General features: G+C 51.4%; 2 protein-coding genes across 2 annotated transcripts; both read left to right on the top strand.

The window, feature by feature from the left end:
- Positions 1-855: 855 nt before the first annotated feature.
- On the top strand, positions 856-14,546 carry LOC144506239 (uncharacterized). The gene is made up of 5 exons (XM_078232098.1): positions 856-865; positions 964-1,132; positions 3,806-3,892; positions 10,286-10,719; positions 13,333-14,546. The coding sequence occupies exons 1-5, from the start codon at positions 856-858 to the stop codon at positions 13,458-13,460; spliced, it is 828 nt and encodes a 275-aa protein (XP_078088224.1). The 3' UTR covers positions 13,461-14,546.
- Positions 14,547-23,613: 9,067 nt separating this feature from the next.
- Positions 23,614-40,010, top strand: praf2 (PRA1 domain family, member 2). The gene is made up of 3 exons (XM_078232130.1): positions 23,614-23,984; positions 33,442-33,659; positions 38,719-40,010. Exons 1-3 carry the CDS (start codon positions 23,629-23,631, stop codon positions 38,856-38,858), a joined length of 714 nt encoding a protein of 237 aa, XP_078088256.1. The 5' UTR covers positions 23,614-23,628; the 3' UTR covers positions 38,859-40,010.
- Positions 40,011-70,930: the final 30,920 nt, after the last annotated feature.

Here is a 70,930-nt window from a genome sequence, read left to right on the forward strand (position 1 = left end):
AAGATATGATTCCATGAGTATGACCACGTCAGGCTGTTGCTCAACTAGTCTGTGGGACAGCTCTCCCAATTTTGACACAAGCCCCCAGATGTTAGTACGGCGGACTCAGCAGGATCAACAGGGCTGGGTTTGCCAGAGTTGTTTCCGGTGCCGAGGTTAATCCGGGAGATCCATCCGGTTTCATTCCTTTTTGCAGATTGTGTCAGGACAATGAAATATCCCAAATGACTTCATAGGAAGCTTGATTGAACAAAAGCATGGCACTGAGCGACAGTGTGAGCGACACTGGTGGGCAGCACAGTGGTTAACACTGCTGCCTCACAGCGCCAGGGACCTGGGTTCAATTCCAGCCTCGGGTGACTGTGTGGAGTTTGCACCTTATCCCTGTGTCTGTGTGGGTTTGCCATTGTAAATTGTTCTTAGTGTCCAAACAGGGATAGACGGATTAGCTATGCTAAATTGCTGCATAATGTCCAAAGATGTGCAGGTTAGATGATTGTCCCGCAATGTCCAAAGAGGTATAGGTGAGGTGGATTGGCCATGCTAAATTCACAGGGTTACAGGGAGAGGGTAGAGGGGAGGGCCTCTACCATTCGGTGCAGACTTGGTGGACCGAATGGCCTCTTTCTCTACTGTAGGGATTCTATGAGCTGCTGAAGGAGTCTTTGGGTCCAGTCGACCTAAAGCTTGGTCAAAGAGATGGGTTTCAGAGGAGGAAGCTTAGCTGGAATGAGTGACAGGAAGGTTTATGAATGGAATTGCAAACCTTGGGCCTTGGTGTGCTGGAACCATTTGAATTGGTGATACACAGGAGGCCAGAATGAGATATCTCAGGGAGTTCTGTGGCTGGAGGAGATGACCAGAGGTAGGGAGAGATGACGCAGTGAGAAGTGTGCAGGGAGCTTTACCTGGGATCTACTTGCTGATGTAGCCGCCATTTCTGTTTGTCCACTGCCCTCCCAGATGAGGCCACACTGACTCCTCTTACGCGCGCCGATGGACGGGCTTCCCCTGCGTGGACAGTCGGGGGAGATGGGCAGACTGCTGGCCGCAGCCAAGGCTGGACACTGCTGCCCACGGACATCTATTGCCAGGCAAGAGGTCGGCGGAATTCATATGCCAGCCCCGTCAGGTATGGTTATAGACGGTATCACTGTTCTTTCTCAGTGTGAGCACTCATGGCTGGACGGGCGGGATTGGAACACTGGGTTCATGGCGAAGGGCAAGACTGGGAAGAGTTAGGTTATGTAATCCATTCGGCACCTCGAACCTGCTCCGCCGTTTAACTGGATCGTTCCCGATCTCTTGTCTCACCCTACTTTCCCGCACTGTCCCTGGGACCCTTAGTGCCATCAGTAACTCAGAATCTATCCATCATTGCTCCGAACATACCCCTGACTGAGCCACTGGGACAAAGATTAACCGTGCCCTCCACCTGCCCCTCCACCCCCCCCCCCCCCCCCTCGCTCTCTCCCCTCTGGGACCCCCCCCTCTCACTCGCTCCCCTCTGGGTCCCCCCCCCCCTCGCTCTCTCCCCTCTGGGTCCACCCCCCTCGCTCTCTCCCCTCTGGGTCCCCCCCCCCCTCGCTCTCTCCCCTCTGGGTCCACCCCCCTCGCTCTCTCCCCTCTGGGTTTCCCCCCCCCCTCGCTCTCTCCCTTCTGGGTTCCCCCCCCCTCACTCTCTTCCTTCTGGGTACCCCCTCTCGCTCTCTCCCTTTGCCCCCCTCTCGCTCTCTCCCCTTGCTCCTCTCGCTCTCTCCTCTTTCCCCTGTCTTGCTCGCTCCCCTTGCCCCCCTCACGTTCTCTCCCCTTGCCCCCTCTTGTTCTTTCCCCTTGCCCCCCTCTCGTTCTCTCCCCTTGCTCCCCTCTCGTTCTCTCCCCTTGCTCCCCTCTCGTTCTCTCCCCTTGCCCCCCTCTCGTTCTCTCCCCTTGCCCCCTCTCGTTCTCTCCCCTTGCCCCCCTCTCGTTCTCTCCCCTTGCCCCCCTCTCGTTCTCTCCCCTTGCCCCCCTCTCGTTCTCTCCCCTTGCCCCCCTCTCGTTCTCTCCCCTTGCCCCCCAGAGCCACACTGTCCGAGGGTCAGTGCCGAGGGAGCACCACACGTTGGAGGGTCAGTGCTGAGGGAGCGCCGCACTGTGGGAGGGTCATTGCTGAGGGAGCGCCGCACTGTGGAAGGGTCATTGCTGAGGGAGCGCCGCACTGTGGGAGGGTCACTGCTGAGGGTGTGCCGCACTGTGGAAGGGTCACTGCTGAGGGAGCGCCGCACTGTGGGAGGGTCACTGCTGAGGGAGCGCCGCACTGTGGGAGGGTCACTGCTGAGGGTGTGCCGCACTGTGGGAGGGTCAGTGCTGAGGGTGTGCTGCACTGTCGGAGGGTCAGTGCTGAGGGAGCGCCGCACTGTGGAAGGGTCACTGCTGAGGGAGCGCCGCACTGTGGGAGGGTCACTGCTGAGGGTGTGCCGCACTGTGGGAGGGTCAGTGCTGAGGGTGTGCTGCACTGTCGGAGGGTCAGTGCTGAGGGAGCGCCGCACTGTGGGAGGGTCAGTGCTGAGGGAGTGCCGCACTGTCGGAGTGTCAGTGCTGAGGGAGCGCCGCACTGTGGAGGGTCAGTGCTGAGGGAGCGCCGCACTGTGGGAGGTCAGTGCTGAGGGAGCGCCGCACTGTCGGAGTGTCAGTGCTGAGGGAGCGCCGCACTGTGGGAGAGTCAGTGCTGAGGGAGCGCCGCACTGTGGGAGGGTCAGTGCTGAGGGAGCGCCGCACTGTGGGAGGGTCAGTGCTGAGGGAGCGCCGCACTGTGGGAGGGACAGTGCTGAGGGAGCGCCGCACTGTCAGAAATGCTGTTTTTCAGGATGTTAAACCTGAGGCCTATTGTCTGCTCTCCCTGAGGGATCTAAGTGACCACATGTCCATGTTTGGAAGAGGGGCGGAGTGGGGGGGGGGGGGGGCGTGGGGGGGGGGGTGTGGGGGGGGGGGGGGGGGCGTGGGGGGGGGGTGTGGGGGGGGGGGGAGAGTGTGGGGGGGCGGGGCGGGGAGGGTGGGGGGGGGCGGGGGGGCGGGGCGGGGAGGGTGGGGGGGCGGGGAGGGTGGGGGGGGCGGGGAGGGTGGGGGGGGCGTGGAGGGTGGGGGGGGGCGGGGAGGGTGGGGGGGGCGGGGAGGGTGGGGGGGCGGGGCGGGGAGGGTGGGGGGCGGGACGGGGAGGGTGGGGGGGCGGGGCGGGGAGGGCGGGGCGGGGAGGGTGGGGGGGGCGGGGAGGGTGGGGGGGGCGGGGCGGGGAGGGTGGGGGGGGCGGGGCGGGGAGGGTGGGGGGCAGGGGGCGGGGAGGGTGGGGGGCGGGGGGCGGGGAGGGTGAGGGGCGGGGAGGGTGGGGGGTGGGGGGCGGGGAGGGTGGGGGGTGGGGGGCGGGGAGGGTGGGGGGTGGGGGGCGGGGAGGGTGGGGGGGTGGGGGGCGGGGAGGGTGGGGGGGTGGGTGGGTGGGTGGCGGGAGGGTGGGGGGTGGGGGGCCGGGAGGGTGGGGGGCGGGGAGGATGGGGGGCGGGGCGGGGAGGGTGGGGGGCGGAGTGGGGGGCGGGGAGGGGCGGGGGCGGGGGGGTGTCGCAGGCAAAGGCAATATTTTTGACTTTAGCAACATCGTTCAAACAAAACTCAGGAGACAGTCCTTTACCATGATGCAGTTTGTGGGATCATGCTGTGTACAAAATGGCTGCCAGTTTCCTGGATATTCTACGAGTGATAAGCCCCCAGTGGGATATCTGCTTGGCTATTTGGGATGTACTGAAGAGTTGAAATGAGTCTCTCTCTCTCTCTGCAGAATGTTACAGAGGAGTCTGTCCGGAACAGGGAGAAGGAGTGTGCCATCTTCGCCCATCATTTACCGGGACAGATCCGGACAATACAGGTGGGAGCCCAGCCTGTGGCCTGGGCACAGGGACCAAGCAATGGATTGGTGCCATTTAACACACACAATCCTGGAGACGTTCCACAGGTCTGGCAGCCTCTGTGAAGAGGGAAACCAGGTGAACGTTTCCTCTCCGTCTCCCCTCCAGAGTCAGACGGATATTAACTCTGTCTCCTTCTCCACAGAGGCTGCCAGACCTGCTGAGACCCGCAGCATTCCCTGTTTATATTTCAGGTTTAGTTTTGGCCTTGTTGCTTACCTGGTGCAGTGGCTGGGTGTCAGAGCGGGGAGCAAAAGTGTTTTTCATCACAATGTTTGCGAGGACACTGAAGATACTCTAATTATAATCTTTCCTGATTTGGGAGCTTTTCCTTCAGACTGGATAATTGTGCGAGTTGCTCTGTTGATGTAGAGAGAAAGCAGGGAGTTATAGACCAGTTATGAGTCTAACGCGATGTCAGGAAACTTCTAGAGTCCAGATGAAGGATAGACAGACAGACAAAACATGGTGGAACTACTGAGCTGATCACGGCGAGGGGGGCGAGGTGGCGAGGCAGCGAGGGAGGGCGAGGCGGCGAGGGAGGGCGAGGGAGGGCGAGGCGGCGAGGGAGGGCGAGGTGGCGAGGGAGGGCGAGGCGACGAGGGAGGGCGAGGCGACGAGGGAGGGCGAGGCGGCGAGGGAGGGCGAGGTGGTGAGAGAGAGCGAGGTGGTGAGGGAGGGCGAGGCGGTGAGGGAGGGCGAGGTGGCGAGGGAGGGCGAGGCGACGAGGGAGGGCGAGGTGGCGAGGGAGGGCAAGGCGGCGAGGGAGGGCGAGGCGACGAGGGAGGGCGAGGCGACGAGGGAGGGCGAGGGAGGGCGAGGCGGCGAGGGAGGGCGAGGTAGCGAGGAAGGGCAAGGCGGCGAGGGAGGGCGAGGCGACGAGGGAGGGCGAGGCGACGAGGGAGGGCGAGGCGGCGAGGGAGGGCGAGGTGGTGAGAGAGAGCGAGGTGGTGAGGGAGGGCGAGGCGGTGAGGGAGGGCGAGGTGGCGAGGGAGGGCGAGGCGACGAGGGAGGGCGAGGCGACGAGGGAGGGCGAGGCGACGAGGGAGGGCGAGGCGGCGAGGGAGGGCGAGGTGGTGAGAGAGAGCGAGGTGGTGAGGGAGGGCGAGGTGACGAGGCGAGGAGGGAGGGCGAGGCGAGGAGGGAGGGCGACGAGGCGAGGAGGGAGGGCGAGGCGACGAGGGAGGGCGAGGCGAGGAGGGAGGGCGAGGCGACGAGGCGAGGAGGGAGGGCGAGGCGAGGAGGGAGGGCGAGGCGAGGAGGGAGGGCGAGGCGAGGAGGGAGGGCGAGGCGAGGAGGGAGGGCGAGGCGAGGAGGGAGGGCGAGGCGAGGAGGGAGGGCGAGGCGGCGAGGGAGGGCGATGCGGCGAGGGAGGGCGAGGCGAGGAGGGAGGGCGAGGCGAGGAGGGAGGGCGAGGCGAGGAGGGAGGGCGAGGCGAGGAGGGAGGGCGAGGCGAGGAGGGAGGGCGAGGCGAGGAGGGAGGGCGAGGCGAGGAGGGAGGGCGAGGCGAGGAGGGAGGGCGAGGCGGCGAGGGAGGGCGAGGCGGCGAGGGAGGGCGATGCGGCGAGGGAGGGCGAGGCGAGGAGGGAGGGCGAGGCGAGGAGGGAGGGCGAGGCGACGAGGGAGGGCGATGCGGCGAGGGAGGGCGATGCGGCGAGGGAGGGCGAGGCGAGGAGGGAGGGCGAGGCGAGGAGGGAGGGCGAGGCGAGGAGGGAGGGCGAGGCGAGGAGGGAGGGCGAGGCGAGGAGGGAGGGCGAGGCGAGGAGGGAGGGCGAGGCGAGGAGGGAGGGCGAGGAGGGAGGGCGAGGCGAGGAGGGAGGGCGAGGCGAGGAGGGAGGGCGAGGCGAGGAGGGAGGGCGAGGCGAGGAGGGAGGGCGAGGCGAGGAGGGAGGGCGAGGCGAGGAGGGAGGGCGAGGCGAGGAGGGAGGGCGAGGCGGCGAGGGAGGGCGAGGCGGCGAGGGAGGGCGAGGCGGCGAGGGAGGGCGAGGCGGCGAGGGAGGGCGAGGCGGCGAGGGTGGGCGAGGCGGCGAGGGAGGGCGAGGGAGGGCGAGGCGGCGAGGGAGGGCGAGGGAGGACGAGGCGGCGAGGGAGGGCGAGGGAGGGCGAGGCGGCGAGGGAGGGCGAGGCGGCGAGGGAGGGCGAGGTGGCGAGGGAGGGCGAGGGAGGGCGAGGCGGCGAGGGAGGGAGAGGCGGTGAGGGAAGGCGAGGCGGCAAGGGAGGGCGAGGGAGGGCGAGGGAGGGCGAGGCGGCTTGGGAAGGCGAGGCGGCGAGGGAGGGCGAGGCGGCGAGGGAGGGCGAGGGAAGGCGAGGCGGCGAGGGAGGGCGAGGTGGCGAGAGAGGGCGAGGCGGCGAGGCAGGGCGAGGCCGCGAGGCAGGGCGAGGCAGCGAGGGAGGGTGAGGCGGCGAGAGAGGGCGAGGCGGCGAGGGAGGGCGAGGTGGCGAGGAAGGGCGAGGGAGGGCGAGGCGGCGAGGGAGGGCGAGGCGGCAAGGGAGGGCGTGGCCGCGAGGCAGGGCGAGGCGGAGAGGGAGGGCGAGGTGGTGAGGGAGGGCGAGGGAGGGCGAGGCGGCGAGGGAGGGCGAGGTGGCGAGGGAGGGCGAGGGAGGGCGAGGGAGGGCGAGGTGGCGAGGGAGGGCGAGGCAGCGAGGGAGGGCGAGGCGGTGTGGAAGGGCGAGGCGGCGAGGGAGGGCGAGACGGTGTGGAAGGGCGAGGGAGGGCGAGGCGGTGTGGAAGGGCGAGGGAGGGCGAGGCGGCGAGAGAGGGCGAGGCTGCGAGGGAGGGCGAGGGAGGGCGAGGCGGCGAGGTGGCGAGGGAGGGCGAGGTGGCGAGGGAGGGCGAGGCGGCGAGGGAGGGCGAGGCTGCGAGGGAGGGCGAGGCGGCGAGGGATGGCGAGGGAGGGCGAGGCAGCGAGAGAGGGCGAGGCAGCGAGGGAGGGCGAGGCGGTGTGGAAGGGCGAGGGAGGACGAGGCGGCGAGGGAGGGCGAGGCGGCGAGGGAGGGCGAGGCGGCGAGGGAGGGCGAGGCGGCGAGGGAGGGCGAGGCGGCGAGAGAGGGCGAGGCTGCGAGGGAGGGCGAGGCGGCGAGGGAGGGCGAGGCTGCGAGGGAGGGCGAGGCGGCGAGGGATGGCGAGGGAGGGCGAGGCGGCGAGGTGGTGAGGGAGGGCGAGGTGGCGAGGGAGGGCGAGGCAGCGAGGGAGGGCGAGGCGGTGTGGAAGGGCGAGGGAGGACGAGGCGGCGAGGGAGGGCGAGGCGGCGAGGGTGGGCGAGGCGGCGAGAGAGGGCGAGGCTGCGAGGGAGGGCGAGGCGACGAGGGAGGGCGAGGCGACGAGGGAGGGCGAGGCGGCGAGGCGGCGAGGGAGGGCGAGGCGGCGAGGGAGGGCGAGGCGGCGAGGGAGGGCGAGGCGGCGAGGGAGGGCGAGGCGGCGAGGGAGGGCGAGGCGGCGAGGGAGGGCGAGGCGGCGAGGGAGGGCGAGGCTGCGAGGGAGGGCGAGGCTGCGAGGGAGGGCGAGGCTGCGAGGGAGGGCGTGGCTGCGAGGGAGGGCGAGGTGGCGAGGGAGGGCGAGGCAGCGAGGGAGGGCGAGGCGGTGTGGAAGGGCGAGGGAGGACGAGGCGGCGAGGGAGGGCGAGGCGGCGAGGGTGGGCGAGGCGGCGAGGGAGGGCGAGGCGGCGAGAGAGGGCGAGGCTGCGAGGGAGGGTGAGGCTGCGAGGGAGGGCGAGGCTGCGAGGGAGGGCGAGGCGGCGAGGGAGGGCGAGGCGATGAGGGAGGGCGAGGTGGCGAGGGAGGGCGAGGCGATGAGGGAGGGCGAGGTGGCGAGGGAGGGCGAGGCGATGAGGGAGGGCGAGGCGACGAGGGAGGGCGAGGCTGCGAGGGAGGGCGAGGCGACGAGGGTGAGCGAGGCGACGAGGGAGGGCGAGGCGATGAGGGAGGGCGAGGCTGCGAGGGAGGGCGAGGCTGCGAGGGAGGGCGAGGCGACGAGGGAGGGCGAGGCGACGAGGGAGGGCGAGGCGACGAGGGAGGGCGAGGCGACGAGGGATGGCGAGGCGACGAGGGAGGGCGAGGCGACGAGGGAGGGCGAGGCGGCGAGGGATGGCGAGGCGGCGAGGGATGGCGAGGCGACGAGGGAGGGCGAGGCGACGAGGGAGGGCGAGGCGACGAGGGAGGGCGAGCCGGCGAGGGAGGGCGAGGCGACGAGGGAGGGCGAGGCGACGAGGGAGGGCGAGCCGGCGAGGGAGGGCGAGGCGGCGAGGGAGGGCGAGGCGATGAGGGAGGGCGAGGTGGCGAGGGAGGGCGAGGCGACGAGGGAGGGCGAGGCGACGAGGGAGGGCGAGGCGACGAGGGAGGGCGAGGCGACGAGGGAGGGCGAGGCGACGAGGGAGGGCGAGGCGAGGAGGGAGGGCGAGGCGACGAGGGAGGCGAGGCGGCGAGGGAGGGCGAGGCGGCGAGGGAGGGCGATTTGGTAAGGGAGGGCGAGGGAGAGCTGACAAATCTGACTGAGGCTTTTGGTGGTGGCTGGAGTAGCGGACATGGAGGGAGCGACAGAGAGAGGGTGGGAGGGAGGAAGTGACGGAGGGAGAGAGGGAGACAGCGATAGAGGGAGAGAGACAGGGAGGCTGCGACAGAGGGACAGAGGGAGAGAATGACAATAGAGGGAGCTACCTTGAGAGAGAACAAGAGAGTGAGAATGAAACAGTGACAGAGAGATGGCCTCATCCTGTTCTTGTGTAACAGTTTGATGGGCTGAGTGGCCTCCTCGGGTTCCTGTGTCCCAGGCGCGAGAGGAGCTGACCGGCCTTCTGCTGTGCCCATATTGATAAGTTTCCTCCAGTTCCGTTCAGAGAATAGGATCTTCGCGCTCTACAATGGGCTCAGGCTGTAGGACTCGGAGAATAAACAGAGGGACAGGCTGTCCCCTTCATTCAATCAACATGTTTATGAATTATTTATATCTCTCTCCCCCACTCTGCATTTCTCTCTCCGCCTCTCTCTGCCTGCCCCCCCTCTCTGCCTGCCCCCCCCCCTCTCTGCCTGCCCCCCCCTCTCCGCCTGGGCCCCCCTCTCCACCTGTCCCCCCCCCTCTCCGCCTGGCCCCCTCTCTGCCTGCCCCCCCCTCTCTGCCTGCCCCCCCCTCTCCGCCTGGGCCCCCACTCTCCCGCCTGGGCCCCCACTCTCCACCTGGCCCCCCTCTCTCCGCCTGCCCCCCCTCTCCGCCTGGCCCACCTCTCCGCCTGCCCTCCCCCTCTCCGCCTGCCCTCCCCCTCTCCGCCTGCCCTCCCCTCTCCGCCTGCCCTCCCCCTCTCCGCCTGCCCCGCCTCTCCGCCTGCCCCCCCTCTCCGCCTGCCCCCCCCTCTCCGCCTGCCCCCCCCTCTCCGCCTGCCCCCCCCCTCCGCCTGCCCCCCCTCTCCGCCTGCCCCCCCCTCTCCGCCTGCCCCCCCCTCTCCGCCTGCCCCCCCTCTCCGCCTGCCCCCCCCTCTCCGGCCTGCCCCCCCCTCCGCCTGCCCCCCCTCTCCGCCTGCCCCCCCCTCTCCGCCTGCCCCCCCCTCTCCGCCTGCCCCCCCTCTCCGCCTGCCCCCCCCTCTCCGCCTGCCCCCCCCTCTCCGCCTGCCCCCCTCTCCGCCTGCCCCCCTCTCCGCCTGCCCCCCCCCTCTCCGCCTGCCCCCCCTCTCCGCCTGCCCCCCCCTCTCCGCCTGCCCCCCCTCTCCGCCTGCCCCCCCCTCTCCGCCTGCCCTCCCCTCTCCGCCTGCCCTCCCCTCTCCGCCTGCCCCCCCTCTCCGCCTGCCCCCCCCCCTCTCCGCCTGGCCCCCCCCTCTCCGCCTGCCCCCCCCCTCTCCGCCTGCCCCCCCGCCTCTCCGCCTGCCCCCCCGCCTCTCCGCCTGGCCCCCTCCTCTCCGCCTGGCCCCCCCTCTCCGCCTGCCCCCCCTCTCCGCCTGCCCCCCTCTCCGCCTGCCCCCCCCCCTCTCCGCCTGCCCGCCCCTCTCCGCCTGCCCCCCCCTCTCCGCCTGCCCCCCCCCTCTCCGCCTGCCCCCCCGCCTCTCCGCCTGCCCCCCCGCCTCTCCGCCTGGCCCCCTCCTCTCCGCCTGGCCCCCCCTCTCCGCCTGCCCCCCCCCCCCCTCCGCCTGCCCCCCCCCCCCTCTCCACCTGGCCCCCGCTCCGCCTCGCCGCCTCTCCATTTTTCTCTCTCTCTCTCCGTTTCTCTCTGATTTTCTCTCTCTCTCTCTGTTTCTCTCTCGGCCTCTCTGCTTCTCTCTCTCGGCCTCTCTCTGTTTCTCTCGGCCTCTCTGTTTCTCTCGGTCTTTCCCTCTCTTTCTGTCCCTCGCTTTCTCTGTCTCTCTCTCTCTGTCTCTGTCTCTTTCTCAAAGGTATCTGAGCCAGGCTCCCGGTGGCTGCCAGCATCTCATGGACACCACCGATTCCATGCTCGAGGTCTCCAGTGACACAGGCACACACCAGACAACTGCTGCCAGCAAGACCCGACGTAGCAGCAGCTCGGAGACGCTGAGCGATTGCGCAGCCATGAACCGCTACAGCCGGCGCTCAGTGGGAGCAGGAGCAGGACCCTTCAGCACTCGAACTGGCCGAAGCGGGCCGCAATCAGCCTTGGGCTACCACGCGCAGTGCCACCCAGTGCCAGTCTCCACAGCCCGCAGCCGGGGCACGGGTGGGCAGGTCGACCGTGATGTCCACAGGGCACTGGCACTAGAGGGTCTGCGGTCCTGGTACATGCGGGCAGCGGTGTACGGATACCAGCAGGAACAGAGCACCCTGGGCTGGGACCACAGGCTCTACTCTACTGGTAAGGGCAACCGGTGAAGGGGGGAGGGCAAGTGGACGGAGGGAGGATGAGGGGAAGGTAGGGGAGGAAGGAGAGGGGTAGGGGAGGGGGGGAAAGTGGAGGGGGAGGGAAGGGGAGAGTCAGAGGAGGACAGAGGGAGGGAGCAGCGTTGATTCGAAGGCTGACAAGGTGACGTTGTGAGGATGGTTTGCGGGGACCGGGCCTGGTCTCCATGTAAACATAAAGCGGGGGGGGCACGACCGCTGCATGTTTCCAGTTGCCGGATTTCCAGCGTCATCAGCTCCGTGCCAGAAAACGGGGCACAGCTGAATAAATTATTTAAATGAGTATTTAAATCTGATTCGCGGGCCCGGGATTCAAGTCTCTGGACCCGCTAGAGCTCTTCCCCCCTCGCCCCGGCCTGGAGTGGTTTACAACAGCTCCCCACAAATGGGGGAGCTGGACTGAAGGGCAATGGAGGGCCCCCCCAGGAGTTGGGGGTATGCCCCCTGGGTATTGCCAGCCTGGCAGTGCCAGTTTGACCCCCTGGCGTTGCCCTAGGGGCAAAATGGCAATGCCCAGGGGGCACCTTGGCACTTCCCACTGGGCATTGGGCAGTGCCAAGGAGGCAGGGCCAGAGAGGGCCGGGTCCTAATGGAGGGTGGGGCTCCTGGGGGCGATCGGTGGGGGTGGGGGGTCCCGCTGTCAGTCTGCACTTGGGATCAGTGACAGAGGGTGGACAGCGATCGGGGATGGTCATTGGGGAGTGGGGTGCAGGGGTTGGGGGGTGCGAGGGTGGGGGGGCGTTCAGGGAAGTTAGGATGCCCGGGGGTGTGGGGGGAGAATTGAGATGGGCTGCAGGGGAGATTGGGGCTGGCCTGGACACATCCGAAAGGCCAGCGTTCGGGGCGCGGGGGGTTCCGAATGGCAGCGATAGTGGGTTGCTGTACTGGCCAGTGATTGGGAGGCCAGCAGTTCCATCTACTGTGCATGTGCCGATCTCCACTCTGACAGATCGGCACATACGCAGTGGCCCACTCAGCGCTATGCTGCTGGCCTCTCCAGCGGGAATAGACCCCACTCCTAGCTTTTGATCACAATTCACAGTAGGGCACTCTTAAAGTCAAAGTTTATTTATTAGTCACAAGTTAGGCTTACGTTAACACTGCAATGAAGTTACTGTAAAATTCCCCTAGTCGCCACATTCCGGCGCCTGTTTGGGTCAATCCACCTAACCAGCACGTCTTTCAGAGTGTGGGAGGAAACCGGAGCACTCAGAGGAAACCCACGCAGACACGGGGAGAACGTGCAGACTCGACACAGACAGTGACCCGAGCCGGGAATCAAACCCGGGTCCTGGCACTGTGAGGCAGCAGTGCCAACCACTGTGCCACCGTGCCGCCCGCACAGAGTGTAGGAGATTCATTTTGAAAGTCCTGCTGAAAAAAGCAGCGTGATTTACTTGTTTTTATGCAAATTCGGCACTTAGATTTTATTTAGGGAGAATTCCACTCAAATGTTTTGGCCTCAGTTTCCACTCTTTAGTAGCGAATTCCATGGGCTGACAACTCTCTGGGTGAATAAATTTCTCCTCATCTCTGTCCTAAACAGTCTATCGTGTATCCTCAGACTGTGACCCCTGGTTCAGGACACCCCCACCATCAGGAATATCCTTCCTGCATCCACCCTGTCTCGTCCTGTTACAATTTTATAGCTTTTGATGAGATCATCCCTCATTCTTCTGAAATCCAGCGAAAACAATCCTAACCGACTCAATCTCTCCTCATACATCAGTCCCGCCATCCCCGGAATCAGTCTGGTAAACCTTCTCTGTGTTCCCTCTACGGCAAGAACTTCCTTCCTCAGGGAAAGAGACCAAAATTGCACGCAATATTCCAGATACAGTGTGAACTCTGGTGTGAACTCTGATCCAAAAGCTCACTTTGCTCCCCGCACTAAGCGTTCATGTGGTACAGACATGATGGACCAACTGGCCTGTTGGCAGGCCATCACAATATTTGGTCATTAGGATTACTGTGGTTGTTCTAGGTTGATGGACATCCCCAGGGTATTGGTGAAAACCCACTCACCCCCGCTCCAAACCTGCCCAGAATATAGGCCCGGGATTGGGCCATCGGCCTGACACAGCATCGGAGTCCCAGAAACCGGGCCCCACACTCCCCCCTGGTGCCAGCACTGAGCCACTGCACCATCGGTCTGGCCAAAACATTCAACCTGATGCCAACCTGTAAATAAAACCTCAAGACCGTGACTGGGAGAAAAGTGGAGTGAGTGGAGTAAATAAAAAAGCAAAAGTTAGCGACAGAGAACATTGGTCCCTTAGAGTGAGACGCTGGGATTTAATAATGGGGAATAAGGAAATTATGTGGAAATGCCGGCGTTGGACTGGGGTAAACACAGTAAGGAGTCTAACAACACCAGGTTAAAGTCCAACAGGTTTATTTGGTAGCAAACACCACTAGGTTTTGGAGCGCTGCTCCTTCGTCAGATGGACGAAGGAGCAGCGCTCCGAAAGCTAGTGGCGTTTGCTACCAATTCAACCTGGTGTTGTTAGACTCCTTACTGAATAAGGAAATGGCAGAGAATTTAAATCTTTCTTCTCTTGTTCTTCAGGTGCTCTGCGACCCAGTTATTCCCCAACCACATCCCGGGTGAACTGGGAGGCCAGGCAGAGACCAACAAGGACATCCCATCAGGTCGGCGTGACGACACGGGGCCGCTGGTGTGAGCCGCCTTGCTGACTGGACGGTGCCGTTGACTTGGGGGCGGTTGGGTGGGAAGTATTCAGATGGGAGACGCGGACACAGTCTGAGCTGCTTGCTGGGTTGGCAGCCTGTGGAATTGGCCGTGTGTCATATGGGGGTAGGGAGTTGCAGATAGCGCACTAAAACACAGACTGCCCATTTAACCTACCCCTGCCCTGTCACCCCCGCTCCCTCGGCCTCCCTGCCCGCTCGGGCGCCCCGCATCTCAGCCCCCCTGCCCCGCCCCAACCTCTCAGCCCCCCCCACCCCAGCTGCCTCCCCAGCTGCCCCCTAATGCCAAGGTACCCTCTGTTGAGTTAGGTGAGCTCTCTCAATGCGGGTATTGGTGGCAGAGGGGAGCTGGATGCTGCAGCTCACCAGAGCATCCCTGGGTGAGGGGGAAGGGGGAGGAATCCTGCCCTAGTCTGGGGCATGTTGGTCAACGTTGCACTTGATACTCTGTCCCCCCACAACCACATCCCGTTCAATATCGTGGCTGTGATGTGGGGGATAGTATCGGCAACCAGCACCCGGGGATTGCCCCTCTATGACCCTCCATTGCCCACTGATTTCACACCCTCCCCATGCAGATGGTGTCCTCATGGAGTCCATTGGTGTTGAATGTGGGCGGGCATTGCCTGGTAGCATCATTTTTTCTTCTTACTGAACCCCGCCTTATGCCTACCCTTTCAGCATTTGCTGCCCCCTCCCCACCCCCTCATCGCTGCCAGGTCTTGCCCCGATCAGCTGACCGAAGGGTCCAGTGGTATGTCCCAGTTGAAGTGGACCACCTCCCTGTCCTGAACCCTGCCCCACTCACAGACGGGCACTAGGGAAGGAAAGGTGGTGGGGCGCTAAGCGGATGGGCTGGGCCGGGCCTGCCTTTGGTGAGGAGATGTTGCTTCGAGCCATCAGCCCGGCCGACCAGGATGAAATATTCAACGTTGTACAGAGAAACTTACTCTTGCTGCTTTCTCAGACTGGAACCCTTGTATAGATTGTGTACATTTTCACTGATAAAACCCACCAGAAACTCCTTGTGTTTGCAAACTGATCACAATAAACTTGTAACCTGCAGGAAGAGCTTGTGTTGACTGAGCCACTCTCTGTGAATCAAGTAGGCCGAGAGGGAGGGGGAGCTGGGGTTTGGTGTGTACTGAGTACAGGACGTCCCATACGTTGACGGAAGGAAGCCGATTAGTGGGCATGATAACTGCGAGGTTCAACATCTCATCGGCGGTGAAATTGTGCATTTGAATTAAACTTTGTACAAGAGAGGACAACAAAAACCACTTAACACCTCCACTTCCCATGGGGTGAGTGTTCACCCACCGCTCCCCGAGCTGGGACCTACATTCAACCACTGCTCCCCGAGCTGGGACCTGTGCGCAATTACTGCTGCGTGAGCTCGGCTCAACAATCAAAATTGTGGTGTAACATAGGAGTCTCTCAAAATCTCAGTCTAATAGCAGGCTTCCGAATTCTCTGAGAATATCTTAGCTCGCTGGCCAGCTCTTTCTCAGTTGAAGTAGTGTTGCGGGGCTGTTGGTGTTCAGTTTTTTAACTTGTTACTGATTTTGTTCCCTTCGGGTAGCCAGACAAAGAATTTCAGAGCTCAAAATCAGCTGATTTATTTACTAGCTATCGCAAGGGCCCTAGTACACCAGCTAGTGGTGAACCAGAGAGCTGAATACAGAATTTACGCACACACATATACTTCCAGATTCGATTACAAGTAATTAGCATATTCGAATCAGAGATGCACATTTAGATAGATAGATAGATACCCTAAAGTGCAGAAAGAGGCCCTTCGGCCCATCGAGTCTGCACCGACCACAATCCCACCCAGGCCCTATCCCCATATCCCACCCACTAATCCCTCTAACCTAGACATCTCAGGACTCGAAGGGGCAATTTTAGCATGGCCAATCAACCTAACCTGCACATCTTTGGACGGTGGGAGGAAACCGGAGCACCCGGAGGAAACCCACGCAGACACGAGGAGAATGTGCAAACTCCACACAGACAGTGACCCAAGCCAGGAATCGAACCCAGGTCCCTGGAGCTGTGAAGCAGCAGTGCTAACCACTGTGCTACCGTGCCGCCCTACTATTTGTATAGGAGTTATCTATGTCCACTCACAACTATTGATTAGGGTTACATCATGCATAGGATATGGGTGTTATAACCAATCAGAACATCTGAATGTCTACTTGATTATAATATTGCAGTGTAAACGTTTAAATTTTGTTGGCTGATCTAACCTATCACTGGCTACAAATTGTCTTAACGTTGCAGCTTGTGTCGAGCTTGACGCTATCAATTATCTCGCTTATAATTTAGATTCCTGCTGTTAATGAATACTCTCAGGCAAGGGAGGCCTCGACAGATAAACAGACCCTGTGTTCAAGCCGTAAACCACGCTGTCTCCCCATGTTTTCTTTAGACCATGTGGTTTTCCAAACAGCTTCTGTGAGGACTGACACCTGTGATGTTTCTGCTGAGAAATAGCAGGCCGTGGTTTTGTGCGCTTGTGTACTTTCTTGCAGCCGGCAGTGCGTATGATTTTTCTGCTAAACTGCATCTTTTAACCCTTTCACTGAGTATGATTATTAATTATTAGCCGCCTTCAAGTAGCAATGGCTTTCGTAGTGATCTGGTAGTTTACAGTTTCAAGAGGTGCACTAGTGAGACAACTGCTCCAGTTCCCATTGGAACAACACGAGTGCCTGCCTCTGAAATAACCACTCCCACTGAACTTACTGCTATTGGAAGAATTTTGATAGATGCTTCTGGATTATTCTCTGTTTGTATAATACTTAGTTTCTCTATATGTCCACATGTGGTGGCACGGTGGCTAGCACTGCTGCCTCACAGTGCCAGGGACCCGGGTTCAATTCCCAACTTGGGTCACTGTCTGTGCGGAGTCTGCACATTCTCCTCGTGTCTGCGTGGGTTTCCTTTGGGTGCTTCGGTTTCCTCCCACAGTCGGAAAGATGTGCTGGTTAGGTGCATTGGCCATGCTAAGTTCTCCCTCCGTGTACCCGAACTGGCGCTGGAGTGTGGCGACTAGGGGATTTTCACGGTAACTTCATTGCAGTGTTAATGTAAGCCTACTTGTGACACTAATAAATACATTTTACACATGTTCCCTTACTTTTCTTCCTTGGACGTCAACCAGACAGGACACCAGGCCTGTTTTTGTTCTGATCTTCCCAGGGACCCAGGCTGGGCCAACCTTAAAGTTCTTGATGAATGCTATGTCATTTACCTTGATTGACCCTATCACACTTAACAGATTCATGATATCCCTTTTGTATACCTTGCTTCAAAGAACAAAGAACAGTACAGCACAGGAAACAGGCCCTTCGGCCCTCCAAGCCTGTGCCGCTCCTTGCTCCAACTAGACCAATCGTTTGTATCCCTCCATTCCCAGGCTGCTCATGTGACTATCCAGGTAAGTCTTAAACGATGTCAGCGTGCCTGCCTCCACCACCCTACTTGGCAGCGCATTCCAGGCCCCCACCACCCTCTGTGTAAAAAACGTCCCTCTGATATCTGAGTTATACTTCGCCCCTCTCACCTTGAGCCCGTGACCCCTCGTGATCGTCACCTCCGACCTGGGAAAAAACTTCCCACTGTTCACCCTATCTATACCCTTCATAATCTTGTACACCTCTATTAGATCTCCCCTCATTCTCCGTCTTTCCAGGGAGAACAACCCCAGTTTACCCAATCTCTCCTCATAGCTAAGACCCTCCATACCAGGCAACATCCTGGTAAACCTTCTCTGCACTCTAACGCCTCTACGTCCTTCTGGTAGTGCGGCGACCAGAACTGGACGCAGTACTCCAAATGTGGCCTAACCAGCGTTCTATACAGCTGCATCATCAGACTCCAGCTTTTATACTCTATACCCCGTCCTATAAAGGCAAGCATACCATATGCCTTCTTCACCAACTTCTCCACCTGTGTTGCCACCTTCAATTTCCACCTTCCCCGCTAAATGGGGAAACAAGTCTGGGCTGGAGGCACCCCCCCCATTAGTAGCTCTGCGGGGGATATTCCCATAGTAACATGAGGTGATGTCCTGTGAGGAAGAATCTAGCAAGCTTCAATTGTAATGGTGTGCCTGGCTGTTTTCTCATCACTGATTTGATTTCTGCTAATCCATTCGAGGATGGATAATGAGGGGGCCATGCACTGGTGTTTAATTCTGTTATCTTGCATAAAGTGCGAAACTCTGTTCCTGTAAAGGCAGTGCCATTATCAGAGACCAAACCCTCTGGCGGGTCAAGTGTAATGAAGGTTTGTCAAAGTTTTCCAGTCGTTGTGGATGATGTTCTTGTTCTGATTTCATGAATATCAAGCCGCTTGGAATGGGCATCAACGATAATTCGGAACACGATGCCCATAAAGGGACCAGCAAAATCCACAGGCAACCATGCCCAATTTGGCCAGGCCACTCTCACGGGTGCAAGTGAGCTGAAGGAGGCAGCGTTTGTCGTGATTGGCATTGATCGCAATGCCTGACTAGATTTTCAATAACCTTATCAATACCTGGACACCAAATATCACTCCTGGCCTGCATCTTCATTTTGGTCTGACCTGGGTGAGCATAGTGTAATTCCCACGACTTATGGCTCCTAATTTTTAAGTTCTGCCTCGACTTTTTGATGTATGGCATATGATACAGGGCAATATCTAAAAGGTTTTGGGGTCGCATCCAAATTAGAGTAGATTTTAATCATGACGCACTGAATTCTGCTGAATGTATTCTGAAAACCTTGGGTGTTTTTAAAAAACTTCTTGTAAACTTCTACCATGTGGATAAATGTGAGGTTATCCACATCGGTAGCAATAATAGGAAGGCAGCTTATTATTTAATGGGTGTGACTGGAGAGAGGTGGATACTCAGCGAGACCTTGGTGTCCTCATGCATCAGTTGCTGTACAGTAGGCAGTAAAGAAGATAAATGGTATGTTGGCTTTCATAGTGAGAGGATTTGAGTATCAGAATAGAGATGTTTTACTGCATTGTACAGTGTTGGTGAGGCCACACCTGGAGTATTGGTTTTGATTTGATTTATTATTGTCACATGTACAGTGACAATTTGCAATTAAAATTATTGTTTCTTGCGCGCTATACAAAGCATACCGTTCATTGAGAAGGGAAGGAGAGAGTGCAGAATATAGTGTTACAGTCATAGCTAGGGCGTAGAGAAAGATCAACTTAGTTCGAGGTAGATCCATTCAAAAGTCTGATGGCAGCTGGGAAGAAGCTGTCCTTGAGTCGGTTGGTCCTTATCTGAGGAAGGATGTCCTTGCTATAGAGGGAGTGCAGCAAAGGTTTACCAGGCTGATTCCTGGGATGGCAGGTCTGTCATATGAGGAGAGACTAAGTCGGTTAGGATTATATTCTTTGGAGTTTAGAAGAGAAGGGATCTCATAGAAACTTATAAAATTCCACCAGGATTAGACAGGGTAGATTCAGGGAGAATGCTCCCGATAGTGGGGGAGTCCAGAACAAGGGGGTCATAGTTTCATCATAAGAGGTAAACCTTTTGAAACTGAGGTGATGAGAAATTTCTTCACCCAGAGGGTGGTGAATCACTGTCACAGAATGTAGTTGAGGCCAAAACATTGTGTGATTTCAAGAAATTGGATATAGCTCTTGCAGCTAAAGGGATTTGGGGAGGGGGGAGGGTGGCGATGGAGGCCGGATCAGGATATTTGAATTTGGTGATCAGCCATGATCATAATGAAGAGCAGAGCAGGCTCAAAGGGCTGAATGGCCTATTCCTGTTCCCAGCACAAGACTCAGATCCCATGTTCCCAGCACAAGACCCAACTCAGCTGAGAAGTAAGGGCCTAATAATGGGGTCCTCTCCATAACTTGATGCTCCACTGCACAGTTCAGTGATCTGGATAAAGACTTCTTTGCAACTTCAGCAAGATTGCTTCACGATTGGACAAAGTGCGCTCATCACGGGGATTGACACGAAAACACATCAATCCCTCCCCATGAGAGGCAACAGCATCGATTGGAACATCTTGTTTTGCTTCGTTTTCAGGCTGTGTTTACACACAATTCGTAGCACCCAAACAGGCCATTCTGCCCATCTGCTGCAGGCTAGTGTTTATGTTTCACACAAACCTCCTTCTGAGCCTGTGCATCACCAGCTGCCAGTTCAATACATCGACAGCATTCAGCTTGAATACTTGCTGTGGGAACGTGCTTCATGTTCCAGCCACATTCTGGGGAACCATGTTACTCCTGATTTCCCAAATGCATTTATTACTGATGATCTTATACATCACTGTCCCGTCATTAGAACTCTCTCAGCCCTTCCTCAATGTACAGATCATGATCTGGTCATCACTCGACCTCTTTGACCCTCCCTATCTCTGTAACCAACTCCAGCACCTCCAACTCTCCCTATCTATGTTACCTCTTCCAGCCCCACAACCCTCCCTATCTCTGTAACCGCCTCCAGCCCCTACAACTCTCTATATTTCTAACTTCCTCCAGCCCATACAATCCTTCCTATTTCTGTAACCTCCTCCAGCTGCTACAACCTTCCACATTTCTGGAACCTCCTAGAGCCCCTATGATCCTTCCAATCTCTGCAGCCACCTCTAGACCCTACAACCGTCCATATCACTGTCACCTCCTTGAGCCACTACAATCCTCTGTATCTCTAAAATCCTCCAGCCCCTGTAATCCTATCTCTGTAACTTCCTCTAGACCCTACAATCTTCCCTATCTCTGTAACCTCTTTGAACCTCTGCAACCCTCCCTATCTCTATGAATTTCACCAGCACCTATAACCCTCATTATCACAAAAACCTCCTCTATCCCCTACAAGCATCCAATCTCTGGAACCTCCCCCAGCCAATACAACCCTCCCTTTCTCTAACCTCCTCCCACGCCAACAACCTTCCCTGGCTCTGTAACCTCCTCCAGCTCCCTAGACCATCCTTATAACATTAACGTCCGCCAGCCCCCGAGGACCCTCTCTTACCTCTGTAATCTCATCCAGCTCATTCAACCCTCCCTATCTCCGTAACCACCTGCAGCCCCTCGAATCGTCCCACTCACTGTAACCTCCTACAGCCCTGCCCATCTCTGAAACCTTCTCCAGCCCCTATGCCTCACCCTATGTAATCTCCATAAGTCTCCTGCAATCTCCCTATAATGTTAATCTTTTACAATCCTTTACAACCTTCCCTATAACTGTAACCTCCTCCAGCCCTCTACAACCCTATCTCTGGAATCTCCTCCAGCCCTAATGACCTTCTCCAGACCATCCAAACCTCTATATCACAGTAAACACTTCAAGATTCTAAAACTCTCTATCTATGTAACCTCCTCCAGCATCTGCAACCATGACTTTCTCTGCAACCTCCACAAGATCCTACAATCCATCCTATCATCATAATGACTCACAGGCCCTGCAACCATCCCTATCGCTGTAACCTCTTCCAGTCCTACAAACCTCCCTATCTCTGTAACCCTTCTCCAACCCATACAACCCTCCTATTTCTGTAATCTCCTCCAGCGCCTGAAGCCCTCCGCTGTCTGTAACCTCCTTCAGTACTATAAACCTCCCGATCTCTGTAACTTCCTCTGGCCTCTACAACCCTCCCTATCTCTGTAACCTCCTTCAGACACTACAAGCTTCCCTAGTTCTGTAACCTCGTCCAGTCCCTAAAGCCCTCCCTATCTCTTTAACCTCCTCCAGCACCTACAACCTTCCCTTTCTCTTTAACTTCCTGCATCCCCTACAACCTTGCCTATTTCTGTAAGCTCCTCTACAACTTTCTCTATCTCTGTACCTTATGTCAGACTCCCATTTATTGACTACAGTTTGGCCTTCAAAACCAACAAAATTCATCTCCAAACCCAGTGGCCTTGGTTCTTCCCTCTGTGACTGGATCTTCAACTTCCTAACCCATAGACTGCAATCAGTAAGGATGGGTGATGACACCTCTTCCAATATTATCCTCAACACCAGTGCCCTGCAAGGCTGTGTCCTCAGCTCCTTACTATACTCCTTATACACTTATGACCGTGTGGCCAAATTCTGCTCCATCTCCATTTTCAAGTTTGCTGATAACACAACTGTAGTGGCTCACATCGCAATCAATGACAAGACGGAGTACAGGGAAGGGATAGAGAATTTGGTGAAATAGTACGATGACAATAATCTCTCCCTCAATGTCAGTAAAATGAAGGATAGTTATCGACTTCAGGAAACATAGTGGAGGATATGCCCCTGTGTATATCAACGGTGATGAAATGGAGATGGTTAAAAGCTTCAAGTTTTTAGGTGTCCAGATCACCAACACCCTGTCCTGGTCCCTCCAAGCCAACGCTATTGTTAAGAAAGCCCACCAACGCCTCTACTTTCTCAGGATGCTCAGGGAAATCAGTATGTTCACTACGACTCTCACAAATGCACCAAAGCATCATTTCTGGATGTATCACAGCTTGGTACGGCTCCTGCACTGACCAAGACCCCAAGAAACTACAAAGCGTTGTGAATGTAGCCCAGTCCATCCATCCATTGACTCCATCTACACTTGCTGCTGCCTCGGGAAAGCAGCCAGCATAACCCACACACTCAGATATTCTCTCTTCCACCTTCTTCTATTGGAAAAAAGATACAAAAATCTGAAAACACATACCAACAGACTTAAGAACAGCTTCTTCCCTGCTGTCATCAGACTTTTGAATGGTCCTATCATATATTAAGCTGATCTTTCTCTTCACCCTACCCGTAACTGCAACAATATATTTTGCACCCTATCCTTTTACTTTTCCCCTATGTACTTCATGAACAGTATGTTTTGCCTGTAAAATGTGCAAACAATTACTTTTCACCGTATCCCGGTACATGTAACAATAATAAATCAAATCAAATTCCTCCAGCATCTGCAACCATCTCCACAAGCCGCTACAATCCTATCTCTGCAACCTCCTCCAGCCCCTACAATCCTCCCTATCACTGTAAACTCCTCCAGCCCTTAAATCTCTCCCTATCTCTGTACCCTCCTCCAGCCCATACATTCCTCACTATCTCTGGAACCACCTCCAACCCTATTTCTGTAACCTCCCTTAGCCCCGACCACCCTCCCTATCTCTGCAACCATCCCTACCTGTGTAACCTCCCCAGCCCCTACAACCATCCCAATCCCTGTAACCTCCTCCAGCCTCCACAACCCTCCCTCACTCCATAACTTCCCACAGCCCCTACAACTCTTTCTCCCTCTGTAATCCTCCCCAGCCTAAATCTTTGAGATCTTTTCCATGTTCCTAATTTGTATTGTTGCACCATTGCTGATCGTGTCTGCAGCTTCCTCAGGCCCAAGCTCTGGAATTTCCTCCTTCAACCTCTCCAGCTCTCTCCTCCTTTAAGACATTCCATAAAAACCATCCTGTTTGACTGAGTTTTTTGGTCACCTGATGTCATCTCAAGTGGCTAGAGATCAAATTGCTCTTGAGAAGGTACCTTGGGGTTTTTTACTATTGGTTAAGATGTCCTGTGAGGGCACATTGTTGCTTCTGTCATGTGATGGTTGGCAGTGTGTGACAGACATGGGGTTGGGGGGGTTCCCCTTTTGTGCTGCTACCATTCTACCATCCGAAAGGTGATTACCTGAAACAGCAGCTTTGCGTCTCTCCTCACAGTTGCTGCCAGACCTGCTAAGTCTCTCCAGTATTTTCTGCTTTTGTTTTCGCTTCAGAGTTTCTGTTTATCTTTCAGATTTTCTTCTGGTCTTTTGGATTTTACTTCAGATCTTTTTTTTTCAAATTTTATGTTTCAGAATGTTTTCAGATTTTGCTGATTTCAGATTTTGCTGATTTCAGATTTTACTGATTTCAGATTTTGTGTTTATGTTTCTGATTTTGTTTGTTTCACATTTTGTTTTTTGGATTTTAAGTTTGTGTTTCAGATAGTTTTTCCCCCACATTTTAAGTTTTATTTCAGATTTTGTGTTTTGTTTAGATTTGATCGTTTCAGATTTTGTGTTTTTATTTTACCTTTTGTTTATTTTTCAGACATTATTATTTCAGATTTGATGTTTTATTTCAGATATCCAGTATCTGCAGGATTTTATCTTTTGTCGGGGCTGGTGCTGACGTCAGTCACCGTGAACGTATGACCTCAGACCTAGATCTGCATATCACGCAAAAGGCGCAGCCTCAGGTCAGACGCCGCAGCCGGCGACTCGGCGCAGGCGCAGTGAGGTCCAGGCGGATGGGCGAAAGGTTCGGCACATGCGCAGTCCACGGTTTTCCCCCTTCCTTGCAGCAACGCCCAGCCGCCATGGCCCGAAACGCTGAGGTGCAGCTGCCGCCGCTTCGCACGTTCGATGACTTTGTTTGCAGCTCGGCCCGCTTCAGCTTGCCGGACCTGAAGGATCCACTGAGGTGGAACAACCGGGTTATCAACAACCTGCTGTACTACCAGACCAATTACCTGGCAACGTTGGCGGCCATTCTCCTGCTGGTCGGGTCAGTGCCTCCTCCCACTTACCGCGTCCATTGGGTAATGCCGATGTCAATCAGGCGCGGCTGTCATCTGATTGGTCCACAGCTTGATTCATCACAAAGGCCACAGGCGGGCGAATGGAAGGTCCTCCAATTGGATTGAGGGATCCGTTTGCCTGATCCTGAGCGCCGATTGGTGAGGTTCGCTGTCAATCAGCGCTCCACCAGCCACGTGGGCAAACGCCCTGTGATTAAAGGGATGGGGACAGGCCAGCGACAGGGCATTTGTTTTTAGCCGTCAATTAATCTATGCAGCCTCTAAATAGTCTTGTCCTGCTGGAACATGAGGAAAGTTTGCAGGACAATGGGGAAAGGCTGGAGGAAGTAGATGTTCGGAGGGAGGATGTACTGGCAGTTTTGAATAAACTGAAGGTCGATAAGTCCCCTGGGCCTGATGAAATATATCCTAGGATTCTTTGGGAGGCAAGGGATGAGATTGCAGAGCCTTTGGCTTTGATCTTTGGGTCCTCGCTGTCCACGGGGATGGTGCCAGAGGACTGGAGAGTGGCGAATGTTGTTCCTCTGTTTAAGAAAGGGAATAGAAATGACCCTGGTAATTATAGACCGGTTAGTCTTACTTCGGTGGTTGGTAAATTGATGGAAAAGGTCCTTAGGGATGAGATTTACGACCATTTAGAAAGATGCGGATTAATCCGGGATAGTCAGCACGGATTCGTGAAGGGCAAGTCGTGCCTCACAAATTTGATTGAATTTTTGGAGGAGGTAACTAAGTGTGTTGATGAAGGTAGGGCAGTTGATGTCATATACATGGATTTTAGTAAGGCGTTTGATAAGGTCCCCCATGGTCGGCTTATGATGAAAGTGAGGAGGTGTGGGATAGAGGGAAAGTTGGCCGATTGGATAGGTAACTGGCTGTCTGATCGAAATGATGTGGAGATGCCGGCGTTGGACTGGGGTAAACACAGTAAGAAGTTTAACAACACCAGGTTAAAGTCCAACAGGTTTATTTGGTAGCAAAAGCCACACAAGCTTTCGGAGCTCCAAGCCCCTTCTTCAGGTGAGTGGGAATTCTGTTCACAAACAGGGCATATAAAGACACAGACTCAATTTACATGAATAATGGTTGGAATGCGAATACTTACAGCTAATCAAGTCTTTAAGAAACATTGTTTTGTTTCTTAAAGACTTGATTAGCTGTAAGTATCGCATTCCAACCATTATTCATGTAAATTGAGTCTCTGTCTTTATATGCCCTGTTTGTGAACAGAATTCCCACTCACCTGAAGAAGGGGCTTGGAGCTCTGAAAGCTCGTGTGGCTTTTGCTACCAAATAAACCTGTTGGACTTTAACCTGGTGTTGTTAAACTTCTTACTGTGTCTGATCGAAGACAGAGGGTGGTGGTGGATGGAAAATTTTCGGATTGGAGGCAGGTTGCGAGCGGAATGCCACAGGGATCAGTGCTTGGTCCTCTGCTCTTTGTGATTTTTATTAATGACTTAGAGGAGGGGGCTGAATGGTGGATCAGTAAATTTGCTGATGACACCAAGATTGGTGGAGTAGTGGATGAGGTGGAGGGCTGTTGTAGGCTGCAAAGAGACATAGATAGGATGCAAAGCTGGGCTGAAAAATGGCAAATGGAGTTTAACCCTGATAAATGTGAGGTGATTCATTTTGGTAGGACTAATTTAAATGTGAATTACAGGGTCAAAGGTAGGGTTCTGAAGACTGTGGAGGAACAGAGAGATCTTGGGGTCCATATCCACAGATCTCTAAAGGTTGCCACTCAAGTGGATAGAGCTGTGAAGAAGGCCTATAGTGTGTTAGCTTTTATTAACAGGGGGTTGGAGTTTAAGAGCCGTGGGGTTATGCTGCAACTGTACAGGACCTTGGTGAGACCACATTTGGAATATTGTGTGCAGTTCTGGTCACCTCACTATAAGAAGGATGTGGATGCGCTGGAAAGAGTGCAGAGGAGATTTACCAGGATGCTGCCTGGTTTGGAGGGTAGGCCTTATGAGGAAAGGTTGAGGGAACTAGGGCTGTTCTCTCTGGAGCGGAGGAGGCTGAGGGGAGACTTAATAGAGGTTTATAAAATGATGAAGGGGATAGATAGAGTGAACGTTCAAAGACTATTTCCTCGGGTGGATGGAGCTATTACAAGGGGGCATAACTATAGGGTTCATGGTGGGAGATATAGGAAGGATATCAGAGGTAGGTTCTTTACGCAGAGAGTGGTTGGGGTGTGGAATGGACTGCCTGCAGTGATATTGGAGTCAGACACTTTAGGAACATTTGAGCGGTTATTGGATAGGCACATGGAGCACACCAGGATGATAGGGAGTGGGATAGCTTGATCTTGGTTTCAGATAAAGCTCGGCACAACATCGTGGGCCGAAGGGCCTGTTCTGTGCTGTACTGTTCTATGTTCTATGAAGAGGACGGAGAATTAGATCAATCAGATATTTCAAAGGGCCAACATAGGCAAGAGGGTTAAAAGCAAATTACTGCAGATGTCTGTGTGGAGTTTGCACATTCTCCCTGTGTCTGCGTGGGTTTCCTCCGGGTGCTCCAATTTCCTCCCACAGTGCAAAGATGTGCGGGTTAGGTTGATTGGCCATGCTAAATTGCCCCTTAGTGTCCCGGGATGCATAGGTTAGAGGGGTTAGTGGGTAAATATGTATGGATATGTGGATAGGGCCTGGGTGGGATTGTGGTTGGTGCAGACTCAATGGGCCGAATGGCCTCTTTCTGCACTGTAAGGATCCTATGATTCTATGCTGGAATCTGAAACCAAAAGAGAAAATGCTGGAAAATCTCAGCAGGTCTGGCAGCATCTGTAAGGAGAGAAAAGAGCTGACGTTTCGAGTCCATATGACTCTTTGTCAAAGCTGAAAGTGGGAGATATTTATACTGCAGGGTGAGGGAATGAAAGATGAGTCATAGCCACAGAAACCAGGGGAAAAGGCTGCTGATAGCTGTCCACAGAGAGAATAAATGAATGGCCAAACGGCAGAGAAGCTGTAAACTGTGCCAGATGGAGGAGGGAGAGGGGGGGATGGATGGGACAGAGGTAAAATTTAGCAAAGGGGGATAAAGTAGGGGGGAAAGAGGGGGGTGGGGGAAGAAGAAAAATAAAGAAAGACAACAAAGAAATAAAAGGTAGAGAACAGTAATAAATAAAATGGCCTTCCTGTTGCTTGCCATTTTAACACATGATCCTGCTCCCATGCCCATATGTCTGTCCTTGGCTTGCTGCAATGTTCCAGTGAAGCGCAACGCAAACTGGAGGAACAGCATCTCATCTTCCGGTTCGGCACTTTACAGCCTTCTGGTCTCAACATCAAATTCAACAACTTCAGATGATTTGCTCTACCCCACCTCGATCCCTTTGTTTTCATTCTACTTTATTTAATTTTTTACTGTTCTCTACCTTTTATTTCTTTATTGTCTTCATTTTTCGTCTTCCCCTCCGCGCTCTTTCCCCCGACTTCATCCCCCTTCCCTTCCCTTTTCTCCCCCTTTTCTAAGTTTTACTTCTAACTCATCCATTTTCCCCTTCCAGCCCCCTTCCCTTCCAACCCCTTCCCTTCCAACCCCCTTCCCAACATTTTCATCTGTCACAGTTTACAGCTTCTCTGCTGTTTGGCCATTCACACCCTTTATTCTCTCTATGAGCTGCCATGAGCAGTCCGTTCCCCTGGTTTCTGCGGCTATGACTCATCTTTCATTCCCTCACCCTGCAGTATAAATATCTCCCACTTTCTCTGCCTTTTAGCTTTGACAAAGTGTCATCTGACCTTGAAATGCCAGCACTTTTCTCTCCTTACAGATGCTGCCAGACGTGCTGAGATTTTCCAGCATTTTCTCTTTAGACAAAGAGGGTTGGCTTCTGCGCCACTCCATTCTTGGCTCCAAGAAAAACATTCACATTTCTCTACCTCAATCTCACTCCCAGAGACATAAACCCCACTGACCAGTCCCAACACTTTCTTCCCACACCCTGCGGGCAATACTGAGGGAGTACCGCACTGTCGGAGGGTCAGTACTGAGGGAATGTTGCACTGTCAGAAGGTCAGTCCTGAGGGAGCGTCGCACTGTCGGAGGGTCAGTCCTGAGGGAGTGTCGCACTGTCGGAGGGTCAGTGCTGAGGGAGTGTCGCACTGTTGGAGGGTCAGTACTGAAGGAGCGTCGGACTGTCGGAGGGTCAGTGCTGAGGGAGTGTCGCACTGTGGAAGGTCAGTGCTGAGGGAGTGTCGCACTGTTGGAGGGTCAGTACTGAAGGAGCGTCGGACTGTCAGTGCTGAGGGAGTGCTGCACTGTTGGAGGGTCAGTGCTGAGGGAGCGCCGCACTGTCGGAGGGTCAGTGCTGAGGGAGTGCCGCACTGTCAGAGCTGCCCTTTCAATTTCGATGTTCAAGTCCCTGCAGCCAATTTAACAAGAAGAGCAACAACGAAGGATTTGTTCTGAACCCAACATTTCCCCATTAACCATCCCAGCACCACTTCCACCTTTCGTAGTTGTGGGATCTTGCTCTGCATTGATCTCAGAAGCACATTTCTGACTTTACACCAGGTTCTGTCAAAACAAACTTTGGTGTCTGGAAAGGCTGGTACTTTGTGACAGGGTGATATGGGCCGGAATCATGCTGCACAATAGGAGTCCCTTCAGCCCATCGAGACAATGCTGGCTGTTTGAAAGCTATCCAGTTAATCCTCTTTTACTCTGCTCTACAACTTCTCCACAAATCTGTGCATTGATCCAATTCTATTGTGAATGTGTTGGCACTGTCCCTTCACAGGAATACATTGTGTATTGATTACATTCTCCTTGTTTTCCTCCGCACTCTGGTCTTTTGCTGGTGGCTTTTAAGCAGTGCCCTCTGATTAGCAACCCTCCTGCTGCTATCGCCTTCTCCTGATTTCGTCTTATCAAAACCCCTCGTGATTTTGATGTCTCTATCAAATCTCCCTCTTACCTTGTCTGCTGTCTGGAGGACAACCCCAGTTTGTGTAGCTCCTCACACCTGCCAGTCCCTCAGCCCTGCTGTCATCCCAGTTAATATCACTGACAACCTCACCCACGTTTTTTTCTAACAAAACCTTCAGGAAGGCCGATGCCCATTCTTGGGACACCTGTTCTCCAACCGCAGCCCAACCAGCGATCAATGTTTAGATCGATCTATCAGCTGCTCTTCCACACAGACATGGAGCTCGACTGGGAAGACAGTCTTAGTCATACAGAGCAGGAAAGGCCCTTCGGCCCATCAGCCCGCCAACAATAACTATCACTAAAGTCACGCTAATCCCATTTTCCAGCACTTGTCCCATATCCTTGAACATTATGATGTTTCGAGTGCTCACCCAAATGCTTTTTAAAGGTTCTAATGTTTCTGGCCTCCTCTACCCTCCCCGTTAGTGCATTCCAGATTCTCACCACACTCTGAGTGAATTTCTTTTCTCAAATCCCTTCTGAATCTCCTGCCCTTTACCCTAAAACTATGCCCCTCAACCGAGGGGAACAACTGCTTCTTATTCACCCTGTCCATACCCCTCACCATCTTATACACCTCAATCATTTCCTCCCTCAGCCTTCTCTGCTCTAGAGAAAACAATCCAAGCCTATCCGGTCTCTTCTTATCGATCAAATGCTCCATCCCGGGCAGCATCCTGGTGAACCTTCTCTGTACCTCCTCTCGTGCAATCACATCCTTCCTGTAGTGAGGTGACCAGAAGTACACACAGTACTCCAGACTTTTGAATGGACCTACCTTACATTAAGTTGATCTTTCTCTTCACCCTAGCTATAACTGTAATACTACATTCTGCACTCTCTCCTTTCCTTCTCTATGAACGGTATGCTTTGTCTGTATAACACGCAAGAAACAATACTTTTCACTGTATACCAATACATGTGACAATAATAAATCTAATCTAATCAGCTGTGGCCTAACCAATGTCTGTACAGCTCCAACATAACCTCCTTGCTCTTATATTGCATATCACAACTGATAAAAGCAAGTGTCCCATATAGCTTCTTAACTATCCTATTCATCTGCTCCACCACCTTCAGGGAATAAGGATCCAAGATCCATCCAGTCCTCTGAGCTTCCTGGTGTCCTGCCTTCATTCATTACTCCCTTGTCTTGTTACTTTTCCCAAAGTACATCACCTAGCACATATCTGGGTTAAATACCATCTGCTACTTCTCTGTCCACCCGACCAACCCATCTGTATCTTCCTGTAACCTATAACCATCTTCTTCTTCATTAACCACTCTGCTAATCTTGGCATCATCTGCAAACTTACTTAACATTCCTCCCACATTATTGTCTGTATCATTTATGTACAGAACAAACACTAATGGACCCAGAACTGATCCTTGTGGTACAGCACTGGACACCAGCATCCAGTCACTCGAACAGCCTTCTACCACCACACTTTTGAGTCCTATTGCTAAGCTAGTTTTAGATCCATCTCGCCAAGTTTCCCTGAATTCCATGTCCTTCAAGTGCAACTTTGCCAAAAGCTTTGCTAAAATTCATGTAAACTATATCAACTGAACTTTCCTCATCAACACACTCGATCACATTTTTGAAAACTTTTATCAAATTTATTAGGCATGACCTACCTCTGACAAAGCCATGCTGACTATCCACGATCATCCCATATCTTTCCAAGTGGAGATTAATTCTCTCCAAAATTTTCTCCAATAGTTTCCCTACCACTGATGTGAAACTCACCAGTCTATAATTTCCTGGTCATCTCTACCTCCCTTTTTAAATAGTGCAACCACATTCGCAGTCCTCGGTCTCTTCCTCCGTGACCAAAGGGGAATTAAAAATCTGTGTCAGAGCCCCTGCAATTTCTAGCCTTGCCTTCCACAGCAGCTTGGGATACAATTCATCCGGGCCTGGGGATTTGTCCATTTTTAAGGCTGTCAAAGCCTCCAATACCTCTTTGCTTCCTATGTCGAACTGCTCAAGGTCCTTACAGTCCCTTTTTCTGAATTCTTGGACAGAGCGGCGAAGGAGAAGCCGAGGAGGGATCCTGAGAGAATTCCACGATGGTGTAGGGACTGAGATGGGCTGAATGGCTGATTTGGTCCATAATTCTCCCGCAGCCTTGAATAGAGCATGGAACTCCAGGAGTAACAGAGGTCTACAGCACAAAAAAAGGCCCTTTGGCTGACTGTGTCTGCACCAGTCAAAGACAAAACACCCAACTATTCTAATCCCATTTTCCAGCATTTGGCCCATGGCCTTCTTTGCCTTGGCATCGCAAGTGTACATCTAAATTCTTCATATGGTGGTTAAGAAGGCATATGGTGTGCTGGCCTTTATCAATCGAGGGATTGAGTTTAGGAGTCCGGGGATAATGATGCAGCTATATAAGACCCTCGTCAGACCCCACTTGGAGTACTGTACTCAGTTCTGGTCGCCTCACTATAGGAAGGATGTGGAAAAGATTGAAAGGGTGCAGAGGAGATTTACAAGAATGTTGCCTGGATTGAGTGGCATGCCTTATGAGGATAGGCTGAGGGAGCTCGGTCTTTTCTCCTTGGAGAGACGAAGGATGAGAGGAGACCTAATAGAGGTGTATAAGATGTTGAGAGGCATAGATCGGGTGGACTCTCAGAGGCTTTTTCCCAGGGTGCAAATGTCTGCTACGAGAGGACACAGGTTTAAGGTGCTGGGGGGTAGGTACAGGGGAGATGTTAGGGGTAAGTTTTTCACACAGAGGGTGGTGGGCGAGTGGAATCGGCTGCCATCAGGGGTGGTGGAGGCGAACTCAATAGGGTCTTTTAAGAGACTCCTGGATGAGTACATGGAGCGTAATAGGATGGAGGGTTATAGGTAGGTCTAGAAGGTAGGGATGTGTTCGGCACAACTTGTGGGGCCGAAGGGCCTGTTTGTGCTGTAGTTAATCTATGTTCTATAAATGTTATGATAGTTCCTGCCTCCATCCATCTTCAGTCAGTGAGTTCCAGTCTCCTTTGTGTGAAAAAGGTTTTCCTCACATCCTCTCTGAATCTCCTGCCTCTTACCTTAAATCTAGTCATTGATCCCTCCACCAAGGGGGAAAAGATTTCTTTCTGTCCACTCCATCTTTGCCCCTACATCTCAATCATCCCCCCCACCCCCAGTCTCCTCTGTTCCAAGATAAACAACTCCAGTCTATCTAATCTCTCTTCATAACTAAAACTCTCCAGTCCAGGCAAATTCCTGGTAAATCGCCGTACTCAAGATTCTTGAGCAAGCTGGTACTGGTTCCTGGGATGAAGGGGTTAACTGATGAGGAAAGGTCGGGCCTGTACTTGTTGAGAGTTTAGGAGAATGTGAGGTGATCTGATTGAAACATCAGATTCTGAGGGGGGTTTGATTTGACAGGACGAGTGCCAGGAGAGGTCCCTCATAAGGGAATCCTGAACTACAGGGTGCACGGTTTAAAGATAAAGAGGGTCTCCCATTGAAGACAAGATGAGGAGGAATTTCTTCTCTGAGAGTGGTCAGTCTGGAATTATCTCATCCCAGACAGCGGTGAGGACTGTGGGTCAGTAAATATATTCAAGGCCCGAGTTAGAGACGTTTCTGATCGAGAAGGGACTCGAGGGATGGGCTGGAAAATGGGGTCAAGGCCACAGTCATTTCAGCCATGATCTCATCAAATGGTATCACAGGCTCGATGGACCAAATGGCCTACTCCTCCTAAATCGTACATTTGTATGGCTCGTCTTTGATGTCACAATGTACCTGCAGGGGAGGCGATAGTGGTGTTATCGCTAGACTATTAATCCAGAAACTCAGCTACCCTGGTGCAAACCCCGCCACGGCATATGGTGGAATTTGAATTCAATAAAAGATATCTGGAATTAAGAATCTACTGATGACCATGGAACCATTGTCAATTGTCGGAAAAACCCATCTGGTTCACTAATGTCCTTCAGGGAAGGAAATCTGCCATCCCTACCTGGTCTGGCCTGCACGTGACTCCAGAGCCACAGCAGTGTGGTTCACCCTTGGACAATTAGGGATGGGCAATAAATGTTGGCCAGCCAGCGACGTCCATAACCCACGAATGAATAAAGAAAAAAGGCCTGTGGGTTCATCTCCCCCCGCCCCCTCGCCCCACCACTGCTCTTGCTCTTTGGAATGTGTAGGATCTGTGCCAACAGCCATTGGCCTTGTAGAAAATGTCACTCACCCTCACCACCAGGAGTCCCCACACAGCGGACTGCACACTTTTTGTGTTCAGTATTGCGGTTTGCTCTGAACTCTCATTAGTTTTTCCTATGTAAACAGTCACAGTGCACCTGCAGGTTGCAGCCACCAGGTGGCGGTGCAGAGTGAGTTTTGGGAGCCATCCATTGTATTTGCCAAGCGGTGAGTTGGTAAGAGAGGGTGTGTGGGGGCGCTGGGGTGAGATGTGCAGGTCTGACTGATTCCCTCCTCTCCTGGTGCAGGTACATCGAACCACTGAAGACTCTTCTGGGCGGGACGGTGGTTACTCTCCTCTTCCTGGGTTTTGTGTGGTCAGCGGAGAACAAGGCAGTGGTCCGGAGACTGCGCCGGAACCACCCGACCCCCTGCCTCGTGGTCGTGCTGGCAGCCAGCTACTGCCTCCTCTCGCTGGTTGGGGGTGTTGCTGTCTTCCTGTTTGGAATCACCTTTCCCATGCTTTGTAAGTGTGCACTCTGAACTCGCTGCCAATTGAGAAGGTTTTCCTGGTATCCCTGCCGAACGTCTGCTCCCGTCTCTCTCTTGCCAGCTTGCTGACCGTCGCCAGGACGTCTCCATGTCTCCCTGTCTCCATCCATTGTCTCCCCCTCACCCCCACCATTCCCCTCACTATCCCCCTCTGCTTTGCCCTCTCTCTCCTGCTTGACCCTCCCCACTCTCCTTTCAGTCTGTCACTAGATCCTTGCCCCCTCTTGTCCCTCCCTCGCGCTTACTCTCTTCGCACTCCACGTTTGACATTTCTTCACATTGAGGATCCTGTCTCACTGCTTGGGGCAGGCATGGTATAATGGCAATGGCAGTTCATCGTATAATGACGGTGTGTGTCAGACCTGTAACCTGAGCCAATACCTGAGATTAATTGCCCATTCGTGCTCCTCCAATTCTGTCTTTCCCTATTGTGTATCCAGGCCTACCAGAGGTGCTTGCATGCTCATCCTGGCTGCCTTTAATCCTCCCATTGTGCCTCGGTCTGTAACCGCTATCTGGTGATCAGTGAGTCCTGTATTCTCCGTGCGACAGTGGAAGTCATTTGTCCCAAAGTGGCTGGAGTGAGTGGATCTTTGCTTTGAGATATTTTGCAAGTCAGCCAACACCTGATCCAACAGGATTTTCCTTTCTCGGGATGAAACACCAGTTCCAACCAGGAAGCTGTCCATGCGAGTCACCCGAGCACAACCCAACAACGTAAACACCCCCTGACGATACAGAAACTCCCCACATTTCATCAATCCATTGCGCAATCTGTTCAGGGTGGTATACCCCTCCCTCGAGTGACTGATCTGCTTTGCAAAATCTATCAAAGTCTAACCATGCCCCTTTAGGATTTTAACATGATTTTTTTTTGTACATTTCATTCAAGAACACTGAGAGAAAGTCCATACCTTCGTCTGTATCCAACTGATATGCTTCCAGTTTATAAAATACTTGAATTTGATTGGACTTCCTTGTGACAATGCCACGGCCACACCTTATGTCCTCTTTGGCAAGGATGTGCCCGCATATCCACCTCATTCTGCCGTCTGGCCCATATGGTTCACACTCCAGGAAGATCTGAGCACATTCAGACAATCCTTCTGCCATTTTCCACAAGAGCAACTTTTAGGCAACTATTCCCTGCCACCATGTTATATATTCCATGAATCAGGTTGCTGAAGGATACAACTGGAGCCGTACATTGCACTGTAAGCATTTGTACGGACTTGCAGATGAGAAGCAAGAATCTCCAAATCCAACACTCAGTCTGTGCCCATTCAGAGGGATAAAGTAAATCACGAAACACAAGCACGGTTCATCCTGCAAGTAATGCCTTTTAGTGCCGCTCTCTCTTTCTTGCAGTCTCCCACCTCAGTCCTGCTCTCCTTTCTGTCTATTCCTCCCACCGCCGCTCACTGCCGCCCGCAGCCGTCACCGCCCGCGGCCGTTCCCACACCCGACGTCAGCCGCCACCGTCTGCTGCTGTCCACCCAGCCCACCGTCGTCCCCCACCAGTCCCCGCCCCCGCCGCCGGTCCCCGCCCCCGCCGCCGGTCACCGCCCCACGCCGCCGGTCATCGCCCCCGCCGCCGGCCCGCCCTCCCGCTGGCCCACCAAAACCCCGCTGCCCCTCCCCCGCCAGCCCCTCCTCCCCCGTTGGCCCCTCCCCCCCCGCCGGCCCCTCCTCCACTGCTCCCTCGCCTGCCGCCCCCTCCCCCCCGCCGCCCTCCCCCCGCCCCCTTTTCAACCCTGCCCCCATCTCAATCGCTCCCCGTGCACGGGTGTGTGTGGGCGCGTGCGCGGGTGTGTGTGGGCGCGTGCGCGGGTGTTTGTGGGCGCGTGCGCGGGTGTGTGTGGCGCAGGTGTGTGTGGCGCGGGTGTGTGTGTGGGCGCGTGCTCGGGTGTGTGGGCGCATGCTCGGGTGTGTGTGTGTGGGCGAGTGCGCGGGTGTGTGTGTGTGGGCGAGTGCGCGGGTGTGTGTGTGGGCGAGTGCGCGGGTGTGTGTGTGGGCGAGTGCGCGGGTGTGTGTGTGGGCGAGTGCGCGGGTGTGTGTGTGGGCGAGTGAGCGGGTGTGTGTGTGGGCGAGTGCGCGGGTGTGTGTGTGGGCGAGTGCGCGGGTGTGTGTGTGGGCGAGTGCGCGGGTGTGTGTGTGGGCGAGTGCGCGGGTGTGTGTGTGGGCGAGTGCGCGGGTGTGTGTGTGGGCGAGTGCGCGGGTGTGTGTGTGGGCGAGTGCGCGGGTGTGTGTGGGCGAGTGCGCGGGTGTGTGTGTGGGCGAGTGCGCGGGTGTGTGTGTGGGCGAGTGCGCGGGTGTGTGTGTGGGCGAGTGCGCGGGTGTGTGTGTGGGCGAGTGCGCGGGTGTGTGTGTGGGCGAGTGCGCGGGTGTGTGTGTGGGCGAGTGCGCGGGTGTGTGTGTGGGCGAGTGCGCGGGTGTGTGTGGGCGAGTGCGCGGGTGTGTGTGGGCGAGTGCGCGGGTGTGTGTGTGGGCGAGTGCGCGGGTGTGTGTGGGCGAGTGCGCGGGTGTGTGTGGGCGAGTGTGTGTGCGTGCGCGTGTTTGGGCAAGTGCACGGGAGTGTGTGGGCGCGTGCGCGGGTGTGCGTGTGTGGGCGAGTGCGCGGGTGTGTGTGTGGGCGCGTGCGCGTGTCGGCGAGTGCGCGGGTGTGTGTGTGGGCGAGTGCGCGGGTGTGTGTGTGGGCGAGTGCGCGGGTGTGTGTGTGGGCGAGTGCGCGGGTGTGTGTGTGGGCGAGTGCGCGGGTGTGTGTGGGCGAGTGCGCGGGTGTGTGTGTGGGCGAGTGCGCGGGTGTGTGTGTGGGCGAGTGCGCGGGTGTGTGTGTGGGCGAGTGCGCGGGTGTGTGTGTGGGCGAGTGCGCGGGTGTGTGTGTGGGCGAGTGCGCGGGTGTGTGTGTGGGCGAGTGCGCGGGTGTGTGTGTGGGCGAGTGCGCGGGTGTGTGTGTGGGCGAGTGCGCGGGTGTGTGTGGGCGAGTGCGCGGGTGTGTGTGGGCGAGTGCGCGGGTGTGTGTGGGCGAGTGCGCGGGTGTGTGTGGGCGAGTGCGCGGGTGTGTGTGGGCGAGTGCGCGGGTGTGTGTGGGCGAGTGCGCGGGTGTGTGTGGGCGAGTGTGTGTGCGTGCGCGTGTTTGGGCAAGAGCACGGGTGTGTGTGGGCGCGTGCGCGGGTGTGCGTGTGTGGGCGAGTGCGCGGGTGTGTGTGTGGGCGCGTGCGCGTGTCGGCGAGTGCGCGGGTGTGTGTTTGGGCGAGTGCACGGGTGTGTGTGTGGGCGCGTGCGCGTGTCGGCGAGTGCGCGGGTGTGTTTGGGCGAGTGCACGGGTGTGTGTGTGGGCGAGTGCACGGGTGTGTGTGTGGGCGAGTGCGCGGGTGTGTGTGTGGGCGAGTGCGCGGGTGTGTGTGTGGGCGAGTGCGCAGGTGTGTGTGTGGGCGAGTGCACGGGTGTGTGTGTGGGCGAGTGCACGGGTGTGTGTGTGGGCGAGTGCACGGGTGTGTGTGTGGGCGAGTGCACGGGTGTGTGTGTGGGCGAGTGCGCGGGTGTGTGTGTGGGCGAGTGCGCGGGTGTGTGTGTGGGCGAGTGCGCGGGTGTGTGTGTGGGCGAGTGCGCAGGTGTGTGTGTGGGCGAGTGCGCGGGTGTGTGTTTGGGCGAGTGCGCGGGTGTGTGTGTGGGCGAGTGCGCGTGTGTGTGTTTGGGCGAGCGCGCGGGTGTGTGTGGGCGCGTGCGCGGGAGTGTGTGTGGGCGCGTGCGCGGGTGTGTGTTTGGGGGAGTGCGCGGGTGTGTATGGGCGCGTGCGCGGGTGTACGTTTGGGGGTGTGGGCGCGTGCGCTGGTGTGTGTGTGTGGGTGAGTGTGCGGGTGTGCTTGTGTGGCTGCGTGCGCGGGTGTGGGCGCGTGCGCGGGTGGGCAAGTGCGCGGGAGTGTGTGTGGGCGCGTGCGCGGGTGTGTGTTTGGGGGAGTGCGCGGGTGTGTATGGGCGCGTGCGTGGGTGTACGTTTGGGGGTGTGGGCGCGTGCGCTGGTGTGCGTGTGTGGGCGAGTGCGCGGGTGTGCTTGTGTGGGTGCGTGCGCGGGTGTGGGCGCGTGTGCGGGTGGGCAAGTGCGCGGGTGTGTGTGGGCGCGTGCGCAGGTGAGTGTGTGTGCGCGCGGGTGTGTTTGGGGGAGTGCGCGGGTGTGCTTGTGTGGGCGTGTGAGCGGGTGTGCCTGTGTGGGCGGGTGTGCCTGTGTGGGCGGGTGTGCCTGTGTGGGCGGGTGTGCCTGTGTGGGCGGGTGTGCGTGTGTGGGCGAGTGCGCGTGTGTGGGCGAGTGCGCGAGTGTGGGCGAGTGCGCGAGTGTGGGCGAGTGCGCGAGTGTGGGCGAGCGTGCGTGTGGGCGAGCGTGCGTGTGGGCGAGCGTGCGTGTGGGCGAGTGTGCGTGTGCGGGCGCGTGTGCGCGCGGGCGGGCGAGTGCGCGGATGTGCGGGTGGTGTGCAGGCGCGTGGGTGGGTGCATGTGTGTGGGCGCGTGCGCGCGGGGGTCTGTGCGGGCGATGGTGTGCAGGCGCGTGCGCGCGGGTGTGTGTGCGCGCGGGTGTGTGTGCGGGCAGGTGCGCGCGGGTGTGTGTGCGGGCGGGCGCGTGCGTGCGCGCGGATGTGTGTGCGGGCGGGTGCGCGCGGGTGTGTGTGTGTGCGGGCGGGTGCGCGCGGGTGTGTGTGCGGGCGGGTGGGCGCGGGTGTGTGCGGCCGAGTGTGCGCGGGTGTGTGTGCGGGCGCTTGCGCGCGGGTGTGTGTATGTGTATGGTTGAGCGTGTGTGCTAGCCAGTGGATGCATGTGGGCGGGTGTGTGTGTGCTGGCATATGCGTGTTTCTGAGGGTGCGTGCTCACATATGCATGCATGTGTGGGCATGGGCATGTGTGCTCGTGTGTGTGTGTATGCATTAGTGTGGACCTTTGCATGTATGTGTCTTGATATTCGTCGACTGTGGGCCTCTGTCTTTCTGCCTTATCCATGTGCGGACTCTCCTGAATGCTGCCCCATTTCATTCTTTATCCAGTGATTATAATCCATGCCTCTCTGCGTTTACGGAACCTCAAGAACAAGATTGAGAACAAGATTGAGAGCATTGGCCTGAAGAGGACACCGATGGGCATCCTGTTGGAAGCTCTGGGACAGGAGCAAGAGGCAGGATCCTAAACAGGAGAAGCCGCAGAGGGGAAAGAGGAAGAAAGCCGCGTATCCTTGTACTGCTTCATCATGGGCCCACTGCCAGTGATCCAGTGTCCAACACATGCCCTGATCCTCACACTCACTACATGCATTTACCCATTTAGCTGCAAGGAGGAAGAAAAGGTCGATGTGGATTCACTGGATCACGTCTGCCATCGCCAGCATCTGTGTTTGACTCCGTCTCTATCTGTTTCAGAATCCTGCAATCTTCATTCTGGGATCAGCATGCATGGCTGAATTATCTAACCTTGGCTGCCGTTAGTCTTTACCGTGTATCATTACCGTGTCCTGTACCTGTCCTGGGAGTGTTTGATGGGGACAGTGTAGAGGGAGCTTTACTCTGTATCTAACCCCGTCCTGGGAGTGTTTGATGGTAAGGAGTCTAACAACGCCAGGTTAAAGTCGAACAGGTTTATTTGGTAGCAAACGCCACTAGCTTTCGGAGCGCTGCTCCTTCATCAGGTGAGTTGGACTTTAACCTGGTGTTGTTAGACTCCTTACAGTGTTTACCCCAGTCCAACGCCGGCATCTCCACATCATGTTTGATGGGGACAGTGTAGAGGGAGCTTTACTCTGTATCTAACCCCGCGCTGTACCTGTCCTGGGAGTGTTTGATGGGGACAGTGTAGAGGGAGCTTTACTCTGTATCTAACCCCGTGCTGTACCTGTCCTGGGAGTGTTTGATGGGGACAGTGTAGAGGGAGCTTTACTCTGTATCTAAGCCTGTGCTGTATCTATCCTGGGAGTGTTTGACGGGAGCAGTGTCCAGGGAGCGTTACTCTGTATCTAACTCCGAGTTGTCGAAGGGGCAGTCAAATGAAGAATTAATATCGAATCCGAGAAAATGATTTATTAGAAGTCTTGTGTTTATTGTATCTGTTGAATGATTGAAATTCCAGTTGTTGACAAGTGAATACTTAAGTAGTTTTATTTCTGTTCAATCACGAAGTATTTGAAGTTTTCAGGCATGGTGCCTGTGTAAGTCTTATCCCAGGCAGTACTTGTCTCTTCCTCTGTATGTGTGTCTGTAATATATATATATTATATATACCTATATATAGGCATTATATTAAACGATCATTCCCTCCATTGTATGGATGTGAGTGTGTACAGTTCAGTAAAGGACTTTTTTATTCTGATGCATTCTTCTAAGCAACTTATTTGCAATATTGAAGCCTCAAATAATTCACAGTGTCGCCTGTTAATGCAAGTTGACAAGGGCCACCAATACACGTCTGCGCATGTTGCATATTTTGAGTTGAAGGTGGAATTTGCCATGTAGGCATAGAAAATGACCCAGCTTCTCCTTGAAATACTGAAGATAAAGAAACTTAGGCGCATGTTGGGAGGCAGTGGCGTAGTGGTATTGTCACTGGGCTAGGAATGCAGAGACCCAGGGTAATGCTCTGGGGACCCGGGTTCGAATCCCACTATGGCAGATAGTGGAAATTAAATTGATTAAAAAATGCGGAATTAATAGTCTCATGATGACCAAGAAAACATTGTTGCTAAAAATCCATCTGGTTCACTAATGCCCTTTAGGGAAGGAAATCAGCCGTCCTTACTGGCCTACATGTGACTCCAGACCCACAGCAATGTCTCTTGGATGCCCTGCTTTTTGGCCAAGCAAAGCACAAGGCCAAGGGCAAGTTGGCGAAGGGCAATAAATGCTGGCGAGCCAGTGATGCCATGAATGGATAGAGAGAGCAACTTGCAAATGTGGCACAATGAGAACACAGAGCCCCGAACAATGCTTTTCTATCTAATTGTGTCAGAGCCCCCTCACTTTCTGGAATGATCCACTTTTCCCATTGTCACTGGGCCACTACCTAACCTTATATGATCAATTTTTACCTTATTATCACACTTAACAAGAGAGTCGTGTGATAGTGCAGCTTGCTACTGCATTGTCGAGAGGAATCAGGGGAAAGTTAAAATCCCGTTGGGGAATCGTAGAATCCTACAGTGCAGAAGGAGGCCATTCGGCCTATTATGTCTGCACTGACCCAGGCCGTATCCCCATAACCCAATGCATTTACCCTCGCTAGTCTCCTGACACTAAGGGGCAATTTAGCATGGCCAATCCACCTAACCCGCACATTTTTGGACTGTGGGAGGAATCCGGAGCACCCAGAGGAAACCCATGCAGACATGGGGAGAACGTGCAGACACCGCACAGACAGTGACCCGAGGCTGGAATTGAACCAGGGTCCCCGGCGCTGTGAGGCAGCAGTGCTAGCCACCGTGCCACCCATAATTTTATGAACGTTTGAACCATGAGGACAAAACTTTAATTTGAATGGCTGCTGGGAGTACATCAGGTCCCTCTCTGGAAAACAGTGTAATTGGGAGTGTGATGTATGTAGACAACACCAGCAAATGGAAGTGATTGTTTGCAAAGATCGCTCGCAAAGGTTGGTACAACTGTGCAGGCACCATGTTGGCAGTAAAGGCTGCCAATAATTAAACCAGGGCTGTGTGACACTGCACTCCCCTCCACTCGGCACTCTTTTACATTCCCCCAATCACAGTGACTCTCATTGAATGTTCCTCAGTTGATCTGACCTGATTGAAGCCAAAGGTGATTGACCTTCCCGAGCAGAGTTTCCCAAACTTTTCCGGCCACGTATGCCTTCCCAGAGTGCTGATGGAACCCCTGAGAAACATTCTTGTTGGGGTGAAGAATTAAATCACACAATGATTGTTTTCCCACAATAGGTATAAACAAAAAAAACCTAACTTCTAGAACTCTTCTATTTCTTACATATTAGAATGAAAATGTTCTTATTTTAGGAAGTACCTGGGTCTTAACTTTTTGTTGTTTTTAATAGGAGGATTCTTGCTGCTCTTTTGGGTCAGTTGGTTAATGGGAAGAGTGTTGATGGAAAGCTGGATTCTCATATCTGACTCAAATACTGACTCTCACACTCACCTCTCTCACAAACCTCTCTCTCACACACTCACCTCCCTCATAAACCTCTTTCACACTCACCTCCCTCACAAACCTCTCTCTCTCACACACTCACCTCCCTCATAAAACTCTCACACACTCACCTCCCTCATAAACCTCTCTCTCACACTCACCTCTCTCACAAACCTCTCTCTCTCACACACCTCTCTCACAAACCTTTCTCACACTCACCTCCCTCACAAACCTCTCTCTCACACTCACCTCCCTCACAAACCTCTCTCACACTCACCTCCCTCACAAACCTCTCTCACACTCACCTCCCTCACAAACCTCTCTCACTCTCTCTCATACATTCATCACCCTCACAAACCTCTCACAAACCTCTCTCACACTCATCTCTCTCTCACACTCACCTCTCTCAAACCTCTCACACACCTCACCTCTCTGTCACACTCACTTCTCTCTCACACCTCACAAACCTCTCTTACACACACCTCTCACAAACCTCTCTCTCACGAACATCTCTCTCACAAACCTCTCTCTCAAACACACACACTTCTCTCTCACACACGCACCTCTCTCTCACAAACCTCTCTCACACACTCACCCTCTCTCACACTCACCTCTCTCACACTCACACCTCTCTCACAAACCTCTCACATTCACTCCACCCTCTCTCACAAACCTCTTTCACACACTCATCTCTCTCACAAACCTCTCTCACATACACCTCTCACACTCAACTCTCTCTTACACCTCTCACATTCCTCCCTCTCTCACACACTCACCTCTCACATTCCTCCCTCTCTCACACTCATCTCTCTCACACTCCTCTCTCACAAACCTCTCTCTCACACTCACCTCTTTCACAAACCTCTCTCCCACACTCACCTCTTTCACAAACCTCTCTCACACACTCACCTCTTACACTCACTTCTCTCTCACACACTCACCTCACACACTCACCTCACACACTCACCTCACACACTCACCTCTCTCACAAACCTCTCTCTCACAAACCTCTCTCTCATACTCACCTCTCTCACAAACCTCTCTCTCTCACACATTCACCTCTTACACTCACCTCGCTCTTACACACACCTCTTACAAACATATTTCTCTTATACACACACTCACCTCTCTCACATTCTCACCCCTCTCACAAACACTCACCTCTCTCTTTCTCTCACACTCACCTCTCTCTTACACACACTCACCTGTCTCTCCACACACACCTCTCTCACACTCATCTCTCTCAAACTCTCACACTCACATCGCACACTCAGCTCTCTCATGCATGCACCTCAAACTCGCCTCTCACAGACACAACTCACACACACACTTGCCTCACACAAAGCTCTCTCACACACACATTCTTCTCACTAATGCACACAGACACCTCTCACACACATCTTTCTCACTAATGCACACACACTTTTACACACATACACCTCTCACGCGCATACACTCAATTCTCACAAACTCACCTCACACATAGTTCTCTCTCACACACCATCCTCACATACATGTGCACAAACACCTCACACATGTGCACAGGCACACACTCAGACACACCTCACTTTCACACACACCTCACCTCATGGCTTTGTGAGTGGAAAATCATGTCTCACAAATTTGATTGAGTTTTTTGAAGGGGAAACCAAGAAGGTAGATGAGGGCAGTGCAGTTGATGTTGTCTACATGGACTTTAGCAATGCCTTTGACAAGGTACCGCATGGTAGGTTGTTGCATAAGGTTAAATCTCACGGGATCCAGGGTGAGGTATCTAAATGGATACAAAATTGGCTTCTTGACAGAAGCCAGAGGGTGGTTTTAGAGAGTTGTTTTTCAAACTGGAGGCCTGTGACCAGCAGTGTGCCTCAGGGAGCAGTGGTGGGTCCACTGTTATTTGTCATTTATATTAATGATTTGGATGAGAATATAGGAGGTGTGGTTAGTAAGTTTGCAGATGGCACTAAGATTGGTGGCATAGTGGACAGTGAAGAAAGTTATCTCCGATTGCAACGGGATCTTGATCAACTGGGCCAGTGGGCTGACGAATGGCAGATGGAGTTTAATTTAGACAAATGCGAGGTGATGCATTTTGGTAGATTGAACCAGGGCAGGACTTACTCAGTTAATGGTCGGGCGTTGGAGAGAGTTACAGAACAAAGAGATCTAGGGGTACATGTTCATAGCTCCCTGAAACTGGAGTCACAGGTGGACAGAGTGGTGAAGAAGGCATTCGGCATGCTTGGTTTCATCGGTCAGAACATTGAATACAGGAGTTGGAATGTCTTGTTGAAATTGTACAAGACATTGGTAAGGCCACACTTGGAATACTGTGTGCAATTCAGGTCACCCTATCATAGAACGGATATTATTAAACTAGAAAGTGTGCAGAAAAGATTTACTCGGATGCCACCGGGACTTGATGGATTGAGTTATAAGGAGAGGCTGGATAGACTGGGACTTTTTTCTCTGGAGCGTAGGAGGCTGAGGGGTGATCTTATAGAGGTCTATAAAATAATGAGGGGCACAGATCAGCGAGATAGTCAATATCTTTTCCCAAAGGTAGGGGAGTCTAAAACAAGAAGGCATAGGTTTAAGGTGAGAGGGAAGAGATACAAAAGTGTCCAGAGGGGCATTTTTTCACACAAAGGGTGGTGAGTGTCTGGAACAAGCTGCCGGAGGTAGGAGTAGAGGCAGGTACAATTTTGTCTTTTAAAAAGCATTTAGAAGGTTACATGGGTACGATGGGTACAGAGGGATATGGGCCAAATGTGGGCAATTGGGATTAGTTTAGGAGTTTTAAAAAAAAAGGATGCCATGGACAAGTTGGGCCGAAGGGCCTGTTACCATGCTGTAAACCTCTATGACTCTCACACATACACTTAACTCTCTCAAACTCACCTCACACACAGCTCTGACACACACACATACACACACACACACTCACCTCTCTCTCACACACACACACGCGCACACCTCACTTTCATATACACACATACCTCTCACACACACATTTGCTTCTCATACATACTCACCTCTATCTCACAAACACACTGATCTCTCACATCTTTATCTCACACACTTCCTCTCTCTCGCACACATACACACTCATCTCTCTCTGACATACACTCATCTCTCTCCATCCCCATTCCTCTCTCCCTCCCCATTTCTCTCTCTCTCCCTCCCCATTCCTCGCTCTCCCTCCCCATTCCTGTCTCTCACTCCCCATTCCTCTCTCTCTCCCTCCCCATTCCTCTCTCTCTCCCTCCCCATTCCTCTCTCTCTCCCTCCTCATTCCTCTCTCTCCCTCCCCATTCCTCTCTCTCTCCCTCCCCATTCCTCTCTCTCCCTCCCCGTTCCTCTTTCTCCTTCCCTGCCCATTCCTCTCTCTCTCACTCCCCATTCCTCTCTCTCTCTCCCTCCCCATTCCTCTCTCTCTCCCTCCCCATTCCTCTCTCTCCCTCCCCATTCCTCTCTCTCCCTCGCCATTCCTGTCTCTCTCTCCCCATTACTCTCTCTCTCTCTCCCCATTCCTCTCTCTCTCTCCCCATTCCTCACTCTCTCCCTCCCCATTCCTCTCTCTCCCACTCCCCATTCCTCTCCCTCCCCATTCCTCTCTCTCCCTCCCTATTCCTCTCTCTCCCTCCCCATTCCTCTCTCTCTCTCTCCCCATTCCTCTCTCTCTCCCTCCCCATTCCTCTCTCTCTCTCTCCCCCCATTCCTCTCTCTCCCTCGCCATTCCTCTCTCTCCCTCCCCATTCCTCTCTCTCTCTCTCCATTCCTCTCTCTCTCCCTCCCCATTCCTCTCTCTCTCTCCCCATTCCTCTCTCTCCCTCCCCATTTCTCTCTCTCTCTCTCCATTCCTCTCTCTCTCCCTCCCCATTCCTCTCTCTCCCTCGCCATTCCTGTCTCTCTCTCCCCATTACTCTCTCTCTCTCTCCCCATTCCTCTCTTTCTCTCTCCCCATTCCTCACTCTCTCCCTCCCCATTCCTCTCTCTCCCACTCCCCATTCCTCTCCCTCCCCATTCCTCTCTCTCCCTCCCTATTCCTCTCTCTCCCTCCCCATTCCTCTCTCTCCCTCCCCATTCCTCTCTCTCTCTCTCTCTCCCCATTCCTCTCTCTCTCCCTCCCCATTCCTCTCTCTCTCTCTCCCCCCATTCCTCTCTCTCCCTCGCCATTCCTCTCTCTCCCTCCTCATTCCTCTCTCTCTCTCTCCATTCCTCTCTCTCTCCCTCCCCATTCCTCTCTCTCTCTCTCCATTCCTCTCTCTCTCCCTTCCCATTCCTCTCTCTCTGTTTATCCACTCCTCTCTCTCTCGCCTCCTTTTCTCTTTCTCTATCCCCATTGCACTTATATTTTTCTCTCCCCATTGGGTTGGCACGGCGACAGTGATTAGCATGGCTGCCTCACAGTGCTAGGGACCCAGGTTTGATTCCATCCTTGGGTGACTGTGTGGAGTTTGCACGTTCTCCCTGTCTCCGTGTGGGTTTCCTGCCGCTGCTTTGGTTTCCTCCCACAATCCACAGATGGATTAGGTGGATTGGCAATGCTAAATTGCACAGGGTTACAGGGATCGAGCAGGGTTGTGCATGTGGGTAAGATGCTCTTTCGGCAAGTTGTTGCCTAATTGATGGGCCGAATGGCCAAATTGTGCACTGTTGGGATACTACGGCTCTGTGGAAACGACTATTTAAATACACATCCACACACAATGGGTAACTTTGGGGAAACACCTTTTAAAGTGTCTGCGGCAAGTTATTTATTTATGATTATGGGGAAGACTGAAGCCATAGTCCTTGGTCTCCTCGACAAACTCCCATTGGCTAATCATTGTCTCCATCCCTCTCCCTCGTAACTATCTGAGGCTGAACCAGAATGTTCACTTACTTGGTGCTATATTTCATCCCAAATTGAGTTTGGATCACATATCTGCACCATTGAAGACTGCCAGTCTCCACCTCAGTAACATCACCCAACTTCACTCCACCTCAGCTGATGTGACCACTGTATCCCACTTCCACGTGTCATGGTCGAAATATGGAAGATAGATTTTCATCTGCTGGATCACTATATGAAGTTAGTTTTTTTGTGCTTTTCAAAATGGACAATTACCGAGCTGACAAGATGCCTTCCAACGGGTCGCATGATGCTTACAGCTGTTCCAATGTAGCAATGGCCCTGTGGATGATGGGTCTGCTGCAGCCAACTTCAAACAAAAGCAAGTCTTTGCAGATCTTAATATTTCATTATGGCGGGAATGGCCTAAGCATTAATTGTTCCAACACCATTGTTTCGACAGGAGGGTTTCATTTTGTTAACCCACAAAACCAATGACTCCAAAAAAACAAAAGGAATCTTGATTCCAATTAAACAGCTCGCAATTCCAGCCATGGGAATATACTTCCTTTGTACCACACCAAGGACGAGTATTGGGAGGTATTCCCAAGCTGCACTGCAATATTGTCCAGTGGAACTAAAGTCCAGTAGTTGCTGTTTGACTCCCAATGTGTCCAGAACTCCAGCAACAGCCTGTGCTGTTTACCATCAAGCCAGTGGCGGCAGAAAGAACTCTGGCCTTCATCAAACATGCCAACTGGTGAAACCAACGTTTACAGATGCACCATAGAAAGCACCCTTTCTGGATGTATCACAGCTTGGTATGGCCCCTGCTCTGACCAAGACTGCAAGAAACTACAAGGGGTTGCGAACGATGCCCAGTCCACCACGCAAACCAGCCTCCCATCCATTGATTCTCTACACTTCCCGCTGCCTCGGAAAAGCAGCCATCATAATCAAGGATCCCACGCACCCTAGATGTACACTCTTTCACTTTCTTACGTCGGGAAAAAGATACAAAAGTCTAAGGTCATGTACCAACTGACACAAGAACAGCTTCTTCCCTGCTGCCATCAGATTTTCGAAGGGTCCTACCATATATTAAGTTGATCTTTCTCTACACCCTTACTCTGCGTCCTTTCCTTTCATTCTCTACGAACAGTATGCTTTGTCTGTATAGCACGCAAGAAAATATACTTTTCACTGTATAATGATACATGTGACAATAATAAATTAAATCAAATCAAAAGCATGGAACTCCAGACAAACTCATTCTATGTGCCTTCTCCCATCATGGATATCTCACTCTGCAAAGACAGATCACGCTCCAGTCAGTCAACTTCCCCTCAGAAGGAACATTCCAGTTGACTTCTGATTCTGAACTCTGGACACATATTAAAAAACTCCAATTTCTATTTTATTGTGGCTAAGCAGTGAACTCTTCCTTTTACCCCATTTCTTGTGTGTGTGCAAAAAGTGCTGGACATTGCGAAACCCCTCGTGTGTGTGTGTAAATATAAACCAACTGTTTCTATTTCCTCCGACCTCAAGTTTGCTGTGCAAGTTGTGTATCCAGGACTGGAACATTTCCAAATTTAAAGGTTGGGGAAATATGCCATTTATAAAGTGGGAAATCAGAATTAAAAAAAAACACCTTTCTGTTAACAGATGGGTAAAGAGCGGGAAATCAGGGAAGTTTAAATTCACCCCCCCACCCCATTGTCCATGAACCTGTTTGTTATCTCTAGACTGGGCTATGCCCATGCAATACTGATCATCCTCTCATCTTCCACCACTTATTTTTTTAAGCTAATCCAAAACCCTGCTACCTGTGCCTTATCTTGCACCAAGGCCTGTTCACTCGTCACATCTTTTCTCACTGACCTACACTGGCTCTAGTTAAACAGCATCTTGACTATAACATTTTCATCCTTGTTCTCAGATCTTTAAATGACCTCATTTCTTATCTCTTCTAGTCTGAAAACCCTCCTAGATATCTGTATTCCTCCAATTCTGACCACTTGAGCATTCTCCATTTTAATTGCTCCACCATTGATGGTTGTACCTTTAACTCCCCAGGCCCTAACTTTGGAAGTGCCACTGGAAACATTTCCAGCTCTTTAACTTTCCTCCTTTAAGACATAACTTAGACACCACGTCTGATTTGATTTGATTTGATTTATTATTGTCATATGTATTAACATACAGTGAAAAGTATTGTTTCTTGCACGCTATACAGACAAAACATACTGTTCATAGAGAAGGAAATGAGAGAGTTCAGAATGTAGTGTTACAGTCATAGCTAGGGTGTAGAGAAAGATCAACTTAATGCAAGGTAAGTCCATTCAAAAGTCTGACAGCAGCAGGGAAGAAGCTATTCTTGAGTCAGTTGGTACGTGACCTCAGACTTTTGCATCTTTTTCCTGAAGGGAGAAGGTGGAAGAGAGAATGTCCGGGGTGCGTGGGATCCTTAATTATGCTGGCTGTGACCCAGCTTTTTGTCAACTGCCATTATATGTCCTTTAATGACTCTTTGCTGTCACTCCTGTGAAACACCTTGGAATTTTTACTATGTTAAAGATGTCGTAGGTTATGTGATGATACTGTGTCTTTAAGAACTGTATTTGTGTCACATTTCTTGTACAGGATTTGTTTTAGCAGTCAGTTCTATTAACCAGTGCCACTTTGTACCGACAGCCCCTGATGATGCTGCAGCAACATAATTGGTCCTACTTGCTGGAATGTTTGTTTTAATCTGGGTTAATGCAGTTGGTTATTTTAGTGTTTTCCCCTGGGTTTTTTGTAATAGTAGTGCTTGATAAGATTGACTGACAGGAAAAGTCATGTGATTGGGCAGAATTAGCCTTACATAGTTGCTGCTTGGGATCTTTAAAACGAGGTAGCTTTCTCTGTGTCTTGAAGACGGGAATGGGTTAATGAACTTTGTATTACTTAGAGATTTGTGAGAAGCATTGTAGAGCTTGTTTTCGTGTATCCAAACAGATGAGAGAAGCAGCTGCTGTGTACAAGCTCATGATTTTTCCCAGCTAATTGTGTTCAGGAATGTGGCTAACCCAGCGAGTAGAAGCTAAGCTAGAATCCATTTTGTGTTCTTTTATATTATGTACTTTGCTGTTTAACATGGTGGAGCTTACATGCATGCCTTCTGTGATCGTATAATAATAGATTCATATATATTCATTACATACTATTCATCCATGCCGATATAAATTGTTATATAGGCCCCTGTATTTCAGTTAACTTGTTTGTGCAAACTTATAATCTAAACAAACCACAGGTGTCCACATAGAGGCGACAAAACAGACAGCCTTGAGATGGCCACGATTACACAGACTACACGAAGGACGGAATCGCTGAGGCAGCAATAATCGTGAGAAAATGCGGACATGACCAGGGGCGAAAATATATGTATAAATATTTGTTCTTAACTTGTACTCGGCGAGAAGTCTGGAGACCGTGTTAGGAATTGGACTTCTCCCACAAGCTTGTGAAAAATAAACTACTGTACTTTGACTCACGACTAGTCTCTACGGTATTGTTTAACTACAACAATCTCTTTCACTGTCTGGTTTTGGAGACTGGGATCTGCCAGGAAATAAGTCTCTTTCTCTGGAGTCTGCTGTTTGGGAGAGAGAGGACTTGTGTCTTTCTGTATCTGGCCAGAGGGATTGAAAGGCTGGAAATATAGCATCCATGTGAGCCATTTTTTTGTGCTAACTTGGTCTGAAGAGGGATTTATATCTATAACGATACTGCTTACATTGGAACTATAGAGATAGTTAGCTGTTAAGAATTATACTTTTCTCTCCTTAGAGGAGAAAGGGAGAGGGTTGATGAGCTGAACATTTTTATATAGCAAGTTCCCTGGATAAAGAAGTTTCTCATGAATTCCTCTGGTTTTGGACCCTCCTCCCATAAGTGGAAATAACTTCTCTATGCCTATCCTTCTAAAGACCTTACCAGGTTATCCCTCGGGCTTTTCTCAGTTTTTGTGGCAGCCTTGTAAATCCTCTTTGCAGCTTCCTTGCTGCCTCTATATCCTTTCTTTTCAAATGGAGAGCAGACTTGCTGACATGTATCTCAGCCATGGACCATTGTTGACCTAAAGTCCTTGGAACCTTGGACCCAATAGCACAGTGGGAACAACATTGTTGTTGAAGACTGCAGAAGGTAGCTGACCACACCTTCTCAAGGGCCAACTAAACCTAACCTAGCCAACTTCCTCAATATTTTGAGGATATTTTCTTTCAAAACTCCGTGGTTCATTCTCCGGGATGCCTTGTATCTTATTATCCAGTCATCATTGTTGTCTAAAGCCATGCCAAGCGGCATAGGTCTTCCAAACTTTCTGATCATAGCAATGGTGAATGACCTTGTTGTTGGATGTACAAACATACAGATTAGGAGCCACTCAGCCCCTCAGGTCTGCACTGCCATTCAATAAAATCTGATTGTAGCATCAACCCTACATTCCTACCTACCCCCAATAACTTTTCACCCCCTTGTTCATCAAGAACCTATCCACTTCTGCTTTAGAAACATTGAAAGATTCTGCTTCCACCGCTTTTTGAGGAAGAGAATTCCAGAGACCTACGACCCTCCGAGAAGGAAATTCTCATCTCCGACATATTTTTAAACAGCGAGCCCCTGGTTCTAGATTCTCCCATACAAGGAAACATTCTCTCTACATCCACCCTGTCAATATGCCCCAGGATCATAAAGGTTTGAATCAAGTCATCTTTTACTCTTCTAAACTCCAGTGGATGTCCAATCTTTCCTCATAAGACATCCCACCCTTTCAAACTATTAGTCTGGTAAACTTCCCTGAACTGCTTCCAAAACACTTACACCTTTCCTTAAATACTATACTATACACAATACTCCTGACGTGATCTCACCAACGTGCTGTATAATTAAAGCACAACATGGAGTTTGGGTCGAGTCAGTCTTTAATGCTGTCAGCCTCTTGCGTTTCCTCCAGTGGTGGTTAGGCCTTCCGCACAGATAGTGGCTGGAATTTTCTGGCCGTTCATGCCAACGGGATCCTCTGGTCCCACTGCAGTGAACAGACATTTGGCTGAGCGCCAAACTCTCCATCCTCACTCGCAGCAGCAGTGAGGTGTGAAAGTTCCAGCCACATATTTGAAGAACTCTTTGTCTTCTTATGATATCATTTAAGATTTCTCTTGTTCCTCTGGCCTCATTTCAGTCTCCTATGTGAGTTCTTTACTCTACCCAGCTCACCGTAGGATCCTTCTCTGGCACTCCGTATGTCAAAGCTCTTGATTTTCTTTGCTTCCCCTTTTCCAAAGCTCGAAGTTTCACATCTATAATTCATTATTGGCCAGACCTAACATTTAAACACATGGAGTCTCATTGGAAGGGTCAAGCTGATGTTTCTTAGAATGTTGCCTAACTTTATAAAAACACTTTTGGCTTCTCTGATTTTATTTCAGAATTTAGTATTGCTTCTGACGGTGGATATTACTGTACTTCTTACATAATGGACTTGATTGGCATGTTCTAACTTGCTTCCATTTACTGGGATGTTTTGTACTAGAATGTCCTTTTTCTCTTTCCTTGAATGTTATGGCGTGCCAAGTACTAATCCAGGTGCTTTTTAAAGGATGTGACCCATCCCGCCTCCACCACCCTCCCAGGCAGTGCATTCTAGACCGTCACCATCCTCTGAATAAAAATGTTTTTCCTCAAGTTCCCCCTAAACCTCCCACCCCTCACTTTTAACTTGTGTCCCCTCATAACTGAACCTCAACTAAGGGGAACAGCTGCTCCCTATCCACCCTGTCCATGCCCCTCATAATCTTGAACATCTCAATCAGGTTGCCCCTCAGTTTCCTCTGGTTCAACAAAAGCAATCCAAGCCTACGCAACCTCTCTTCATAACTTAAGTGTTCCATCCCAGGTAGCATCCTGGCAAATCTCCTCAGCACCCCCTCCAGTGCATTCATGTCCTTCCTATAATGTGGCGACCAGAACTGCAGCTGTGGCCTCACCAAAGTTCTATACAACTCCATCATGACCTCTCTGCTTTGGTAATCTATACCCCGATTGATAAAGGCGAGTGTGCCATATGCTTTTTTTCACCACCCTATTTACCCGCTTTCCGCCTTCAGACCATAGCATACATTTTCTTGCAGTTGGAGGTGAGCCTGTGTCTACCTTTATCGCAGTAACAATTAATTTCTGCAAGTCTTTTTCGATTGTTGCTACAAGAATGATTTTTTCAGCATCTCAGATATTGTTGACGATAGCCCTTCTACCGTTATAGCATCCATTCCTTCAATCCCTCTGAGAATGCAGTCAGTGTAGAGGCAGATACAGTCCAGTGAGAGAATGCAGCCTTATCTAACGCTTCTTTTCAACATGTTCTAATCACCAAATTTGTTCTGATGTCTAATCGTCACTGTCTGATTCCAGTAAATAGGCATTGATGTCTTCTAGTTTATTCCCATGAGATGATTGTGCTGGACTTTATCTCTCATTTCAATATTATCAATAGATCAAGGGTGTTTTTACATTTCAGTGACTCTTTCTGCCAAAGTTTTTAAATGATACATTGCATCATTTAAAAACTTCTACGAAGGCACATTCGGTGTCTGAAATCTCAAATTTAATTTTTTCTCTAACTGTCTGGATTAGGAGTCTCAGGATGACCTTTACTACATGACTCGTCAGGCTGATTGTTTGATCTATCTCACATTCTATTGTGCCAGGTTTCTTTGGAAAAGTGATAAAAGCAGATTTAGATGAGTACTTGAAGAATATCGGGGGGTGTAGGAGTAGAGTTAAGAGAGAAATCAAGAGGGCAAAAAGGGGACACGAGATTGTTTTGGCAGATAAGGCAAAGAAGAATCCAAAGAGCTTCTACAAATACATAAAGGGCAAAAGAGTAACAAGGGAGAGAGTAGGGCCTCTTAAGGATCAACAAAGTCATCTATGTGCGGATCCACAAGAGATCCTAAATGAGTATTTCTCATCAGTATTTACTGTTGAGAAAAGCGTGGACGTTAGGGAACTTGGGGAAATAAATAGTGATGTCTTGAGGAGTGTACATATTACAGTGAAAGAGGTGCTGGAAGTCTTAAAGTGCATCAAGGTAGATAAATCCCCGGGACCTGATGAAATGTATCCCAGAACATTGTGGGAAATTGCAGGTCCCTTAGCAGAGATATTTGAATCATCGATAGTCACGGGTGAGGTGCCTGAAGATTGGAGGGTGGCAAATGTTGTGCCTTTGTTTAAAAAGGGCTGCAGGGAAAAACCTGGGAACTACAGGCCAGTGAGCCTCACATCTGTGGTGGGTAAGTTGTTGGAAGGTATTTTGAGAGACAGGATCTACAGGCATTTAGAGACGCTAGGACTGATTAGAGACAGTCAGCATGGCTTTGTGAGTGGAAAATCATGTCTCACAAATTTGATTGAATTTTTTGAAGGAGTAACCAAGTAGGTAGATAAGGGCAGTGCAGTTGATGTTGTCTACATGGACTTTAGCAAGGCCTTTAACAAGGTACCGCATGGTAGGTTGTTGCATAAGGTAAAATCTCACGTGATCCAGGGTGAGGTATCTAAATGGATACAAAATTGGCTTCTGTGGGTGGTTGTAGAGGGTTGTTTTTTTCAAACTGGTGGCCTGTGACCAGCGGTGTGCCTCAGGGGTCAGTCCTGGGTTCACTGTTATTTGTCATTTATATTAATGATTTGGATGAGAATATAGGGGGCATGGTTAGTAAGTTTGCAGATGACACCAAGATTGGTGGCATAGTGGACAGTGAAGAAAGTTATCTCTGATTGCAACAGGATCTTGATCAATTGGGCCAGTGGGCTGATGAATAGCAGATGGAGTTTAATTTAGATAAATGTGAGGTGATGCATTTTGGTAGATTGAACCAGGGCAGGACTTACTCAGTTAATGGGAGGGCGTTGGAGAGAGTTACAGAACAAAGGGATCTAGGGGTACATGTTCATAGCTCCTTGAAAGTGGAGTCACAGGTGGCCAGAATGGTGAAGAAAGCATTCAGCATGCTTGGTTTCATCGGTCAGAACATTGAATACAGGAGTTGGGACGTCCTGTTGAAGTTCTACAAGACATTGGTAAGGCCACACTTGGAATACTGTGTACAGTTCTGGTCACCCTATTATAGAAAGGATATTATTAAACTAGAGAGAGTGCAGAAAAGATTTACTGGAATGCTACCAATTTTGAGTTGAAGAGTATCGGGGGGAACACCGTCTCCTTTCCTTCTCTGTGGACAGTATGCTTTTTCTGTATAGCGTGCAAGAAACAATACTTTTCACTGTATGCTAATACATATGACAATAATAAATCAAATCAAATCATTTTGGATTGGTGGCCAAGTGGTCCCCTGTTATCATTATGTAATTCTTTGTTGTGTCCACTTTAACCTTATCCTTTTCTATCAGAATTCAATCATCCTTCAGTTTCAAATATTTGATTTGATTTATTATTGTCACATGTATCAGCATACAATGAAAAGTATTGTTTCTTGTGCGCTATACAGACAAAGCATACCATTTACAGAGAAGGAAAGGAGTGCAGAGTGTTACAGTCATAGCTAAGGTGTAGAGAAAGGTCAACTGAATGCAAGGTAGGTCCATTCAAAAGTCTGATGGAAATAGGGAAGAAGCTGTTCTTGAGTCGGTTGGTATGTGACCTCAGACTTTTGCATCTCTTTCCCGACAGAAGAAGGTGGAAGAGAGAATGTCCGGGTGTGTGGGGTTCTTAATTATGCTGGCTGCTTTTCCGAGGCAACGGGAAGTGTAGACAGTCAATGGATGGGAGGCTGGTTTGTGTGATGGACTGGGCTTCATTCATGACCCTTTGTAGTTTCTTACGGTCTTGGGCAGAGCAGGGACCATACCAAGCTGCGATACAACCAGAAAGAATGCTTTCTATGGTGCATCTGTAAAAGTTGGTGAGAGTTGAAGCTGACATGCCAAATTTCCTTAGTCTTCTGAGAAAGTAGAGGCATTGGTGGGCTTTCTTAACTATAATGTCAGTATGGGGGACCAGGACAGGTTGTTGGTGATCTGGACACCTAAAAACCTGAAGCTTTCGACCATTTCTATTTCATCCCCATTGATGTAGACAGGGGCATGTTCTTCACTATGCTTCCTGACGTCGATGACATGCTCCTTCGTTTTGTTAACATTGAGGAAGAGATTATTGTCGACGCACCAGTTCACCAGATTCTCTATCTCATTCCTGTACTCTGCCTCATCATTGTTTGAGATCCAAACCACTACGGTGGTGTCATCAGCAAGCTTGAAAATCAAGTTGGAGGGGAATTTGGCCACAGGGTCACAGGTGTATAAGGAGTATAGTAGGGGGCTGAGGCACCGGTGTTGAGGGTCATTGTGGAGGAGGTGTTGTTGCCTATCCTTATTGATTGTGGTCTGTGGGTTCGGAAGTTCAGGATCCAGTCACAGGGGGAGGAGCCGAGGCCGAGGCCACAGACTTTGGAGATGAGTTTCATAGAAGTAATGGTGTTGAAGGCTGAGCTGTAGTCAATAAATAGGAGTCTGACATAGGTGCCTTTGTTATCTAGCCCCTGCATGGTTGAGTGCAGGGCCAGGGAGATGGCGTCTGCTGTGGACCTCTTGCAGCGGTAGGCGAACTGTAGTGGATCCAGGCAATCCAGGAGGCTGGAATTGATTCGTGCCATGACTAACCTTTCTATGCACTTCATAATGATGGATGTCAGAGCCACCAGGCGATAGTTATTAAGGCATGCTGCTTGGCTTTTCTTTGGTACTGGGATGATGGTTGTCTTCCTGAAGCAGATAGGGACCTCAGATTATTGTAAAAAGAGGTTGGAGTGTGCACTGGGACTACAAACTATTCTTTTACCCGTAATGTCATTAACAATTTGGTGGAGTTCCTTAGGATGTGAGTTTTTCACTTTTTTAATTGAAATGCATTTGACATTTGGCCATTTTCTTTCTTTTTCTATGTATATCCTTTTTATTTCTCAGTTCAGTTTGTTATATTCCAATTTTGACATTTTGCTTTTGATGCACATCAATTGGACACGAGGCTCGAAGCTTCAGTAAAAGAAGGCTTTTATTAACTAACAATGAAGCTATCAGAACTTTAACACACTATCCCAGACTGAAGGGGTCCCGTCCGAGCAGGGACTCTTATACCTCCCCCAGGAGGCGGAGCCCGACTGGGATGTGCCACAACAGTAACAAACACAGGTGTAACAATCCCACCCTAACCCAACAGCAACATTAGTACAATCCCACAGTAACCTATATACATTCCTGTAGTACTGGCCAGCCCTGGCTCAGTACTATCCAGTGGGAACCAACGATGGTTCACCACAGCTTTTTTCCTGTTTTCCCTTATTCTTGAGGTGAAGAGCCATAGGTCCTGGTTCATCTTGGTACCAACAACATTGATAGAAAGCAGAGGTGCCGAAAGCAGATTTTAAGAAGCTAGGTATGAGATTAAGAGACAGGACCTCAGAGGTTGTCATCTCTGGATTACTGGTGAGCATTGTAAGTGGAAGTTAGAGCTGATTAATTTGTGGCTGGACAGATGGTGTTGGAAGGAGGGATTCAGATTCCTGGGGAATTGAGACTGATTCTGGGGGAGGTGGCAAGCTGGATGATTTGCACCCCAATGGGGCCAGGACCAATACCCTTCTGGGGAGGTTTGCTTGTGCGGTCGGGGAGGGTTTAAACTAGTTTGACAGGGGGATGGGAACCGGAGGTTGAATGCAGATGGGGCAAAATCAGAAATGGTAATGGAAGGCAGGAAATCAGTGAGTGATTATGCAGGTGCAGGCTTGGAGGGCCGAAGGGCCTGTTCTTGTGCTGTAATCTTCTTTGTTATTTGAGTCTGCAAGGCAAGGGAAATAAAAGATAGAAAATAAAACAAAGAGAGTTTGGCAGTGCTGAAGGGTATAAACTTTAATGCAAGGGCTAAAGCAAATAAAGCCGACAAACTGAGGGCACAGATAGAAATGTGACTGTGTGATACCTTAGCTATTACAGAAACATGGCTTAAAGAGGGAGAGGAATAGCACTCAAAGTACCTGGTTATAGGATTTTCAGGTGAGTTAGAGAGGGGCATAAAATGGGAAGAGGGGAGCTGGTAATATTGGTTAGTTTTACAGCTGTGAGGAGGGATATGTTAGATGGATCATCAAATGAGGTTGCATAGATTGAGATTAGGAACAGAAAATGGGTTGGCGCACTACTGGGTGTGTACTATTGATGCCCAAACAGTCAGGCAGAGATAGAAGAGCAAATATATAGGTAAATCTCTAAGAAATGCAAAAATACTAATGCAATAATAGTCAGGGATTTCAACCACACCAATCATGATTGGCGATTGATGACACACTGGTAAAGTTTTAGTGTGAAAAGAATAGAAAGAACAGAATTCTTGAAGTGTACTCAGTAACACCTTTTTTGGCTAGTATTTGGCAATTCCATCAGGAGAGGGTGTGGTTCTGGACATAGTTTTGGGAAATGAAGCAGGGCAGATGGAAGGATTGGCAATGAAAGAGCATTTTGGCAGTCGTAATCAAAGTTCAGTTTTAACATAATTATGGAAAAGGACAGAGAACAGGAGTTAAAGTTCTAAGTTGGGGGAAGGCTAATTTTACCACACTAAGGAGCGATTTACTGAAAGTGGACTGGAAAAAGCAACCTGAAGGTAAATCAATGTCAGACCATTTAACTAGGGTGATTCAAGGGTTTCAGAGCAAACATGTCCTGACAAAGAAAAAGGGTGGGAACAGTCAAATCTACAGTCCCCTGGATATCAAGAATCTTACAGAGTAAGATAAAGTAAAGAAGGAAAGCTTATTTCAGACACCGACACCCCAATACTACAGAAGGCTGAGAGGAGTATAGAGAGTGGAAGGGTGAAATCAAAAAGGAAATTAGGACAGCAAAGGGAGGGCATGAAAGAATATTGGCAAGCAAAATCAAGGAGAACTCAAAGAGGTTTTACCAATACTTCATTAAGAGTAAGACGGGGCGGCACGGTAGCACAGTGGTTAGCACTGCTGCTTCACAGCTCCAGGGTCCCGGGTTCGATTCCCGACTCGGGTCACTGTCTGTGTGGAGTTTGCACATTCTCCTTGTGTCTGCGTGGGTTTCCTCCGGGTGCTCCGGTTTCCTCCCACAGTCCAAAGATGTGCGGGTTAGGTTGATTGGCCAGGTTAAAAATTGCCCCTTAGAGTCCTGAGATGCGTAGGTTAGAGGGATTAGCGGGTAAAATATGTGGGGGTAGGGCCTGGGTGGGATTGTGGTCAGTGCAGACTCGATGGGCCGAATGGCCTCCTTCTGCACTGTAGGGTTTCTATGATTCTATGATAAGTAAAGAAAGAGCAGGGGTCATAAAAGACGAAGAAGGTAACCTATGTCTAGAGGCGGAAGATGTGAGTATGGTTCATAGTGAATACATTGCATCTGTCTTCATTAAAGAGGGGTCAACAAACATTGTAGTTACGGAAATGGAGTGTGAAGTATTGGATGTGATAAACACAGGGAGAGAGGAGGTATTAAGGGGATTAGCATCCTTGAAAGTGGATAAATCACTCGGGCTGGATAAAATGTATTCCCAGCGGTTAAAGAAGCCAGAGAAAGCTCTGACCCAAATTTTCTAATTCTCACTGGATACAGGTGGGGTGCTGGAGGATTAGAGGTCTGCTAACCTTGTATTTTATTGAAAAAGGGAGGGATGGGCTGAATAATTACAGGCCAGTCAGTCTGAACCTGGTGATGGGCAAATTATTGGAATCAGTTCACAAGATTCACTGTTGCTTAGAAAGATACGGATTAATCAAGGACAGTCAGCATAGAGTTGTTAAGGGAAGGTCATGTCTGATTAATTTGATTCAAGTTTTTGAGGTAGTAACAAGGAGGATTGATGAGACTAGTGCAGTTGATGTGGTCTACATGGTTGACAGGGTCCTCATTCGTGACTGACCCACTTCCTGAACTTCTACCCTCATCACTCCCCCCCCCCCCCCCCCCTCCCCCCCCGGCCCCATCCCTGAATGACAATAAAGTTCACCTCATCCTCACTTCCCACCCCACAAGCCATTTTCCTTCCATTTTTGGAAGGATCATCCTATGCCATTTCCACCAACTCCAGCATGAAGCCAGCACATCTTCTCCCTCACCTCCCCTGTCAGTAATCCATAGGGACCATTCCCTCTGCGACACCTTGGTCCACTCCTTTATTACCCCTCACACCTCATCCCCTTCCCACCACGCCTACCCGTGCAATCACAGGAGGTGTAAAAGGGTTAATAATCACACAAGTTTAAAAATCACCTAATTTGCTATGAGAGAAACCAGAGATCTTTATTAAAGCTGACCGAAATAAGCATCAGAGCCTAGTTATAAGGGAGGAAACTATAAAATATAAGTTTGTTTATCTAACAAAGGACCTTGGTCTGAAAGAATTCATTAAATCACACATCTGGACATGGGAGAGGTAATTGGCACCTACCTATCTCTCTTCAGCTCTGAAGGAGAACTTGAAACGTTAACTCTTTTTCTCTCCAGAGGTGCTGTCAGTTGAGTTTTTCAGCGTTCTGTGCTTTTATTTCAGATTTCCAGCATCCACAGTATTTTGCTTTCAACAGCATTCTCCAAGGGGATGTAGACCAACAATACCTTGTACGTAAGAGCTTCCTACCTTTGGATTGAAATCTCCTGTGATGGCATCCCAAGAACCCCACTGTTTTCTTTGTTGATCTAGTTGTTCATAGAAGTCTTCAAGTCTTCAGGTCTGTCACCCTTTGGGTTGGGGGATATACTTGTATAATGCTTAAGTTGAATGGAATACCTGCTACTCCGACAAGGATGATTCTCTCTGAAAAAGCTCAATATCCTAAAATAAGGCTTGCAATGTTTTTGCCCAAGAGCCACTGTGACTCCTTTCTCGTTTCTCTTCACCTGAGTAGATAACGACTCCATTGTTGTGTTTGCTACTTCCTGGTTTACAGAAATCAAGAATACCGATTGACAATCTGCACATCTTTTGAATGGCATTTTCTGCCTTCCCTGCTTGATATAATGTTCCAATGTTCCAAGTAGCAATTCATTTGGTGTCAGTATTAGCTGACTTCATTTTGCTGCCTGGATAAGTCAGTTACAACCCATCCCATCTTAAACCAGAGATTGGTTCACTCTCACATTTGCAGTGACGTGGAGGCTGCAGGAAAGAGGGAACTGATGTACCTAATGATGACAGCAGCTTGCATTTATAGAGTCTCTTTATGCCATGGGAACAGATGTAATTCATCATCTGGAACCACACAGCACAGGAGGAAACTATTTAGTCCATTGTGTCAGTGCTGGATCTTTGACAGAGCTGCCTAATTTAGTTCCACATCCTTACTCTTTCCTGTGAACCTGCAACTTAGTTCTCTACAAGTATCATAGAATCCCTACAGTGAAGGAGGCCATTCGGCCCACTGAGTCTGCACCAACTACAATCCCACCCAGGCCCTATCCCCATAACCCCATACATTTACCCTAGCTAGTCCCCCTGACACTAACAGGCAATTTAGCATGGCCAACCCACCTAACATCTTTGGACTGTGGGAGGAAACCGGAGCACCTGGAGGAAATCCATGCAGACACAGCGAGAATGGCTGGGGAGATGGGCGCAATTAGAGGGAATGGAGTGCCGAACTAAATTCAGACTATTAACAGGTGGAAAGAAATCCTTGCACTTTAACAGGGGAGTATGTGTTGTGAAAGCAAAGCAAGAGGAAGTCGATTAAAAAAAAGGGCATCCTTTTCAAAATCAGCAGGGAATGTAAAGGATATGGCAAAAGGTGGTTGGAAGGGTGAAGATGGTAGTCACAGGAGGAGAAGCATTGGCAGTGGGGGTGAGGTGGGCTGCTCAAGCTTGCAACTTGACCTTGCTTGTACATCCAAGGGTTGGATCGATATTTCTTTCCCTGATGATTACATCTCCAGCTTTAGTTTCTCTGCAGGGAACCTGCAGAAGGTGAGTTTCTAGTTCACCCACGTGACTGGGTTAACTCTAGCTTAGCAAGTCTTTCAGCCCAGCAGTTGCACTTGACATGTTGTCATCCTCCTGCAACTGGCAGAGATTTCTTTGGTTGTCGCTCGTAACTGTCAGCACCATTTAACACCTACTCCCTGGCATGTGTGCACTGGTGACAGGACAGATTGGAAGAGTCATTGAAGGACTTGCCACAGGAGAAGCAGTAGCAAAGCTTCTCACTTGAGTGGCTGCCCTCGTGCAGGTGGAGGCTGCAGAAGTTGTGGAAGTGATGGTAACATACTGAGCAGGAGTACGGCTGGCCCTGGGCACACTGGTGAGCTCCCAGGCTGGAAAGTTGGTGTAGGGTACGCAGGCAGATGCCGCACTGGAAAGGCTTCTCACTGGTGTGCTGGGACTGGTTGGCAGCTAGGTTGGAACACTGGGCGATTTCCCGGCCACAGTGGGTGCCCTGGAAGGGCTTCTTGCCAGTCTGGGTGTTATGGTGGATTGCCAGGTTGGACACTGACCGAAGGCCTGGCTGCACACAGGGCCCTGAAAGGATTTGGTGCCTTGGTGGGTTAGCTAGTGTTTATGGAGGCTGGACAGCTGGCTAAAGGCTTTGCCACAAGGGTGACTGGGAAAGGGTTTCTCACCAGTGTGGATCCACATGTCCAACGCCAGCATGGAGAACCCTTGGAAATGCCCTCCGCAGACCAGGCAGGGGAAGGGTCAGATGTTAGTGTGGCGACGCTGGTGGGTAGCCAGTGTGGAGGCCTGGCTGAACTTCTCACCACACACTCGGAGCACTGGTAGAGCTTCTCGCCTGAATGGGTGCAGCAGTGAGTGACCAGGGTGGAGAAGCAGCCAAACTCCTTGGCACAGTGGGGTCAGCGGAAGGGCCTCTCTCCAGTGTGGCAGCGCTGCTGGGTCAGCACGTTGGTCTTTGCCACAGACCTGGCAGTGAAAGGGCTTGTGCCCAGGGCATTGATGGGTCGCCAATGTGGGCTGCTAGCTGAATTCCCTTCCACAGGCTGGACACTGGTGCAGCTTTTCCCCAGAATGATACGTTGGTGGCGCTTCAGGTGGGAGTTAACATAGGAAATAGAAGCAGGAGTAGGCCATCAAAGGATTAATGACCTTCTGAGAGAAGAAATTCCTCTTCATTTCCACGTTAAAAGGGAGGCGTCTCATTCTGAAACTGCTCCAGAGTTCTAGATTTCTCCCAAGAAACATCCTCTCAGGATCCATCCTGTTAAGGCTCCCCACCTAATATGTGTTATCTATATTAATAAGAACATTTCTCATTATTTTATATTCCAATGAGTAAAGGCACAACATGCTCAACCTTTCCTCACCAGGCAACTCTCATCCCAGGAAGCAGTCTCGTGAACCTTCACTGATCAGCATCCAGTGAAACTACATCCCTCCTAAGTAAGGTAACCATGCATAGTCCTCGACGGTTTAGCCTCACCAATGCCCAGTGTAGTTGTAGCAAGACTTCCCTGCTTTTATACTCCATTCCACTTCTAATAAAGTACAATATTCCATTTGCCATTCTGTTCATTTGCTGTTTCAAATGCTAACTTTTCACTTCTTTACTGGAACATAGAACATAGAACATAGAACATTACAGCGCAGAACAGGCCCTTCGGCCCACGATGTTGCACCGACCAGTTAAAAAAAAACTGTGACCCTCCAACCTAAACCAATTTCTTTTCGTCCATGAACCTATCTACGGATCTCTTAAACGCCCCCAAACTAGGCGCATTTACTACTGATGCTGGCAGGGCATTCCAATCCCTCACCACCCTCTGGGTAAAGAACCTACCCCTGACATCGGTTCTATAACTACCCCCCCTCAATTTAAAGCCATGCCCCCTCGTGCTGGATTTCTCCATCAGAGGAAAAAGGCTATCACTATCCACCCTATCTAAACCTCTAATCATCTTATATGTTTCAATAAGATCCCCTCTTAGCCGCCGCCTTTCCAGCGAAAACAATCCCAAATCCCTCAGCCTCTCCTCATAGGATCTCCCCTCCATACCAGGCAACATCCTGGTAAACCTCCTCTGCACCCTCTCCAAAGCCTCCACATCCTTCCTGTAATGTGGGGACCAGAACTGCACACAGTACTCCAAGTGCGGCCGCACCAGAGTTGTGTACAGTTGCAACATAACGCTACGACTCCTAAATTCAATCCCCCTACCAATAAACGCCAAGACACCATATGCCTTCTTAACAACCTTATCTACTTGATTCCCAACTTTCAGGGATCTATGCACACATACACCTAGATCCCTCTGCTCCTCCACACTATTCAAAGTCCTCCCGTTAGCCCTATACTCAACACAACTGTTATTCCTACCAAAGTGAATTACCTCACACTTCTCCGCATTAAACTCCATCCGCCACCTCTCGGCCCAACTTTGCAACCTGTCTAAGTCTTCCTGCAGACTACGACACCCTTCCTCACTGTCTACCACACCACCGACTTTGGTGTCATCAGCAAATTTGCTAATCCACCCAACTATACCCTCATCCAGATCATTAATAAATATTACAAACAGCAGTGGCCCCAAAACAGATCCCTGAGGTACACCACTTGTAACCGCACTCCATGATGAATATTTACTATCAACCACCACCCTCTGTTTCCTATCCGCTAGCCAATTCCTGATCCAATTTCCTAGATCACCCCCAATCCCATACATCTGCATTTTCTGCAGAAGCCTACCATGGTGAACCTTATCAAACGCCTTACTAAAATCCATATATACCACGTCCACTGCCTTGCCCCCATCCACCTCCTTGGTCACTTTCTCAAAAAACTCAATAAGGTTAGTAAGGCACGACCTACCTGCCACAAAACCATGCTGACTATCACCTATCAATTCATTACTCTCCAAATAACTATAAATCCTATCCCTTATAATTTTTTCCAACATCTTGCCGACAACAGAAGTGAGACTCACCGGTCTATAATTCCCGGGGAAGTCTCTGTTCCCCTTCTTAAATAATGGGACAACATTCGCTAACCTCCAATCTTCTGGTACTATACCAGAGGATGCCTAGATCACTCAATACCGCAGAAAGGCAAATTCTTACAAGTATACCTCCAAATTCAATCTTTTATTCTTGTTCAATGCTCTTTAAACTGTACTTAACCCTTTTCACCCTATCCTTTCCTTCTCCCCTATGTACTCTATGAACGGTATGTATTGTCTGCAACAGCTCGCAAGAAACAATATTTTTCGTTGTATTCCAATACATGACAATAATAATTCAATTCAATTCAATTCATTCTGCAAGAACCAGTCCAGAGTTCAAAGAATTTTGGAAAATGACCAGCAATGGATCATAGAAGAAATCATAGAAGCCCTACAGTACAGAAAGAGGCCATTCGGCCCATCGAGTCTGCACCGACCACGATCTACTATTTCCAGAGCCACTTCCTTAAATACTCTGGGGATGAAGATGTTCAGGCCCTGGAGATTTATCCACCTTCAGTCCCATCAATTTCCCCAAAGTTATTTTTCTAATACTGATTTCCTTCAGCTCCTCACTAAAAATTGTATCTCTCAGAACCTCTTGTACATTATTCATGTCTACCTTTGTGAAGACAGAAGCAAAGTACAAATTTAGTTCCTCAGCCATTTCTCTGTTGCCCCTAATGAATTCCCGTTTCTGACAGTAAGTGGCCTACATTCATTTTTGTCAATCTTTTTCCCATTACATACGTACCTGTAGAAACTTTTACAGACAAATTTTATGTTCCCCGCCACCTTATTTTCATACTCTTATTTTCCCCTTCGTAATCAATCCCTTGATCCTCCTTTGCTGAATTTTAACCTGCTCCCAATCCTCAGGTTCATTGCTTTTTCTTGCCAATTTGTATGCTTCTTCTTTGAATCTAATACTATATCTAATTTCCCTTGTAAGCCATAGTTTGGCTTCAGTTTCCAACAGTTCTGCCTGAGGCTCTTGTCACAGACTGAACAGATGGACCGCATCAGGCCCTCTTGGGTCCCCGGATGGGATTCCAACTCCCGGGGAGGGCTCAGAAGACTTCATTTCCATGCATGTTGGCTGGCTGAAGGCTGGGCTTGATCTGCAGCCCATCCTCCATGTGCGCCATTGACTATTCCTGGAACAGAAATCTAATTACTTTGATTGTAGGGAAGCTCTTATCAGCTCTCACTTGTCCTTAACTCACCATTTGCAAGTTCCATGGGTTTTCAGTATCAGATTACTTTGATTTGATTTTATTGTCACATGTATAGTGAAAAGTATTGTTTCTTGTATGCTATACAAAGTATACCGTTCGTCGACTACATAGGGGAGAGGGTGCAGAATATAGCGAGGATGTAGGGAAAGATCAGCTTAATATATGGTAGGTCCATTCAGAAGTCTGATGGCAGCAAAGAAGCTGTTCTTGAGTCCGTTGGTACGTGATCTCAGACTTTTGTACCTTTTTCCCAATGGAAGAAGGTGGAAGAGTGTATGTCTGGGGTGCGTGGGGTCCTTAATTATGTTGGCTGCTTTTTGATTTATTATTGTCACATGTACCGAGATACAGTGAAAAGTATTGTTTTGCATGCTAACCATACAAATCATGCTATAGATAGATAGCTCGCAGAGAATCGTCATCCTCCAGCGCCATTTTCTGAGTCCGAGGGAAGTGTAGATGGAGTCAGTGGATGTGAAGCTGGTTTGCGTGATGGACTGGGCTACGTTCACAATCCTTTGTAGCTTTTTGCGGCGTTGGTCAGAACAGGAGCCATACCAAGCCGTGGTACATCTGGAAAGGATGCCTTGTACGGTGTATCTGCAAAAATTGGTGAGAGTCGTAGCGAGACATCCTTAGCCTCCTGAGAAAGTAGAGACATTGGTGTGCTTTACACTATACTACATTGAACCAAACTTCACTGCAAAAAAAGTTCCACTTCCCTCACTTGCTCTCCTTTTGCACCTCAGGGTTGAGGGTAATATGAAGGCTATCTGAGCAGGAAGGGAGAGGGGCGAGGGAGGGAGGGGCGCATAAGGAGAACCTTGCCAAGCTTTCCTTTTCCTGGAAATTCACCAATTCCAAACATCCGCCCTCAAAACTCTCCTCCAATTCCCAAACTCCAGTGCCCCCCTTCCACCCACTTTCTCCCCTCGCGGCTTTAACGGCTTTTCCGCGCGAGCCCGGCATTCAGCCGGCTCCGCCTCCTCGGTCCTCATTGGTCAGGATGATTGACAGCTCTCACGGCCAATCAGCCGCGGAGATGCCGTCGTTCGTCAGAGTCAGCAGCCAATCATCGGCGTCTTCCCGCCATATCCCCGCCTTCCCATTCACCCTCCCCCCACCCCAGATTCCCCAGCTCTTCCCTGTCCCACATCCCCCACCCCAAATCCCTCAGCCCTTCCCCATCCTCTCCCCTTCCCCAAATCCCCTCCCCACCCCAAAATCCCATCCCAAATCCCCCAGCCCTTCCCCATCCTCTCCTCTGCCCCAAATCCCTCAGCCCTTCCCCATCCTCTCCCCTGCCCCAAATCCCCTCCCCATCCCAAATCCCTCACCCCAAATCCCTCAGCCCTTCCCCATCCTCTCCCCTTCCCCAAATCCCCTCCCCACCCCAAAATCCCATCCCAAATCCCCCAGCCCTTCCCCATCCTCTCCTCTGCCCCAAATCCCTCAGCCCTTCCCCATCCTCTCCCCTGCCCCAAATCCCCTCCCCATCCCAAATCCCTCACCCCAAATCCCTCAGCCCTTCCCCATCCTCTCCCCTTCCCCAAAATCCCATCCCAAATCCCTCAGCCCTTCCCCATCCTCTCCCTTTCCCCAAATCCCCTCCCCACCCCAAAATCCCATCCCAAATCCCTCACCCCAAATCCCTCAGCCCTTCCACATCCCAAATTCCCCATCCCCTCCCCTACCCTAAATCCGCATCCCTTCCCCATCCCAAACCCCCCATCCCAAATCCCCAAGCCCAAATCCCCATCCCAAATCCCCCCAGCCCATCCTAAATCCCCCATTTCGAATCACAATCCCCTATCCTCTCCCCATTCTAAATCTCCACCCCAAATCTGCCATCTTCTCCCCAACCCATTCCAAATCCCCCGTCATTCCAAATCTCCATCCGCATCCTAAATCCCCCATCCCAAATACCCCATCCTCTTCCTCATCCTATCCCAAATCCCCCACTCCATCGCAAATCCCCCATCCCAAATCCTCCATCCCCAGCTCAAATTCCTATCCTCTCCCCATCCTATATTCCCATACCATATCCTCTCCCATCCCAAATACCCCATCCCCTCCCCTATCCCCTCTCCCATCCTCTCCCCATCCCAAATCGCCCATCCTCTCCTACCCAAATCCCCCATCCTTCCCCATTCAAACACTCCCTCATCCCCTGCCCATCCCCATTCAAACACTCCCCCATCTCATATCACTCATCCAATTTGCATCCCCATCCCCTCCCCATCTCAGATCCTCATCTTCATCTCAAATTCCACAACCCCTCACCCATCCCCACCCCAGCCCCACCCCGCTCATTTATCCCCCATCACCACCTCTCTCCGCCTTCTCCCATCGCCCCTCCCCTTATCTTAGTTATCCAGAAGCATACGGCCAAGATAAGGCAGAAAAAGAAAGCTTACAACAGTCACAGAAGACTGTAGAAAACCTAGAGGCATATAGAAACTACAGGGGTGAAGTAAAAATAGAAATTTGGAAAGCAAAGACAGAATACAGAAAACTATTGACATGTAAAATCAAAGAAAATGCAAAGATGATTCAGCGATACATTAAGAGCAAGAGAATAACCAAGTAAAAGGTCAGACCTGTCAAAGATCAATAAGGTAAATTGTGTGTTGACGCTGAAGATATGGTAAGGTTCTCAGTGAGTACTTTATCTTCTCAATGCAGAGGGATGATTCAGATATTCTAGTTAAAGAGGAGTGTGAACTATTAGATATATTTAAGTGTGATACATGCACTGCGGCAAATCATTCAGTACGGTACGGGCGGCACGGTGGCACAGTGGTTAGCACTGCTGCTTCACAGCTCCAGGGACCTGGGTTCGATTCCCGGGTTGGGTCACCGTCTATGTGGAGTTTGCACATTCTCCTCATGTCTGCGTGGGTTTCCTCCGGGTGCTCCGGTTTCCTCCCACAGTCCAAAGATGTGCGGGTTAGGTTGATTGGCCATGCTAAAAAAATTGCCCCTTAGTGTCCTGAGATGCGTAGGTTAGAGGGATTAGTGGGTAAAATATATGGGGGTAGGGCCTGGGTGGGATTGTGGTCGGTGCAGACTCGATGGGCCGAATGGCCTCTTTCTGTACTGTAGGGTTTCTATGATTTCTATGAGTATAAAGCATGCAGTCCACAATTGGCTCAGCACCAAATAGGGACACCACAGTGACGAACTCTGAGCAACAAAGAGAATCATAGAAAATACTGAATTCTATTGGAATAGTGCTGAGTATAATGTTTTTAGTGCCAGAAAGGACAATATCCAAAGGACACAGATTTAAGGTGATAGGCAAGAGACTCAGAGGTGACTTGTCGGGAATGTTTTATACAGTGAGTTGTACGCTGGAATATACTGACTGAAAGATTGATAGCAGATTCAACAGTAACTTTCAAAGGGAATTGGAGAAATATGGGAAGTGACAACATTTCCAGGGCTTTGGGAAAAGAGGAGGGGGAGTGGGGCTAATTCAAAGAGCTGGCGCAAGTACAATGGGCTGAATGGCCTCTTCCTGTTGCATCGTTCTCTTAATATGCAAGGCCTTGAATAATTAGCTAAATACATGATATAGATCCGTGCAACAAGTCCACAGCAGACACCATCTCCCTGGCCCTGCACTCAACCCTGGAACACCAAGATAACAAAGACCCCAATGTTAGACTCCTATTTATTGACTACAGCTCAACCCTCAATTATACAATAAATGGCAGAGTCATCAGGAGTATAGAAACACAGAAGGACCTAGGTGTGCAAGTCCACAAATCCTTGAAGGTGGCAACACAGGTGGAGAAGGTGGTGAAGAAGGCATATGGTATGCTTGCCTTTATAGGACGGGGTATAGAGTATAAAAGCTGGAGTCTGATGATGCAGCTGTACAGAACGCTGGTTAGGCCACATTTGGAGTACTGCGTCCAGTTCTGGTCGCCGCACTACCAGAAGGACGTGGAGGCATTGGAGAGAGTGCAGAGAAGGTTTACCAGGATGTTGCCTGGAATGGAGGGTCTTAGCTATGAGGAGAGATTGGGTAGACTGGGGTTGTTCTCCTTGGAGAGACGGAGAATGAGGGGAGATCTAATAGAGGTATACAAGATTATGAAGGGTATAGATAGGGTGAACAGTGGGAAGCTTTTTCCCAGGTCGGAGGTGACGATCACGAGGGGTCACGGGCTCAAGCTGAGAGGGGTGAAGTATAACTCAGACATCAGAGGGACGTTTTTTACACAGAGGGTGGTGGGGGCCTGGAATGCGCTGCCAAGTAGGGTGGTGGAGGCAGGCACGCTGACATCGTTTAAGACTTACCTGGATAGTCACATGAGCAGCCTGGGAATGGAGGGATACAAACGATTGGTCTAGTTGGACCAAGGAGCGGCACAGGCTTGGAGGGCCGAAGGGCCTGTTTCCTGTGCTGTACTGTTCTTTGTTCTTTGTTCTTTGTTCTTCAACACCATTATTCCTATGAAGCTCATCTCCAAACTCTGTGGCCTGGGGCTCAGCTCCTCCCTCTGCGACTGGATCCTGAACTTCCTAACCCACAGACTGCAATCAGTAAGGAGAGGCAACAACACCTCCTCCATGATGATCCTCAACACCGGTGCCCCACAATGCTGTCCTTAGCCCGCTACTATACTCCTTATACACCTATGACTGTGTGGCCAAATTCCCCTCCTACTCGATTTTCAGGTCTGCTGATGACACCACCGTAGTGGGTCGGATCTCAAACAATGATGAGACGGAGTACAGGAATGAGATAGAGAATCTGGTGAACTGGTGTGTTGACAATAATCTCTCCCTCAATGTCAACAAAACGAAGGAGGTAGTCATCAACTTCAGGAGGCATAGTGGAGAACATGCCTCGTCTACACCAATGGGGACGAAGTAGAAATGGTTGAAAGCTTCAAGTTTCTAGGTGTCCAGATCACCAACAACCTGTCCTGATCCCCCCCCATGCCAACATTATAGTTAAGAAAGCCCACCAACGCCTCTACTTTCTCAGAAG

This window comes from Mustelus asterias, chromosome 17 (genome assembly GCF_964213995.1).
Source record: "Mustelus asterias chromosome 17, sMusAst1.hap1.1, whole genome shotgun sequence".
Classification (NCBI taxonomy): Eukaryota; Metazoa; Chordata; class Chondrichthyes; order Carcharhiniformes; family Triakidae; genus Mustelus; species Mustelus asterias.

Bases quoted from the DNA above. Each gene is read 5' to 3' on its own strand.
- LOC144506239 (XM_078232098.1), top strand. The intron at 3,893-10,285 runs GTGGGAGCCCAG...TCTTTCTCAAAG, and splicing joins GACAGATCCGGACAATACAG to GTATCTGAGCCAGGCTCCCG. The intron at 10,720-13,332 runs GTAAGGGCAACC...CTTGTTCTTCAG, and splicing joins CCACAGGCTCTACTCTACTG to GTGCTCTGCGACCCAGTTAT.
- praf2 (XM_078232130.1), top strand. From the start codon at position 23,629: ATGACCTCAGACCTAGATCTGCATATCACGCAAAAGGCGCAGCCTCAG. The intron at 23,985-33,441 runs GTCAGTGCCTCC...CTCCTGGTGCAG, and splicing joins GCCATTCTCCTGCTGGTCGG to GTACATCGAACCACTGAAGA. The intron at 33,660-38,718 runs GTAAGTGTGCAC...TTCTTTATCCAG, and splicing joins AATCACCTTTCCCATGCTTT to TGATTATAATCCATGCCTCT.